The 70368-nt window shown below is 48.0% G+C and overlaps 2 protein-coding genes across 5 annotated transcripts; both read right to left on the bottom strand.

Moving 5' to 3' along the window:
* Nucleotides 1-21801: 21801 nt before the first annotated feature.
* On the bottom strand, nt 21802-27489 carry LILRA4 (leukocyte immunoglobulin like receptor A4). 2 transcript variants are annotated; one of them, XM_003259766.4, is made up of 8 exons: nt 27386-27489; nt 27195-27230; nt 26725-27009; nt 26265-26564; nt 25729-26025; nt 25137-25439; nt 22296-22346; nt 21802-22146 (listed from the first exon to the last, which is right to left on the bottom strand). In XM_003259766.4, the coding sequence occupies exons 1-8, from the start codon at nt 27417-27419 to the stop codon at nt 21953-21955; spliced, it is 1500 nt and encodes a 499-aa protein (XP_003259814.2). In that variant the 5' UTR covers nt 27420-27489; the 3' UTR covers nt 21802-21952. The 2 variants fall into 2 exon arrangements, with proteins under 2 accessions (XP_003259814.2, XP_030675540.1); XM_030819680.1 differs by lacking the exon at nt 27195-27230 and having other exon boundaries at nt 27386-27475.
* A 26058-nt stretch (nt 27490-53547) lies between these two features.
* LAIR1 (leukocyte associated immunoglobulin like receptor 1) lies at nt 53548-63984 on the bottom strand. 3 transcript variants are annotated; one of them, XM_030819676.1, is made up of 9 exons: nt 63736-63984; nt 63262-63297; nt 59826-60119; nt 58944-58991; nt 55518-55646; nt 55383-55425; nt 55257-55294; nt 54985-55037; nt 53548-54428 (listed from the first exon to the last, which is right to left on the bottom strand). In XM_030819676.1, the coding sequence occupies exons 1-9, from the start codon at nt 63767-63769 to the stop codon at nt 54282-54284; spliced, it is 822 nt and encodes a 273-aa protein (XP_030675536.1). In that variant the 5' UTR covers nt 63770-63984; the 3' UTR covers nt 53548-54281. The 3 variants fall into 3 exon arrangements, with proteins under 3 accessions (XP_030675536.1, XP_030675537.1, XP_030675539.1); XM_030819677.1 differs by lacking the exon at nt 58944-58991; XM_030819679.1 differs by lacking the exons at nt 53548-54428; nt 54985-55037; nt 55257-55294; ... (1 more) ...; nt 55518-55646; nt 58944-58991 and adding an exon at nt 57031-57243.
* Between the last annotated feature and the right edge of the window lie 6384 nt (nt 63985-70368).

The following is a 70368-nucleotide window of genomic DNA, read 5'->3' as shown; positions in this document are numbered from 1 at the left end:
CCGGCCAGTGGGGAGTTGATTTCTATGTAATTCCTGATTATTATCTATGGATTGTGTGATCTTGGGCAGTACTGTCTCATCTCTGAGCCTCAGTTTCCCTGTGTGGAGCCTGTTGTCATGAACCTCACTATCACAGCGGATGTGAGGGTCATCCGTGCTTGGGTCATGGGAGAGGCTAAATCACGGTTAATTTCTAGACTAGATTAAGACATGAGGGGTTGGGACATGAGAGGATTCTGGTTTCAGTCTCTATGATTATGTCATAGAGGTGCAGAAAAAGCATTTGATAAAATCCTGCCTTCCTTCGTGATAAAAATTCTCAACAAACAAGGCACAGAGGGACATACCTCAAAATACTAAAGGCCATAGGTGACGAAATCCCAGCCAATACAGCAAACAGGGAAAAGTAGAAAGCACTCCCCCTAAGAACTGGGGCACGACGAGGATGTCCACTGTCACCACTCTTCAGCGTAGTACTGGAGGTCCTTGCCAGAGCAATCAGGCAAGACAAAGGAATAAAACACATCTAAATTGGAAAAAAAAAAAAAAGTGAAATTATTTCTGTTTGCTGATGATGTTATCTTATACCTCAAAAACCCTAAAGACTCAGCCAAAACACTCTTAGATTTGATAAAGAAATCCAGTAAAGTTTCAGGATATAAAATCAATGTACAGAAATCAGTAGCATTTCTGTACAATAATGATGAAGCTGAGAACCAAGTCAAGAAGGCAATCCCATTGACTGTGGGTACACAGAAATAAAATACCTGGGAATGTATTTAACCAAGGAGGTGAAAGATTTCTACAAGGAAAACTTCAAACCAGTGATGAAAGAAGTTGTAGATGACACAAACGGATGGAAAAACATCCCGTTCTCATAATCAGAATAATTACTGTGATTAAAATGACCACACTGCCCAAAGCAATCCACAGATTTAATGCAATCCTTACAAAAATACCATCATCTTTCACAGACTTAGAAAAAGAAACCTTAAAAGTTATATTGAGTCAAAAAAAGAGCCCAAACAGCCATAGCAATCCTAAGCAAAAAGAGCAAAGCTAGAGACATCACATTAATTGACTCAAAGTTTACAAGCCTATACTAACCAAAAGAGCATGACACTGGTATAAAAATAGACATATAGGCCGGGTGCAGTGGCTCACGCCTCTAATCCCAGCACTCTGGGAGGCCGAGGCAGGTGGATTACGAGGTCAGGAGTTCAAGACCAGCTTGGCCAACATGGTGAAACCCTGTCTCTGCTAAAAATACAAAAAAAGTAGACAGGCGTGGTGATGGGTGCCTGTAATTCCAGCTACTCAGGAGGCTGAGGCAGGAGAATCACTTGAACCTGGGCAGCAGAAGTTGCAGTGAGCCGAGATTGCACCACTGCACTCCAGCCTGGGTAACAGAGTGAGACTCCAACTCAGAAAAAAAAAAAAAGACGTATAAACCAATGGAACAGAATAAAGAACCCCAAAATGAAGCCACATATCTACAGCCAGCTGATCTTTCACAAATCTGACAAAAACATACACTGGGGAAAGGGCAGCCTTATCAATAAATGCTGCTGGGAAGATTGGCTGGCCGTATGCAGAAGAATAAAACTGGACCCCTATCTCTCACCATATATGAAAATCAATTCATGATGCATTAAACACTTATATGTAAGACATGAAACTATTTTTTAAAAACCTAGAAAAAAAAACTATCGAAAATTGTTTTGGACATTGGCTGAGGCAAGGAATTTATGACTAAGACCTCAAAAGCACAAGTGTCAAAACAGAGAAATGGAACTTAATTAAACTAAAAGTTTTCTGCACAGCAAAAGAAATAATCAAATTGAGTGAGTGAACAGAAAACCTGCAGAATGGGAGAAAGTATTTGCAAACTGCATCCAACATGGGACTAATATACAATATTTACAAGGAGCTCAACTCAACAAACAGCAATGAAAAACACCATTAAAAAGTGGGCAAAGAGCACTATTTGCAATAGCAAAGACTTGGAACCAGCCCAAATGCCCATCAATATTAGACTGGATAAAGAAAACGTGGCACATATACACCATGGAATACTATGCAGCCATAAAGAAGAATGAATTCATGTCCTTTGCAGGGACATGGATGAAGCTGGAAACCATCATCCTCTGCAAACTAACACAAGAACAGAAAACCAAACACCTCATGTTTTCACTCATAAGTGGGAGCTGAACAGTGAGAACACATGGATACAGGGAGGGGAACACCACACACGGGGGCCTGTTGGGGGATGAGGGCAAGGAGAGGGAAGCATTAGGACAAATACCTAATGCACGTGGGGCTTAAAACTTAGATGATGGGTTGATGGGTGCAGCAAACCACCATGGCACATGTATACCTATGTAACAAACCTGTACGTTCAGCACATGTATCTAGGAACTTCAAGCTAAATTTAAAAAAAGAAAAGAACAAAATCTCTAAGAAATATGGGATTATATAAAGAGACTGAATCTACAGCTCATTGGCATCCCTGAAAGAGATGGGGAGAATGGAAGCAACTTGGAAAACATATTTTAGGATATAATCCATGAGAACTTCCCTAGTCTAGCTAGAGTATTCAACATTAAAATTTAAGAAATATAGAAAACCCTTATAAAATTATTCTGGAAGATCATCCATGAGACACATAATCATCAGATTCTCTAAGGTCAAAATGAAAGAGAAAAATGTTAAAGGCAGCTAGAGAGAAGGGGCAGATCACCTACAAAGGGAAGCCTATTAGACTAACAGCAGATCATTCAGCAGAAACCCTCCAAGCCAGAAGAGATTGGAAGCCTATATTCAGCATTCTGAAATTCCAACCAAGAATTTCATATCTGGCCAAACTAAGCTTCATAATCATGGGAGAAATAAGAGCCTTATCACACAAACAAATGCTGAGGAAATTTGTTACTATTAGACCTGCCTTACGAGAGCTCCTGAAGGAAGCACTAAATATGGAAAGGAAAGACCATTACCAGCCACCACAAAACACACTTAAGTACACAGACCAGTGACACTATAAGCAATTGCACAGTCATGTCAGCATAATAAACAGCTAATGACACAAAGACAGGATCAAATGCACGTTATAACAATACTAACCTCAAATGTAAATGGGCTAAATGCACAAATTAAAAGGCACAGAATGGCAAAGTGGATAAAGAAGCAAGACCCGTTAGTATGCTGTCTTCAAGGGACCCATCTCACATGCAATGACATCCATAGGCTCAAAATAAAGTGATAGAGAAAAATCCACCAAGTAAATAGAAAACAGAAAGAAGCAGGGATTGCAATTCTAATTTCAGGCAAAACAGAGTTTGAACCAAAAAAGATCAAAAAAGGCAAAGAAGGGCATTATATAATGGTAAAGGATTCAATTCAACAAGAAGACCTAACTATTCTAAATATATATGCACCCAATACAGGGGGACCCAGATTTATAAAGCAAGTTCTTGGAGACTTACAAAGAGACTTAGACTCATACACAATAACAATGTGAGAGTTCAACACCCCAGTGAAAGCATTAGATGGAGCATTGAGGCAGAAAATTAACAAAGATATACAGGACCTGAACTCAACACTGGACCAAATGGATCTGATCGATACTTACAGAACTCTTCACCCAAGAAACAGTGAAATATACATTCCTATCACCTGTACATGGTACATACTCTAAAACTGACCACACAAGCAGACATAAAACAATCCTCAGTGAATACAAAAGAACCAAAATCATAACAACTACTTGTATGGACCACAGCACAATAAAAATAAAATTCGAAACTAAGATAATCACTCACTCAAAAAACATATGATTACCTAGAAATTAAACAACCTGTTCTTGAATGACTTTTGGGTAAATAATGAAATGAAGGCAGAAAAAAGAAGTTATTTGAGACTAATGAAAACCAAGATAAAATCTACCAGAATCTCTGGGACACAGCTAAGACAGTGTTAAGATAGAAATTTATAACAGCAGACACTCACATTGAAGAGTTAGAAAGATCTCAAATTAACAACCTAACATCACAACTAAAAGAGCTAGAGAAGAATCAGCCTGGTGCAGTGGCTCACGCCTGTAATTCCAGCACTTTGGGAGGCGGCAGGTGGATCACAAGGTCAGGAGATCGAGACCATCCTGGCTAACATGGTGAAATCCTGTCTCTACTGAAAACACAAAAAATTAGCCGGGCGTGTTGGCGGGTGCCTGTAGTCCCAGCTACTCGGGAGGCTGAGGCAGGAGAATGGCGTGAACCTGGGAGGCGGAGCTTGCAGTGAGCCGAGATTGCCCCACTGCACTCCAGCCTGGGCGACAGCAATTGGCATGCAATTTAGAAATAAAGTGAAATTTCAACTTTCTTGTGAGTTATGTACATTTTATTAGTAAATTAGAGGGGATCAATTGAAAATAATTGGAATTAAGAAATTCTGTAGGAAGTTGGTATAAAATAAAATAAATGTACTCGAACCAATTACTCTATCATGTATACCTAGCTTTTATTTATAAGGAATCAAAGGCCTCATTTACAGATTATTCAAGTGATTGAATAATTGTTTAACTTGAAATAAATATATAAAATTCTTATAAATAAAATTTCAAGACACTTCTTAAGTTCATCAATAAACCTCAATTTTAAAAGTTTAGGATAGGAAAACTTAACATAAATAAGAAACTATTTTCTAAAGCAAATATATAAATGAAATCAAGTCCCAAATTAAAATGATAAGTTTACATATTCATGTATTGCTTTAAATGTTTCAGAAGAACAGAGAGTAACAATAGGCAAGTGTGCACAGAAAAGGCAGGGTAGAAATGAATGACACACAAGCTGCACTGTGAATAATTCCCTAACTCATCCAGAGAGCAGGTGCACGGCCCCTCCTTACTCTCAGAGGTTCCCTGAGCACAGAGGCCTTCAGGCGAGCACAGGAGGGGTGGTGTGAGGGGTACCCACAGCTGGGGTGCTTCTCTCTAAAGGAGCAGGTCTGGGGTGGACTCCAGCCTCATCATAGTCAGATCCCATCGAGGCCGGAACAGCCTCCTCTCCTGTCCTAAGAGGACCCAGGGACCCCGCATGTGTGGGTGAGGGGCTCATCCTCAGGGGCTCTTGGAAATGAGAAATAAGAGCTCCCAAGAGAGTGTCCGTCTGTCCTCTCTCCATCTCGCCTGCCTCTTTTCCTCCTCCATCAGCCCCAGCATCTTCCCTGTGTCCAAGTCAGGCTGGACCCCAAATCCTCCTGATCCAGCCTGTTCTCCTTCCTCTACTCATCACACATCCTGCAGGACAGGGTAGGGGCCTGGGAGTCATGCATATCTGTGCTGGGTGTTGCTTTTAGCAGAAAATCTGAAACACTGTGTAATGTGTGAGAGAGGGGAGATTCTAAACAGTGGGGTTTTTACAAATCTTTGCTTTCTTATAACACTATGGCTTCATCTCACGAGTCTCAGACCCCAACATTGATGGAAACAATTACAATTCCACGTACCTGCAGCTGCCTCTCCTGGCTTTTCCAACCCTTGCAACACACAGTTATTGGTAGGAGCCCACCAGGCCAAGGGAGGGCTGGAGACGGGAGCAGTTCTAGGATGAGCCACAACCCAGATGCCCCAGAAGGTCAGAAATGAAAGGGCTTTGGGGGTCACTTCCAGGCAGCTCCTTCTTATTCGGATAGGAAAGCCCAGGGTGGAAGGGGAAAAGGCTTTCTCAGAAGTTCGGAGGCAGGATGTGGGACTTTGGAGGTGGGAATGCAGACACCACACCAGATTGAGAACTAGCTAAAACAGGGCGGGGGGTGGAAGCAGCTCTTCTTAAGACACGCCCACCAGCGTGGCATCTCAGTTTACCATTGCCATGGCAACCCCCGGAAGTTACCGCCCTTTTCCATGGCAAGGACCCACTGACTGGAAGTTACCGCCCTTTCTCTAAGAATTTCTGCATACCTGACCTTTAATTTGCATATAATTAAAAGCAGGTACAAGTGTGGCTGCAGCTGTGTTTCTGAGCTGCTATCCTGGGCACACTGCCTGTGGGGCAGCCCTGCTACCCTAGGAGCAGTACCTCTGCTGCTGCTTTGCAAGGCCACTTGACTAGAGGTTGGCGTAACCCTTAAGGGGTTATGTAACACCAGCTCACCCTTAAATTCCTTTTTTTTTTTTTTTTGAGACGGAGTTTTGCTCTGTCACCCAGGCTGGAGTGCAATGGCGCCATCTCAGCTCGCTGCAATCTCCGCCTCCGGGGTTCAAGCGATTCTCCTGCCTCAGCTCCTAAGTAGCTGGGATTACAGGCACCCGCCACCACGCCCTGCTAATTTTTGTAGTCTTTAGTAGAAACGAGGTTTCACTTTGTTGGCCAGGTTGGTCTCGAACTCCTGACCTCAAGTGATCTGCCCGCCTCAGCCTTCCAAAGTGCTGGATGACAGGTGTGAACCACCGCGACCGGCCTAAATTCTTTCTTAGGCAAAGCCAAGAGCTCTTCTGGGCTATGCCCCGATTTGGGAGCTCACCTTCCCTGCATCATCTAGTTACCAGGAAGGGATGATGAGGACAGCGAGTGAGAGGCAGAGAGACTTTCAGCAGAGGCAGGGACAATTAGCAGAGAGGCGAGATGGCTAGACAGCAGAGGTGGTGACAGTCAGTGATCAGCGGAGGGGTGGCAATGGGTGAAAGACACGGAGAGGTGGCACTGGGCTAGACAGCGAGAGGTTGCTGAGACAGTTGGAGAGACAGCAGGGCGGGGCAGTCTGTGATCAGGGCTCCAAGAGCGGTCACACTGAGGCTGTAACAATAAACAGCTGCTAATACTGCAGAGCTGTCCTACTAACCAAAGGCTTTGCTTTTGGCGCCTTCATCTTTCCTTGGATAGTGGTGGAGCTCAGCGATGGGCAAGCAGGTGAGACCCCCGCTCCAACCGACAGGCCCATGGGTTACCAGTCCCCGCACTGGACCCCTGGGTGACAGCTGAGCCCACCCAAGCTAGGGGATCCTGCAGAGACCCTTCACCTGGGCCCCATGTGGAAGATTTTCGATGTTATTTAGGCTTTTGGGGATGGGGGAGTGTCCCCTCTGCCTCCCCCATAATATCTGGTGAGCTATATGGGTAACGCAAGCACTAGACACCTAAACCTCACCAGAATGCGATGCATCCATGTAAGGAACTTGTACGTGTAGCACCTGAATCTAAAAAAACATACAGTAACATTAAAAGCAACAACAACGACAACAAAAAAGCCGGGTGAGGTGGCTCACGCCTGTAATCTCAGAACTTTGGGAGGCCGAAGCGGATGGATCACCTGAGGTCAGGAGTTTGAGATCAGCCTGGCCAACATGGTGAAACACCATCTCTACTGAAAATACAAAAACTTAGCTGGGCTTGGTGGTGGGTGCCTGTAATCCCAGCTACTCATGAATTATCATGAAGAGAAAATGGGCCAGGTGTGGTGACTCACACCTGTAATCCTAGCACTTTGGGAGGCCAAGGCGGGCAGATCACCTGCTGTCAGGAGTTCGAGAGAAGCCTGGCCACCATGGTGAAACCCCATCTCTACTAAAAATATAAAAATTAGCCGGACATGGTGGTGGGCACCTGTAATCCCAGCTACTGGGGAGTCTGAGGCAGAAGAATCACTTCAACCCAGGAGGTGAAGGTTGCAGTGAGCCAAGATGGTGCCACTTCATTCCAGCCTAGGCGACAGAGAGAAACTTCGTCTCAAAAAAAGAGAAAAAATGGTCCACAGTAAAATAACAAGTGGTTATTGTACCTGAATTTATCAGTAAAAAATTGAATTTTCCTTTTATTGCCTAGAGTCCACCTTCTATCAATGTCACAAGCATGACACTCAGAACAGAGAGGAAAAGATTATATCTGAAGTCCTAATATAAATTTACCATATTGATATATAAATATTTTAGAGTTGCTTCATGAATTTTTTGCTAAAATCTAAAAAGAAAACCCACAAAAAAACCCTAAATGTAATGACATTAATACGGTTCCTGACATTGACTTTTAGCCCTTCTGAAACTTTTGTTTCATTGCCTTCCTGACCATATGACGCAATTAAACTTGAATTTGCTTTAATTTCTGCTTCCTCTTTCCCTATGTTTCAGTTCTGAAGGTAAGCGCTTCTCTCATCTTTTTTTAATTTAATTTAATTTAATTTTATTTTATTTAATTTTATTTTATTTTACTTTGAGACGGAGTCTCGCTCTGTGACCCAGGCTGGAGTGCAACGGCCTGACCTCAGCTCACTGCAACCTCTGCCTCCCATGTTCAAGTGATTCTCCTGTCTCAGCCTCCCGAGCAGCTGGGATGACAGGCATGAGCCACCACACCCAGTTAATTTTTGTATTTTTAGTAGAGACAGGATTTCACCATGTTGGTCAGGCTGGTCTTGAATTCCTCACATCAGGTGATCCACCTGCTTTGGCCTCCCAAAGTGCTGAGATTACAGGTGTGAGCCACCGTGCCCGGCCAGGATATTTTTTTCTTTAGAGCACTTACTTCATTTTCTTTGAGTGACGTTGGAGGGGTTATAGCCATTGTGGTGTTACAAAGAATAATTCTGAGAGAAATATCGTTATGTGTTGGTAAAATAAAAGTGTCTTAAGTTAAAAGTTTCCTTTGACACCCAATAAAGAAATTAGTATTACCACATAATGCATTTATTCACAAGTCTTTTTTTGCATGTCCACTGTAAATTTAATATTTTAATTTACAATGAGTTTACAAATAATTTTTACAAATAAATGTTACAAATAAAAATAATTTACAATGAGTAAATGAGTTGGAATTTATTTACACGCTTATGGCTGCCTTTGATTAAACTTCTTCCAAAAATAAACTCTGTCCAGATGTTGGTTTTATTATGCTTCATTTCATTTTAATTTTATTTCATGTGAGATTACTTGAATACAAGTTGTTGCGTAATTGTTATCAAGTGGAGTTTTGCTGTGCATTTGCATACCCCAGAGTGGGAGGTTTGGGGATTCTGAATGGCCGGGGCAGCGTGTGGGTGTACCTTCACAGGCCCGATATGTGAGCCTTCAAACACCGGAGTGGGGGAAGTAATTAAATAAAGGATGCGATGGTCTGGAGGCAATTTATAGCCCAGAGACCATACTTGGAGCATTTTTCTTCCTTATCTAGCACACAAAGTAGAACCGTGACACTCAGGCGCCATTGACAATGAACACAAAGGGGCCGAATGTCGGGAATCCTGCAGACGCCAGGAAAGGGGTACTTCTCAGCCATTGGCCTGGGTTCTGAACCTGGGTTACGCACAGTGACAAAATACCAGCCAGAGCATGAGAGGAGACAAACATGCTCGCCAGGACGAGGATGGTGTGTGTGGCTCTGGTTTCATGAGATGTTCTGCGGGAGAGGTTGCAGCTGTGAACGTGTTGGACTCTCTGCTTGTGCCTATGAAGGATGAGGACCATGGAGCTGCTGGTGCAGATCATGAGGGGGATGCATATACCATCTGTGCAGCAGTAAATGACTGCAACTATTGCATACAGCAATCTTCCCGGACAGGGTGAGGAGCAGTATCTATACATTTTTTCCATACTCATGTTTTTGCTCTTATTGGGTCAGTTACATTGCGGTATAAATATTTACAACAAGATTCAAGATCCAGCAGAGGAAACAGCAGAAAACGATAAACTTTGGGGATCTAATTCAGAGTTCCATCTTCCCAGAGATACTGGGGTGAAGCTTAATGGCCTGGAAGCCACTGAGCAGGTAGGTGGTGCTGAGGGAAACCCCTCTGGCCACTCTGTGTAGATAGTAGACAAGTTTACATCCAGCCTCATTCAGGAAGGGTTTCAATCCAAAAGCCGCCATTGTCTGAGGGATGCCTTTAGAGAAAAGAACCAGGTTATTGGCTAAGACCAGCTGGCTGAGAATCAGGTCTCTGGGTCTCACTATTTGTGTGGTGACAAAAGTAAAGCTAAAAAAGTAAAGGAGTAGAGAATTTCGGAGGATTCCAGCAGCAGTCTGAATGAGAAAGGTAATACCCTAATTTAAGTTAACAGAAACCAGACCATCCATTTAGAGGAGATGTTGGAGTTTAATTCTATTTCCATCAGAGGAATCTGTTGACTGAAAAATACAATTGAGTGTTTTCACTGTACCCAGAAAATGACTTTTTCTCACAAAACTCATTATTCCAGGTGAATACAAACATTAAGAACAAACTTGTACAATTACAAAGCTGGTTATTCCAAAATTATGATTTGTAAAACCACAATGACTTGAACCCACTCAATTTCTTTTTCTTTTATTATTATACTTTAAGTTTTAGGGTACATGTGCACAACGTGCAGGTTTGTTACATATGTATCCATGTGCCATGTTGGTGTGCTGCACCCAGTAACTCGTCATTTAACATTAGGTATATCTCCTAATGCTATCCCTTCCCCCCACCCCACAACAGGCCCCGGTGTGTGATGTTCCCCTTCCTGTGTCCATGAGTTCTCATTGTTCGATTCCCACCTGTGAGTGAGAACATGCGGTGTTTGGTTTTTTTGTCCTTGTGATAGTTTGCTGAGAATGATGGTTTCCAGCTTCATCCATGTCCCTACAAAGGACATGAACTCATCATTTTTTATGGCTGCATAGTATTCCATCGTGTATATGTGCCACATTTTCTTAACCCAGTCTATCATTGTTGGACATTTGGGTTGGTTCCAAGTCTTTGCTATTGTGAATAGTGCCACAATAAACATACGTGTGCATGTGTCTTTATAGCAGCATGATTTATAATCCTTTGGAACCCACTCAATTTCAATCAAAGAAAGACTCAATAAATTCCTGTGCCTCCCCACAGTGGAGCCCTGGGCAGCTGTGGGTGAGACAAATGAGTTATCTTGAAGGCTGACCTTCCAAGACATGCAGTTATGTGGTTGGGGTGGCAGGGAGAAAAGAAAAAGAAAGACTCAGGACATCATCAGCAGTTAACTTTATTTTACTCAGAACCAGAGAAAAATGATATAGTGTTATGTCATTGTGTGTGTATTTTTAAATCTATTTTAAAAAACAAAAGATTAATCAAAACCTTTAGAAGTGGGTAGTTGAGAGAGAGAGAGAAAACAGTGCAGAGGAGATAGAATAAAGCTAGAATGACATCATTGTGTCTCGTTTCTTGTTTTGGTATAGAAACATAAACATACCTTTGGGAGGCTGAGGTGGGCGGATCACGAGATCAGGAGTTCAAGACCAGCCTGGCCAACATGGTGAAACCCCACCTCTACTAAAAATAAAAAAATTAGCTGGGCATGGTGGCGCACTCCTGTAATTCCGGCTACTCGGGAGGCTCTGACAGGAGAATTGCTTGAACCCGGGAGGGGGAGGTTGCAGTGAGCTGAGACTGAGCCACTGCATTCCAGCCTGGGTGACAGAGCAAGGCTCCATTAAAAAAAAAAAAAAAAATATATATATATATAGAAACATATATTCTTGAATGTCTACACTATAAAATATTTTAAAATATAACTTATAAATCTAAAGATAATACCTTAGAAAAGGAAATAGAATTGAGTTCCTATCAAATTAGGGCATTACTAAACAAGGAGGAATTATTTGTACTAGAATGTAAGCAAAATTATTTGACCATATATTTTATAATGCATATATTATCATATTATATAATAAATGCATACTTTTAAATCAAATTATATATTATGTAGTGACATATAGTTAATATTATTATATAATTTTGACTACATATAGTAAAACATAAGTGAATACACCCTCAAAAAAAGTTTAATTCTTAAAATATGTATGGTCAAAAATTCTAAATTTCATCCTAGAGAAATAGCTGACTCCACATTCGGACAGAAAATACAGGAGATGAAGTCAGAACTTCTTATCACACAAGAAAGCAAAGACATCACCACATACCATCAGATTCATGTTACCTGAACATAAAGTCTATCATGAAAAGTTCCCAATGGCAAAATGTGGAATATTTATAGAATCAAATAATATAGGCAGTGTATTAAAACTAATGAATATGTTCAAAGCCTATCTGTTTACTACTGTTAAAAACAAAATTAAAAAACAAAAAACCCCTCAAATATGAGGAATGGTAAAGAACCAAATTCCCACATCAAAAATGTGGAAATAAAGGCAAGAAGCAAGATCTCTTTTGTTTATCTGAAGTGTTACACAGGAAACACTCTTTTCTGTAGAATGTTTCTACATAATAATAAGTATAGTAACAGCTATAGTAATGTTTTTGCCTAAGAATAACTGTAGAGTTTTTGCATAATAATAGTTAACCCTGCAAAGCTTGGATAACCTGTGCATTGAGTATACAAGCAATAAACATCAATGGCTGCCAAAACCCTTAGGCTGAAGGTTGATAGTGAATATAATAATGAGTGGATCCTGCTGATGGTACAGCCATCGGTACAGAATTGCAATGTGGAGAATGCAAGACACAAGCAAATGCACCATTGTGTCTCACTTCTGACATTTTCTAAGCATCTTTGTTACCACACCCTCAAATCTAGACCGTTATCTGGTTCAGCATCACTATGTTTCTTGGATTTGTGTGTCAAACTCTCTAGCGAGTTTAGGAAAATATTCATGGACCATATCCTCAATATACTTTCCAAGTTCCTTATTCTCTCTTCCCCTTTCAGGAATGCTGACAAGTCATACATTTGGTGTCTTTAGATAATGTCATATTTCTCAGAGATTTTGTTCACTTGTAAAAATATTTTTTCCTTATATTTGACTGATTTGATTCAAACAAGTCTTCAAGCTTTGAAATTCTTTTCCTCAGCTTGATCTATTCTGCTGTTAATGCTTCTCATCGTATTATGAAATTTGTGTCATGAATTTTTCAGCTCAAGTAGTTCAGTTTGGGTCTTTCTTAAAATTGAATCGTTCATGTCATTAATCATTTTACTGGATTGCTTGGCTTCCTTGGATTGAGTTTCAACTTTGCTCTTGATTTGAATGACCTTCCTTTCCATCCAGATTCCAGATTCTACGTTTGTCATTTCAGACAATTCATACTGATTAAGAACAATTTCTGGGGAGCTCGCGGGCTGATTTGGAGATAATAGGAGTTATTTCCCTGATTTTTTTCTCATCTGGGAGGGTTGCTATTCCTTCGATTGCAAGGGTATAAATTGAGTATAGTCTGTTGGCTTTATTTCTGGAAGTTTTCAGAGGACTAAGGCTCTGTACAGGGTCTTTGTTGATGAATTCTTGCTGTTGGTTTTCCAGGCGGTAGAATTTGATAAAGTGATTTTTGGTGTTGTAGTGTGGCTGCGATCCAGTAGATGGCGCTTGAGAGCAATAGGCAATAGACAGGCTCTTACTCCACTGCGTGGTGCCTTTGCTTATCTTTGCTCTTGACCTTGATACTTTTGAAAAGGTCAGAGCAGTTTTTTTGTTCTTGTTTTTTGAGACAGGGTCTCACTCTGTCACCCAGGGTGGAGTGCAGTGGCACGCTCTTGGATCACTGCAGCCTCAACCTTCCCAGGCTCGGGTAGGTGATCCTCCCACCTCAGCACCCCAAGTAGCTGGGACTACAGGCGTGTGCCACCACGCTCAACTAACTTTTGTATTGCTTGTCTGGAAAAAGGCTTCATTTCTCCTTCATGTATTAAGCTTATTCTGGCATGATATAAAATTCATGATTGGTAGGGTTTTTTTCCTTTGACAGTTTTTTTTCTTTATCCTAATATCTTGTCTTCTAAGGTTTTTGCTGAGAAGTGCTGTTAATCTTACGAGGTTCCCTTTATAGGTGGCTAGACACTTTTCCCTTGCTGATTTTAGGATTTTTCCTTTACTTTGCCTTTAGGTAGTCTGGTGGCTATATGTCATGTTGAGGTGCTTCTTACAATGTACTTACCTGGATTTCATTGGAACTCTTGTATGTGTATGTCTAAGTCTCTTGCTGGAATAGGGAAGTTTTCATCCATTATTTCCTTTGTTTTTCTAAATTTTTTTGTTTTTTTCTTCCTTGGGAATACTTATTATGCATAAATTTGCCTGTTTTATGTGGTACCATACATTTCAAATACTTTTTTCATATTTTTTGTTTATTATTTATTTTTCTGACTGGGTTAACCCAAAAGTCTTATCTTCAGGTTCTAAGATTGTCTCTTCTATATGGTCTAGTCTATTGTTAAAGATTTCAACTGTATTTTGTATTTCCTTCAATGAATTTTTTCCAGAATTTCTGTGTTTCTGGTTTTATTTTTAAGATCTCCATTGCCCTGATACATTTCTCATTCATATCCTGAATTAATTTTCTAATTTCATTGTATAGGTTTCCAGATTTCTCTTGTTTCTTATTAAACTTCTTTTGAATTTTTTATCTGGCATCTCAAAGACTTCTTTTTGGTAAGACCCATTGACAGAAAAATACTGTATTCCTTTGGGGATGTCATAGCACCTTGTTTTTTCAAACTTCAAATATCATTATGCTGATTTCTTCTCATTTGGTGTGATGGTCATTTCTTCTTACTTTTGAAATTACTTTCATTGGGATGATACTTTTTATTCCTTAAGGATGTGGCCATGATGTGTATTGAGTAGAGCTACTTATCTTTGCTTCTGGGTGCATTCAGTGGCATAAATTCTGCATGATCTCCTTGGTTATAAGTAGCCTTAGTGTGGTGGCTTTCTCAAATGCTTATTGTAGTGTCAACGTACTGAGACAGAGCAGGCAAGCGAACTTAAGTCCTCCTCCTTGGCAATCTGGTCTCAAGTAGGGGACAGATCCCCACAGACAGAACTGAGAGGCAAGTGTGGCATGGGCTCCAGACACCAAGCACTGGAGTTAGACACCTCTCCTTTGCAGAAAGGTTTAGCCTTTCCTCAAGCAGTTCTGCAAAGGAGAGGTGTAGCTGGGGTGGCGTGGGCAATGGTGGTGGCTGAGTTTGTGTGAAGCTTGTCTCTTTCCCAATCACTGTCACTTGTTTCAGGAGACGTTGTAATGTGCTGTATGGTTTGACCTCCAGGCCAGTAGGTGGCACTTGCTGGTGAGAGCCAGTTGTAGCGCTGGCAGTGGGCTTTATGCTTGACCTTTGTTAACCGGAAGTATTCAGGTATCCTAAGTGATGGGTTGGGTTGTGGAAACCTCAGTGGTCTTGATCAGTGCTCTGCCTCCAAGGCAGGGAAATGAAAGTAGGTGTGGCTGGTCCAGGCAAGCCTGTACTCAGGCCCAATGGTAGGCACAAGCTCTGTCCCCACAGGGGTTCCGTGTGGGGTTCTCAGGTCCCTGGAGAGACACTCCGGCACAGAGTAGAGCAATGACTATTATGCCAAAGTTACAGCAGAGTTCCCCAGAGGGGCATGTTGGGTTCCAAGCCTAGAAAATGGCAGTGGGACTCACTTTAATCTAATGCTCCCAACTCAGCAGAGCTCCTCCCTGTGGCCCAATGCTGGAAGCAATTTCAGACAGTCAAATCACATGCAGTTTGACGTCAGACCACTCAACTACCCCAGGCCACAGATCTTGCCTCCTGGGTAAAATCCATGCCTTTCAGGCTAAAACTTTTCCCACGCAGTTCTACCAAAGAGAGGTGTCCAACTCCAGTGCTTGGTGTCTGGAGCCCATGCCACACTTGCCTCTCAGTTCTGTCCATGGGGACCTGTCTTCTACTTGAGCCCAGATTGCCAATCTCTGGCCCAAGACTCTCCAAAGTAGTGACCCTCACCCATGCTTGATGTCAAGTTCTTGCACTGTCCACTAAGGATTGGGATCAGGAATGGCCTCTTTCTATCGGCATCCAGGTCTGGGAGCACGCATGGAGCACTTCCCTGGGCCCTTCCTTTTCATAGTCCTCCCACTGTTCCCTAAGTCAGATCCAGGGCTTAGGTCGGTCAAAGAACTCCCCAGTGGCCTGGATTGCCTGGCTCCCCACTGAGAATGGATATCACATGGTCTCATAATTTCCCTCTCAGACACTGGAAGTTCACTCATGGTTTTCTGCCAGGTCTTGCTGCATGAGCTGCTGCCTGCCTGCCTTCTTTTTAGCAGTATCTGAGATTTCCTTCACTTTCATATTGAACTCCTGTATCAGTCCTTTTTTAGGCTGCTGATAAAGACGTACCCAAGACCGTGTAATTGATAAGAAAAAGAAGTTTAATTGACTCACAGTTCCACGTGGCTGCAGAGTCCTCACAATCATGGTGGAAGGTCAAAGGAACGTCTCACATGGTGGCAGGTAGAGAGGAAATGAGAGAGCCAAGCAAAAGGGGAAACCCCTTATAGAAGCATCAGATCTTGGGAGACTTATTCATGACCACAAGAACAGAATGGGAGAAACTGCCTCCATGATTCAATTATCACCCACGGGCTTCCACAGCACATGGGAATTGTGGGAGCTATAATTCAAGATGAGATTTGGGTGGGGACATGGCCAGACCATGTCACCTCCCATGTTCTTTCTTGGATGCAAGAATGCAGAATGAATCTCTACACACCATTTTGGTATTTTCACCATCTCGGAGGACATAACAGTGTATTATATCCTTAAAAATCACTATAAAAGTAGATTTTAAGGGTTCTTACCACACAAAAATTGGAAGTATGTAAAGTAATGTATATGTTAATTAGATTGATTTGCCCAACAGACAAGTATATATATATTTCAAAACTACATACTTCACACAATAAGTATAAATAATTTAGGAATTTTTCTTTTTTTTTTGATGGAGTCTCACTCTGTCACCAAGCTGGAATGCACTGGTGCAATCTCGGCTCACTGCAGTCTCCGCCTCCCAGGTTCAAGCGATTCCCCTGCCTCAGCCTCCTGAGTAGCTGGGACTACAGGCGCCCATCACCACGCCCGGCTAATTTTTTGTATTTTAGTAGAGACGGGGTTTCACCATGTTGGCCAGGATGGTCTCGATCTCCTGACCTTGCGATCCGAAGCTGTGTTGTGAACATGAAGTTCTAAACACATTTTCTCATATGTTCACACATGTCTCATTCCAGCCTCAGTGCCCACGGGGTAAGATCTTCTTACCTGAGACCACAAACCCTGGGGGTCCCTGGGGTGTGAAAACAGGTAGGGGGAGGTGTTCCATAAGACATAGCACCTGTAGGTCCTCCCAGAATTCATGGAGAATTCCACCTGTACTGCTGAGCTTGGCACTTTGATATTAGACACAAAGGTAGGGGGATCTGCTGCTCCCTTCTCGGAAATAAGAAAAGTGTCACTGATGTAGCAGGACCATGTTCTTTCCTGAGGCCACCATGGAGCCCGGCTGCACCAACAGGGAATATCCCTCAGGCAGCTGTCCTAGAGAGAGGCAGGATGGGTGAGGGGCTGCCCCCACCTTGTTCTGAGCAGAGACCTTCCCAGGGCCTCTCTGTAGGACCCTCAGTGTCTCTGTCATTCACTGTTTCCTCTGAGTCTCTTCCTCTCCCTCCCATCCCCCTTGCCCCTCTGCCTCTTTCCCTCTCTAAAGAACCTTATCCATTGACATGGTTTGGCTGTGTCCCCACCCAAATCTCATCTTGAATTGTAGCTCCCATAATTCCCACATGTTTTGGGAGGAACCTGGTGGGAGATAATTGAATCATGGAGGGGGGTGGGTGGTTTCCCCCATCCTGTTCTCCTGGTAGTAAGTCTCATGAGATCTGATGGTTTTAAAAGGGGAAACCCCTTTCACTTGGCTCTCATTTTCCCTCTCGTCTGCCACCATGTAAGATGTGCCTTTTGCCTTCCACCATGATTGCGAGGCCTCCCCAGCCACGTGGAACTGTGAGTCCATTAAACCTCTTTTTCTTTATAAATCACCCAGCCTTGGGGATGTCTTTATCAGCAGCATGAAAACAGACTAATACACTCATCATGCTGGTCATCACCACCTGCAGATCCCCAGCAGGCCCTGTGCAGAATCTGGGTCCCTGAGTGAGCCTGCTGGACCCCTCACCTGCAGTCAGCATATCCAGGGGATCCAGGGGACCAAACAGTCAGAAAAGACATTGTGGGCCGGGCGCGGTGGCTCACGCCTGTAATCGCAGCACTTTGGAAGGCTGAGGTGGGTGGATCACTTGAGGTCAGGAGTTCAAGACCAGGCTGGCCAACATGGTGAAACCCAGTCTCTACTAAAAATACAAAAAAAAAAAAAAAAATTAGGCATGGTAGTGTACGCCTGTAATCCCAGGTACTTGGGAGGCTGAGGCAGGAGAATTACTTGAGCCCGGGAGGTGGAGGTTGCAGTGAGCTGAGATCGCGCCATGCACTCCAGCCTGGGCAACAAGAGTGAAACTCTGTCTCAAAAAAAAAAAAAAGAAAGAAAAAGGAAAAGAAAAAAGAAAAGATGTTGCGTTTAGCACGGCATCTGTCCTGGCTCCCATGGGAGCCACTCCAGGGAAACGTCAGCCTGACAGAACCCAGCTTGGGGCTGCCAGCCATGGTGCTGGGGTGGTCATGTCCCCTCTCCACGGACAGGAAAAGTCCCTGGTAGCCAATATCAGAGCAACCCTGGAAGGTCAGACTCTCTCCAGAGATTAGGAGGGGCCCCTGTTGGGAGTCCTAGATGCACCTAGAGGGAAAGACATGTCAGGACTTTGGGGGCTGGTTCCCCTCAAATACATCCCTTGCCCTCCTCTGGCTCTGCAGATCTCACTGTCACTTATACTCTATGTCTCTGGCCCCAGAAGCCCTCGTTCCCCTCATTCCACCCTCACACTTGGGGCTTGCCTGGGAGCAAGATCCACAGCAACCTGTCTGATGCTTCAAAGAATGTTTGGGGTAAAGATGGGACCTCCTCACCTGAGAACAGGAGCTTCAGGGAGTCACTGGGTTCCGACCACACCTGAAGGGTGTTCCTGTTGTTGCCATGACATCTGAACATCCACCTGTGGCTGAGGGTCATGGGGCCCACAGGAAACAGCTTGGGACTGTCCACTAGGGTGTTGCTGAGAGTCTAGGGTGCAGGAGAGACTGAGTTCTCCTTCCTCAGCCAGAATGAATCTGTCCAATTGCAGCCATGTGCCACACTGGAGGGTCCTCTCCTGAAGTCGCAACAGGCTCAGCGGGGCTGAGAAGGTAGATTTTCTGTAGAATCCTAGGAGAGAAAGAGGCAGTGTGATCATTGAGGCTCAAGCCTCCCACCTTATCCCTTAGGGCTGGGCTGTGAGGGAGAGACACCCCTGAAAGCAGACCCCTTTCCTGAGGGCAGAGCCTGGGGCTGGGACCCCAAGGTGTCCTCCTACCTATCACCACCAGCTCCAGGGAGTCAGTGCGCTCTGACAAGCCATTGGGGCTGAAATTGTGACAGTAATGTCATCCTACATATTCATTTGTCATGGATATGGTGGGGGAACTCGGCCTTGTCTCCAGGCTGCAGTGGGCTCTGTTGGTCCCAGGACACTGAGCTTCCCTCTTTTTTTTGTAGATGGAGTCTCGCTCTGTCACCAAGCTGGAGTGTAGTGGCACAATCTCGGCTCACTGCAAGCTCCGCCTCCCGGGTTCAAGTGATTCTCCTGCCTCAGCCTCCCAAGTAGCTGGGATTACAGGTGCCCGCCACCACGCCCAGCTAATTTTTGTATTTTTAGTAGAGACGGGGTTTCACCATGTTGGCCAGGATGTTCTCCATCTCTTGACCTCATGATCCGCCCGCCTTGGCCTCCCAAAGTGCTGGGATTACAGGGGTGAGCCACCGCGCCCGGCCCTGGGCTTCCTTTTTATCCAGTTGGTACTCCTGGGCTTCCAGGTACCCCTGACACCAGAGGGTCACAGGCCTCTCCCAGGTGATCACAGAGCCTGTCTCAGCCCATGGGGAGGGTTTGGGGAAGGGCCCTGAAATGGAACCAGAGGCTGGGTCCCAAGATCTCTTTCACTCCTGGTTCTCCAGCTTAGTCCAAAACCCCTCTCTGTTTTATCACCCTCAGCCCAGAACGACTGTGCCCCCCCAACCCCCAGAGCCCAGGGGCTGGAGTAAGAGGGAGGCTCGTGGGGAATGTGGTAGCCCCTTCTTCCTCCATCACTGACTGAGGCAGAGAAGTACTAACATCGTGTTGCCTGCTGTAGCGTCTCCAGCTGTCGGAGAGGAGACCACAGGGCACTCCAGGACGGAGAGACACATGGATGTGGTCACTCAGAGCCTGCTGCTGCCCGTCCAGGTCCCCACAGCTGTGGACCCACAGGAGGGAAACTGCTTTTCCCTGGGCCTGGCTCTGGTTCTCCCTGGGTGGGGGGGTTCAGGAGGACCCCAGACTCCCTGGACACATGAGCCTCTGCTCCCCTCCCCTGCCCCAGGTCACCGTCTCTGCTACAGGTGGGACAGGACAGGCCCCTATGGAATCGGGTCTGGGAGGCTCCCTGGGAGGTCTCCTCTCCCAGGAGGTCTCCTCTCCCAGGAGGTCACATCTGGGAGTCAGAGCTGAAAGGAACTTTCCCACCCAGAGGCCTCTCGCCTTTACACTTGGAGAAACGGAGGCCCAGGCAGGGGAGGGGCCTGTCCACATCACCATCACCAGAGGAGCCTCAAACTGATGACAGAACTCAGCCCTTCCTCCCCTGGACCCCGCCCACCTCCCACTCAAAGCCTCACTCAGCACTGTGGGGGCCTGACGCTGTGGGGTGAGGGGCTGGTCCTCAGGGCCTGCTGGGTCAGGACGGGGAGGTGAGGGCTGGGGCTGCCCTGCTCCCCACGTCAGCCCGGCTGCTCCTCCCCCAGGCTGGGCCCCAACATCTCTCTCTGCCTCGACCGCCCGCCCCTCACCAGCCCAGCCTCAGAGCCCCAGGGAGCCTGTGGCCCCTCCTCTGGCTCTGCCTCAGCTCCCTGGAGGGAAGCTCGTGCTCGAGTCCTTGAGGGGAATGGGATCACCTGGGAGACTCAGGACTGCCCTGCAGGAGGCCGCTCTCCCTCCGAGCCCAGAGGCCTCAATGACTCACCAGGTGTGGAGGAGGAGCCTGTGGGTGGGGGGCTGGGGTCCCTGGAGGGTCCTGGGAATGAGCACAGAAAGGGAGTGAGGAATTGGAGCTATCCTGGAGTCCCCACCTCCACTCAAAGCTCTCCTCTCCATCTGCCCGGTGGCCTCTCCAAGACCCTCCCTCTTCCCACCTGGCACCTTCTGGACTCCAGGTGAAGGAGAAGAGGGAGAACTGTTGGCTTCTTCTCCTCTGGGGGGGTGAATTCCTCTGTGGCTGAGCCTCCCTCACAGTCCCCTTCACTCCATCTCTGCCCAGAGCTCTCCTAGGGGCAGAGCCTGAGCTGAGTCTTTGAGCTTAGAGAGGACAGGGTCAGGGCCTTTCACCCAAGACCACCAGCTCCGACTGGGGTGTGACAGCAGGTAGGGGGAGGTGCAGCCATGGGAGAATCTTGAAGCTGCCCATGAAGGGAGTGTTTATGCCACAGTCATCAACAAATTCCACAAATAAATGCTTTTTAGAAAACTTTTTTGTTGTTGTTCAGGAAGCCAGTCTGTGGGCACAACAGCAGGCTTTTCCATCAAACACTTCTCTTTTGATTCCTAGTGACCGTATTTCTGGAGAAACTACAGATGAAGAGTGACAGTTGGTACAGTATCACTTTGAACTTAAATTTTCCAAACACGAATCTGATTTTTGCCCACGGATTTAATTATCAAAAGCAAATTCCATGTTATGAGCTGAAGAGATAGTCCCAGTAATACACATCAGAAAATGCAGTAGTTAGAAATAAAGAAAGATGTATTACCTGAAAGTGGAGCAGAGCAGGAGGTCACAGAGGGGTGGACCCAAACCCACCATAGGGGTGAAGCCTTACATCATAGGGAAGAAAAATGAAGGGAGGGGCAGTCAAGGAGAGTCAACAATGAGGAGGAAAGCACCACAGTTTAATGGAGGAGGCATCTTCTACAGACACCCGGACATCTTCCTGCACCTGACCCATGCTTCTTCTCCTTGATATTCTCAGCAGACACTTCCCCAACTGCCGCCCCAGTCTTCCAGGACTTTCTGAGATCATTAGATCTGTTCCCAGGGCTCCACCACTCTGAAGGGTGCATTGTCCTCTCTGCTGTTTGCCTCCTGGCTGCACCTTGGGGGCCTTCTCTGGCTGTGCTGAGCCTCAAATAACAGAATCCCGAGGAACACCAGGACCAAGCCAGCCAAGCCCATGCGGATGAGATTCTCCACTGTGTAATCCTGGAGGTGTGGGGCTAGGGATGGTGAACAAAGAGGTCACAGAGGTCAGGGCAGATCACAATTACTCAGGACCCCTGGATGTCCACCCAGGGCACCCTCCTCCCCTTGACAGGACCTGACCTTCTGTGCCAAGCCCCATAACTGGGAGCATCTCCTCACTCACCAGTCTTGGAATCTGACTTCTTTTGTGCTGGATTGAGGGTCTCAGTGGCTCCTAAGGATCAAAGAACAAGGATGTTGGTGAGAAGCTGAAGAGCCCATCCCCTGGGCTCTGCATTCTTATATTCCTCCATCTCTCATGGCGTGACTTTATGTAGATCCTTAGTGAACACATTCTCTGCTCTCACAGGCCTCCCCTGGTACATCATGGGGTTTTTCAACCTCTCTGTGCTCTGAGAATTCAGATCTTGTGCCTGAGTCACTTTGGAACAAAGTTTACTTGTGCCCAAGAGCTCAGGATTAGTGAGAAGAATGACCTCCCAACTAGAAAGAATTGGGCTCTTGTGTGCTGTCTTGGATGTGCAATCTCGTGCAACAAGAACACAACAGCTAATTCCCCCAGAGATAGAAATGTCCATTTTTCAGTGGACGAGGACCCAGTCTCTGTGGATGAGGAGTTGGTCCTCAGCCACTCTTGAAGTCAGGAGCACAAGGGCTGGAGGCTGCAATGGCCCCCGCTGTGTGCTGCTTCAGACAGCTCCCCTGCGGTTTCATCATCCGTTTAATGTCTTGTTAACTAATTCGTCATATAGTTAGGAACGCCTACAATGTGATATACTTAAATATGAAAATGTATTTTTTTCTAAATGATAATTACTGAGTGGGACAGAAAAACATCATTTCTGCTTTTTTGAAGTATGAACCTAGATTGGAAGGTGAAAAGCAAATATTTAAAAACATACCTGAACTTAAAGTAAAATAAAAAATAAAGGCCAGGCGTGGTGGCTCACGCCTGTAATCTCAGCACTTTGGGAGGCCGAAGCGGGGCGGATCACGAGGTCAGGGGACTGAGACCATTCTGGCTAACACAGTGAAACCCCATCTCTACTAAAAATACAAAAAAAAAAAAAAAAAAATTAGCCTGGCGTGGTGGTGGGCTCCTGTAGTCCCAGCTACTTGGGAGGCTGAGGCAGGAGAATGGCGTGAACCCGGGAGGTGGAGCTTGCAGCGAGCTGAGATCACACCACTCTACTCCAGCCTGGGTGACAGAGTGAGACTCCATCTCAAAAAAAATAAAAATAAAAAATAAAAACAAATAAATATTTAAAAATCTGATGAAAAATATTAAGCATAGGAATGAATACTTGAATATATGTTTGTGTCTATATATGTACATAGCACATGTATTCATATAAAATATATGTGATTAACATGGTTTGCATTTGTGTCTCTCTCAAATCTCATGTTGAATTGTAATCCCCATTGTTGGAGGAGAGGCCCAGTGGGAGGTGATTGGCTTGTGGGGCCGACTTCCCCTGGCTGCTCTTGTAATAGTGAGTTGTCATGAGATCTTGTTATTTAAAAGTGGGTAGCACCTCCCCCTTCTCTCTCTTCCTTCTATTCCAGCCATAGAAGAAGTTCCTGCTTTCCCTCCGCCTTCTGCCATGATCGTAAGTTTCCCGAGGCCTCCCCAGCCATGCTTCCTGTATGGCCTGCGGAACTGTGAGCCAATTAAACCTCTTTCTCTTATAAATTATCCAGTCTCAGGTAGGTGTGTGTTTGTTTGTTTTTGAGACAGAATCTTGCTCTGTCCCCCAGGCTGGAGTGCAGTGGTGTGATCTCAGCTCACTGCAGCCTCTGCCTCCCGGGTTCCAGTGATTCTCCTGCCTCAGCCTCCGGGGTAGTTGGGATTACAGGCACCCGCCACCATGCTCAGCTAATTTTTGTATTTTTAGTAGAGACGGGGTTTCGCCATGTTGGCCAGGCTGGTCTTTCACTCCTGACCTCAGGTGATCAGCCCACCTCGGCCTCCCAAAGTGCTCGGATTACAGGCGTGAGCCATCGTGCCCGGCCTCAGGTAGTTCTTTATAGCAGTGTGAGAACAGATGAATACAATGATTATAGATACATATGTATATGTGGCTTTAGATATTTGTTTTAAAAATATATATGTAACTACGTATATATTCATATCTGAGGTGAGAAAGATGGGCTTATAATTTGGAAATATAAATGTGAAATTTCCAATTTTTTATGGCTGATATAAACATCAGCCCCAGCATCTTCCCCTTGTCCACGTCAGGCCTGGACCCCCGGACCCCGAATCCTGCTCAGATAGGGGAGGACATTCCTGGCTCCTCCACCTATCATCACAGCTCCCTCTTTCCTGCCTGGTCCTAGGACACCTCCCTCCCCTCTGACCACCACAGAGGGAACGCCTGCTCCATCCTTGGAGCCCCAGGAAGCCACATGGACCACACCCTTATTGTCCACTCTCCCCTCTGCTCCTCTGGGGAACAGACCCCTTTCCTGAATATTGGAGATAAGGTTGAGACGAGTCTAGAATATTATACTGGGTGAGAGTAACTGTGCTTTCATCTCCCATGGGGTCAGGACTTACAGGTTGGGGACACCCAGACTTTGATTCTGAGATGGAGACATCAGGAGGGGAGCAGGTGGGGCCTCCGTCTTCCACCCTCAGTCTAATCTCATCTCCTCCAAGGCTCACCCACACCTCCTTCCAGCCCTCTCCACTCTTTACCCTGCTGAGACTACAGGGGTGGGAGTCTGGGGTGGGAAGTCCTCATCTATTTCCACCCTCCCATGGGCTGGACCCTCCCCTGTTTTCTTAGTGTCCTTCACTCTCCTGTTTTCTTAGTGTCCTGAACTCTCCTGGGGGCAGGGCCTGAGCTGAGAGAGGCTCAGGGCTCAGAGAGGCCCGGGCTGATGGAGGAAGAAGTGTGGGGGCGAGTGAGACAGACAGATGGACACTCCCTTGGAACCTCTCCTTTTTCATTTCCAAGAACCCCTTTGAACTCAGAGAGGACAGGGTCGGGGCCCTCACCTGAGACCATGAGCTCCAGGGGCTCACTGGGGTGAGACAGCAGGTAGGGGTTGGAGCTGCGTGAGCCGTAGCACCTGTAGGTCCCTGCGTGGGCCGAGGTCACAGGACTCATGGGGAATTCAGCCTGGTACTGCTGAGCTCTGTAAGTGGATCTTAGACGCAGTGGGGGATGGGCTGCCCCCTCCTTGGTCAGAAGGAAAGTGAACATCGGGCTCCATGACTGACACAGCAGGGTCACCTTCTCTCCTGAGGTCACTGTGGGGCCCAGCTGCACCGAGAGGGAGGGTCTGTCAGGGATCTGTCCTAGAGACAAGAAAGATGGGTGAGGGGCTGCCCCACCTTGTTCTGAGCTGAGACCCCCCCACCAGGCCTCTCTCTGGGACCCTCAGTCTCTCTGTCTCTGTTTTCTCTGAGTCTCCCCTCCCCGCCCATCCCCTGTCTCTCTCTCTCTGTGTGTGTGTGTGTGTGTGTGTGTGTGTGTGTGTGTGTCTTTCTCCCTTGGGACCCCTCATCCCGGCCATCACCACCTGGGCTCCCCTGGCAGGACCTGTGCAGTGCCTGGGTCCCTGACTGAACCCGCTGGGCTCCTCACCTGCGATCAGGATGTCCAGGGGGTCACTGGGGGCCGACCACTCGGAGGAGATGTTGTGTGCACCGTAGCATCTGTACTGGCCCCCGTGGGAGCCCCTCACAGGGCCCAGGGTGAAGTTGGCCTGGGAGAGCCCAGCCTGAGGCTGCCGGCCAGGGCACTGGGGGAGGTCATCGCCCCTCTCTTTGTACAGAGCGTATCTGATGTAGCCGACATCAGAGCCACACTGCAGGGTCAGGTTCCCTCCAGGGGTCACGACAGGGCCCTGTAGGGTCAGGAGGGAGGGCTTCCTAGACACGCCTGGAGGGAAAGAAGAGTCGGGACTCGGAGGGGCTGGTTCCTCCCACGCCCCTTCCTTCTGTAGCCTTCCTCACTAGCATTTCCAGCGTCCTTGTTTTTTTCTCATTCTGTGTTTGTGTCCCCAGGGCCCCCGTCTTCCCCTCATCTTTTCTTCTTGCGTGGGCTAGCCTGAGGGTAAGGCTCCCAACAGCTCACCCGGTGCCCTGACTTTGTATAAGGAAAGGCTACGGCTTCCTCACCTGACACCAGTAGCTGCAGGGGGTCACTGGGTTCTGACCACACGTACGGGGTGTTGTTTTCATAGCCGTAGCATCTGAATGTACCCCTGTTGCTGAAGGTCAGGGGGCCCATGGGGAACAGGGCCTGGAACTTTCCATGGTTGTGCTGGTGTGAGTCCAGGGTCCAGGAGAGCCTGTGGTCTCCTTCCTCAATCAGAGTGAACCTGCCCAGTCCCAGCCGTGAGGCACACCGGAGGGTCACGTTCACTCCTGAGGTCACCACAGGGCTCGGCAGGGCAGACAGGGTGGGTCTGCTGTAGGCTTTCAGGAGAAGAAAAGGCAGCCGTGTTTAAATGGGGCTCACACCTCCCACCTTATCCCACAAGGCTGGGCTGTGAGAAGGGAGACCCCTTGAGAGCTGAGAGCTGACCCCCTTCCCGAGGGCAGAGCCTGGGGCTGGGACCCCTGAGTGTCCTCTCACCTGTCACCACCAGCTCCAGGGGGTGGCTGGGCTCTGACCAGCCTGCAGGGCTGCGATAGTAACAGTGATATCGCCCTGCGTGTTCCCACATCATGGATGGGATGGAGAATTCGATCTTGTTTTCCGACTCCAGTGTTTTTAATTTGTGCGTCGACATTGAGTTTCCGTCTTTATCCAGACGGTACTCCCGAGCCTCCAGGGGACCCTGACACCAGATGGTCACGGGCTTCTTCCAGGTGATCACGGGACCTGGCTCGGCCCACAGGCTGGGTTTGAGTGGGGTCTCTGGAAGGAAATCACAGGTTAGGTCCCAAGATGTCCTCAACCCTCAGATCCCAGTTCTCAGCCCCAGGACCCCCCTCATCCCCATCAGTCAGCCCAGAACTGCTGTCGTCACCCCCAGCCGCCCAGGGGTGGTCCCTTGTCCCCAGAGAGGAGGAAGGACCTAGGACAGCTGGGGACAGACTCACCTGCCTGCACCTGGGTCCTGGGGCCCAGGCTCAGCCCTGGAAGAGAGTTCCCTGTGAGAGATTTGCCCCCAAAGCCTGAGCAGGTCTTGTTTTCCTTGAGCCCCTGGGGTGTCCTAATTGACCAGGGCATGGCTATGGATTGGGGTCTCTCTCCTAAACTAGGGTCTCTCCTCCCCCTCTTAAGATCTCACCGAAGAAGAGCAGGGTTGTGAGAATGGGGGTCATGGCATCTCCTCCCCCTGGCCCTGGCCGTGCAGGCAGATGTGACCACGGTGCCCGTAGACACAGACAGACACACGGTGTGCGGGCACACGGAGGCTGGGTCCTCCCCATCACAAGGTCGCCCCATCAGCAGCCCCACAGAAAGAGGAACTGGCCCTCCCCAGGAGCCCGGCTCTCACTTCCCAGGGCTTGTCCTGGGAGTGAGCACCAGGCTGTCTGCCAATATTTCAGACACAAATGGGGACTCACGAGGGGGTCATTAAGAAGGACGTTTTCGGCCGGGTGCCATGGCTCACACCTGTAATACCAGCACTTTGGGAGGCCAAGGTGGATGGATCACTTGAGGTCAGGAGTTCGAGACCAGCCTGGCCAACATGGCAAAACCCCGTCTCTACTAAAAATACAAAAATGAGCCGGGCGTGGTGGCGCATGCCTGTAATCCTAGCTACTCGGGAGGCTGAGGCAGGCGAATCACTTGAACTCGGGAGGCAGAGGTTGCAGTGAGCCAAGATCACGCCATTGCCCTCCAGCCTGGGCAACAAGAATAAAACTCCATCTCAAAACAAAAAAGAAGGACGTTTCCACCTCTATGTGGCACAGAAAAGGAAGTCCAGGTTCCTCACAGACAGGGAGGAACCAGGGCTCCAGGTGAAGGTGGGACGCTGTGGCTCCCCCTCTTCCATGTTTGTACATGGGCACCGCCATCTGTCTGCTTCCTTGTGGGAGCCCATGAAGGGCAGAAAGAGGAACTGCCCCTCCCCAGGAGCCCGGCTCTCATTTCCCCAGGGCTTGTCCTGGGGGTGAACACCAGGCTCTCCGGAGATATTACAGCCAGAAATGGGGTCTCCCTTCACTTTGGCTGCATCTGTCTAATCTGTCCTCCTCTCACCAAGGGCCAGGACGTAGCAGCAAACAGACCCAGTGCCTTCCTGATTCAGCCCCTTCCAGGTGAGAGGGACTGACGGCTCCTCCTTCCCTCTCAGAGCCTCCCCGTGGAGGCGGCTCCATCTCCCCTGTGTGTGTGTGTGAAAAACAGGCTGTCTGTGGTATTGTCACACCGGGACATCTGTCCCACACATGAGTGGGAGGTCACATTGGACTCCGCCTTGCCAGCCGCAACCTTGGGCAGATGCTAAGTTTGGAAGAGCTGATGCTCCTGGACAGGAGCAGCTGCAACCACCCCCTCTGGACAGGCCTGATTTCTGAGTCGTCTCTGGGAGAAATGTTCTTTGTAAGATCATGTGCATGGGGGTACATGGACAGCATGCAGTATATTTGAGAAGAGATAGCCAACTAGAAATTATGTAGGCAGACGTTGCTGTGGTGAAAAGTAGTAGGTAGAATTAACACACTTAAAAATCAATTCTATGGCCGGGCACAGTGGCTCATGCCTGTACTCCCAGCACTTTGGGAGGCCCAGGCAGGTGGATCACCTGAGGTCAGGAGTTCAAGACCAGCCTGGCCAACATGGTGAAACCCCATCTCTATACTAAAAATAACAAAAATTAGCCTCATTTTTGAATCCCCTTAAACATTACCAGCCTATAAATATCTGCTCTTTGGATTATTCTTTGAATTCAGTATTAACATCTTTCCCATTTCCTCGTTAATAGTAAGCTAAATAAAAACTTGTGTCCATTTTAACCTTCTAGAAGAGTAATTTTTTTTTTTACCTTTTTTAAAAAAAAAAAAACACTTTACCAAAATATATTTAAGATCAAGAATGCTGGTCATAAGCTGTGAAAATCTGTGTCTTGTCTTAGTCATTCCATCAGCATAAAAAAATGTGGCAATGCATGTGAAGTGTTGGTTGCAGGCAAACCTGCTTAAGACTCAATGTTCAAGGTCGTTATTAGGTGGGGGCCATATGGGCATAATGGTCAGTCACAGGGAAACCAGGGAAAAGCTGGTGTTCATCAGCATTTTTTTTTTTACTAGCTCATCAACAGTGAGCTACATTGTTTGCAGAAATAGCCTAGTCGAGACACAGCAGAATTCAATGCTGCAGTCACACAACACCAGCTTATCTCTTAGGAACAAGGGAACATTCCAGGATCCATGTTTAGGAACTAGATGCCAGCTAAGGACCAACTTTACAAGCAAACCCTCCCTGTGAGATTAACTCCTTCTTGTACACCCTGCACCTGAAAAAAATAATAGTCCTCTTGAATGCAGCAGCACGGTATTCACCCGGAACATGCCTCCAGCCCCTGCAGATTCTTCCGGGCCTATCTCAGTTTTTTTCTGCAGATTCTCCAAGGTTCTGCAAACTGTAAGTAGTAAATCCACACTCATCTTGAGTTTTCATGAGGGAAGCCATCTGGGGCCTTCTCTGGCTGTACTGAGCCTGAACGAGCATCCCCCAGAGACCACCAGGATCAAGGCAGCATGGTCATTGGGATGAGATTCTCCACGGCAGAGTCTGGAGGGGCGTGGTCACGAGACAGAATGGAGCATTTGCTGAGGGCTAGACTGGCCACACTCACCTCGGAAGCCCTGGATGGGTGTTTACACATCTACACTCCCGAAAGGGGAGTTTCAGTTATTCCTCACTATGAGTCTACACTTGGTGGAGGATGGCTGAGAGGATCAGGGACTCTGTACGAGTCTGTTCTCACTCTGCTGTGGAGAACTATCCAAGACTGGGTAATTGATAAGAAAAGAGGTTTAGTTGACTCACAGTTCCACATGCCTGGGGAGGCCTCATGAAACTTACAATCATGGTGGAAGACACCTCTTTATAGGGCGGCAGGAGAATGAGAGTGGAGCGAAGGGGGAAGCCCCTTATAAAACCATCAGATCTCGTGAGAACTCACTCACTATCACGAGAACAGTATGGGGGAAACCAACTGCCCCCATGATTCAATAATCTCCACCTGGTCCCACTCTTGACATGTGGGGATTATTACAATTCAAGGTGGGATTTGGGTAGAGACACACAGCCGAACCATATCAGACGCCTATGAATAAGAATGAAGTGGGGCATGAGTAGCCAGACCACCACTATATCCCCCCACCAGGGCGTGTAACCCACCATTGTATCCTCCCCACCAGGGCGTGTAACCCACCATTTTATCCCCCTCAGGGTGTGTAACCCACCACTGTATCCTCCCAGGGCGTGTAACCCACCATTGTATCCTCCCCACCAGGGTGTGTAACCCACCATTTTATCCCCCTCAGGGTGTGTAACCCACCATTTTATCCCCCTCAGGGTGTGTAACCCACCATTGTATCCTCCCCACCAGCGTGTGTAACCCACCATTGTATCCTCCCCACCAGGGTGTGTAACCCACCATTTTATCCCCCTCAGGGTGTGTAACCCACCATTTTATCCCCCTCAGGGTGTGTAACCCACCACTGTATCCTCCCAGGGCGTGTAACCCACTATGCCCTGGCTCCTTCACAACCCTCCTCCCTTCTCATGGGAGAATTGTATGAGATCCTTGCTGACCCCAACTCCCAGCTCGGGCTTAGAACTTTATGGTCCCTTCCTCAAATATGTTCAAGTTCCTGGGCCTTGTCGAAGTCACAAACAACTCAGCTGCAGAGATACTGCAGGTTTGGTTTTACAGCAACTCAGGGACAGAGGACAAAAATCTCCAACCTCTGGGATGCTTAACTTTGCTCTTCCCTGGTCTCAGATTAGTCCCAAAATTAGCTAAACCCAAGCCTCACCCTTTGACCTCTAGTAATGCATCAGCTGTCAATATGGAATCCATAGATCTGCATGTGGGACTCCTGGTGTCCCAGGGCCAGGAATACGAAGCAGCCAAAGACTGTGGCTGCCTTTTCTTTTCTTTCTTTCTTTCTTTTTTTTTTTTTTTTTCTGAGATGGAGTCTTGCTCTGTTGCCCAGGCTGGAGTGCAGTGGTGCAATCTCGGCTCACTGCAAGCTCCGCCTCCCAGGTTCACACCATTCTCCTGCCTCAGCCTCCCGAGTAGCTGGGACTACAGGCACCTGCCACCACGTCTGGCTAATTTTTTGTATTTTTAGTAGAGATGGGGTTTCACCGTGTTAGCCAGGATGGTCTTGATCTCCTGACCTTGTGATCCACCCGCCTCTGCCTCCCAAAGTGCTGGGATTACAGGTGTGAGCCACCATGCCCGGCCTTTTTTTTTTTGGCAGGGAGTCTTGCTCTGTCGCCCAGGCTAGAGCACAGTGGTGCAATCTCAGCTCACTGCAACCTCCGCCTCCCAGGTTCAAGTGATTCTCCTGCCTCAGCCTCCTGAGTAGCTGGGACTATAGGCATGTGCCACCATGCCTGGCTAATTTTCTGTGTTTTTAGTACAGATGGGACTTCATGTTAGCCAGGATGGTCTCGATCTCCTGACTCTGTGATCCGCTTGCCTCGGCCCCCCAAAGTGCTGGGATTACAGGCCTGAGCCTGGCCCCCTCTTTTTGTACCTCACTCAGCTCTCTGCATTCTCTGGTTCAACTTAATAGTACTACTAATAATCCAAGTAATAATCTCACTATTTATTATTCTGCCCATTTATCTGTTTTGTTTTACAATTAATGACAGAATAATCATAGATTCCAAGTAACTTTTTCAGGAATAAGAAACACTATAGTGAATAAAACCTCCCATCGTTCATTCAATTTATAATAGAAATGGAGAAAGTCAGATGAATTAAGCAAAAATACAAAAGAGATGAACTATTATTTAAAAACAACACACAGAGGGATAAATGGACAAAATTTAAGCTACCTAGAGGTCTTGAATGTGTGTTGCCCTTACAAAAAAAAATACCAGTGCCAGCCTGGCCAACACGGTGAAACCCCATCTCTACCAAAAACACAAAAATTAGTTGGGCCTGGTGGAGTGCACCTGTAATCGCAGCTTCTCAGGAGGCTGAGGCAGGAGAATCGCTTGAATCCAGGAGGGAGAGATTGCAGTGAGCAGAGATCTTGCCACTGCACTCCATCCTGGGTGACAGAGGGAGACTCTGTTAAAAAAAAAAAAAAAATAGCAGTGAGTACTAGGGGCAAAGACCACTTAACCCAGTTTGTCATAAAAAAAAAAAAAATGTTTTTGAGGATGTGACAGGTTAGGTAAAGACTGAACAATGAGGAAGAGGGGGATCCAGAAAGGTAATATTGCCCAACATAGGAGCAGATGATTGCGGTATTTTGATACCAAAAAATGCAGAAATGTTCCCAGTGTGTCTAAAATGTATTTGAGAATGAGGAAACGGAAAAAGTGGTATAGAGCTGTATTTCCAGATGTGCAAACAGACGTATGAACATCGACGTGTGCAATACATTGTTAACTGAAAATCAATACAGAAATAAAGTGAGAAATAAAAACACTTATCTGCAATACAGCCATGAGTCTCAGAGCACAGCGTGTGGAGAAATGTACATGCACGGGGTATCTCTCAGAGGAAACAGAATAAAGAGGTACTTGACTGTCTCTGGAGATGGAAATTGAGAAGATGGGAACAAGGATCACCTCTATGCCCACTGGTAAATATATTTGTGTGTGGGGTTTTTTTGTTTTTTTTGTTGTTGTTTTGTTTTGTTTTTTTAGATGAAGTCTGACTCTTGTTGCCCAGGCTGGAGTGCAGTGGAGTGATCTTGGCTCATTGCAACCTCTGCCTCCACCTCCCAGGTTCAAGTGCTTCTCCTGCCTCACCTCCTGAGTAGCTGGGATTACAGGCGCCCGCCACTACGCCCGGCTAATTTTTTGTATTTTTAGTAGAGACGGGGTTTCACTATGTTGGCCAGGCTGGTCTCAAACTCCCGACCTCAGGTGATCCACCCTCTTTGGCCTCCCAAAGTGCTGGGATTACAGGCATGAGTGAGCCCCCGCCCAGCCCGTATTTTTTTTTTTTTTTTTTCAGTAGAGATGGGGTTTCACCATGTTAGCCAGGCTGGTCTTGAACTCCTGACCTCAGGTGATCCGCCCACCTTGGCCTCCCAAAGTGCTGGGATTACAGGCGTGAGCCACCGCGCCTGGCTATATTTGTGTTTTTATATTGCATTAATGAACATGAAGAGGATAAATTGGCTTTACTGGGGGAAATGAATTTCAGGAGAACGTGAGGAAGCAACAGATGGAGATCATTGGTAGGAGAATTGATCTGGTGACAAATGACAGGTGCTTGGATCAGGTTGATGCAGGAAGAAGTGGAGGTCATGGGGGTTTTGAGATATGTGTGTGATTAGAGTCATTAGAACTTGAAGCCCCTCTATATTTGATTTTCAAAGTAAAAGATCTGCAAATGGACCCAACTTTTTTTTTTAGACGGAGTCTCGTTCTGTCACCTAGGCTGGAGTGCAATGCCGCGATCTCGGCTCACTGCAACCTCCGCCTCCCGGGTTCAACCAATTCTCCTGCCTCAGCCTCCCGAGTAGCTGGGACTATAGGCGCCCGCCAACGACTGGCTAAATTTTTTTTCTATTTTTGGTAGAGATGGGGTTTCACCGTGTTAGCCAGGATGGTCTCGATCTCCTGACCTCATGATCCACCCGCCTTGGCCTCCCAAAGTGATGGGATTACAGGCGTGAGCCACCGTGCCTGACCCCAACTTTTTTTTTTAATCAAGTGAGTGAGAAGAGGATTCATCTTTTCTTCAAGCCTCAGAAGTCCAGGTGGTGATTCTGGTTAGAAAGAGCTGTCCATGGGCAGGTCACGAGGTCAGAAGTTCAAGACCAGCCTGGCTAAGAAGGTGAAACCGTGTCTTTCCTAAAAATATGAAAAGTAGCCAGGCGTGGTGGCGGGCACCTGTAATCCCAGCTACTCGGGAGGCTGAGGCAGAAGAATGGCATGAACCCAGGAGGCAGAGCTTGCAGTGAGCCGAGATCGCGCCACTGCACTCCAGCCTGGGTGACAGAGCGAGACTCCATCTCAAAAACAAACAAACAAACAAACAAAAAAACCCCACAAAAACAAATCCAGACCAGCAGTGATTTTCCCTAAAATGAGAATCCTGAGATAGGAGCTTCCACACTCACCACAATTGGAGTCAACTTACACACAGACCTCAAGGTGTCCAAGTACTTTCCGTATGAGTGTTGCTGATAAAAAATAAAGTAAAATAAAATAATAATAATACAAACTCCAGGCCTCTTGGATTCTAAAAACGGGGGTTGTGTATCTCTTTTTTCTCCAAATTTAGCCTGGCCTCTCGTTCTTGAGTTGTCTACAGCAGTTTCCATGAGTTCCCAGTGTGGTTGAAATCATGAATACTCCTTCCCTTTCATTTCCCTTTTTCACATCCCCAAACCCACGTGGTGGTTCAGCTGGGGAGCTATATTTCCGTGGGGAGGAAAGTGAGATTTTGAGGAAAGTAGCACAGTGGATGTCATACCCAGGGGAGATTAACTTTCAGGTCCTGCAGTTGCCCCTCCCAGGGAGACGACCTGGTGCTCATAGAAACCTGCTCAGAAAATCTCTTTCTTGCTTTTGTTCCTTCCTCAACATAATGGCCACGGTTACTGGTGGAGAACAAATATGTCCAGAGTGGACTGTAGTCCAAGAAAAGGTACATCGGGCATTTCCTTGCCTAGGAAGTCACTGGCACAGAAGTTCAGAAATGAGCGAGATTTTGAAAACAAAAATAGGCCGGGTGCGGTGGCTCATGCCTGGAATCCCAGCACTTTGGGAGGCCGAGGCAGGCACATCATCTGAGGTCAGGAGTTCGAGAACAGCCTGGCCAACATGGGGAAACCCCGTCTCTACCAAAAATAAAAAAAATCAGCTGGGCGTGATGGTGCAGGGCTGTAATCCCAGCTACTCTGGAGGCTGAGACAGCAGATCTCTAGAACTCTGGAGGTGGAGGCTGCAGTGAGCCGAGATTGTGCCATTGCACTCCAGCCTAGGTGACAGAGCAAGACTTTGTCTCAACACACACACACACTCACGCATACACGCACACATACATGCACACACACAGACATGAATGACATTCTGCCTTTGATAAATGGGAGAATAACATTCTAGATTTATTTCGAGTTTGCTAAAGGTGTTTATCTTAAGAGCAGCTGAGCAAACTCAACTTTGAACTACCACTCTCCATGAGTTCCCCAACCTCCCTGTCCCTTAGAATAAAAGACTTCTCTTATTCTAGTCTTCAAATTGGGGCCTGATTCCATCGGTTCTGGGGATGTCTCTTTGCAATTCCAAAAAAAAAAAAAAAATTGGCACTGCTGGCAAGAGCAAGGAATACGGTCTGTTCTCTCTCTCCCCATTTCAGGTGGGCCTCTTAACCTTCACATATTTCCTTCCACAATGACCGCCCAACAGGCACCAATGACCCCAATACTGCTTGAAAAATAAATCTCTCCTTCCTCCCTACCCCTTCTGGAAGCAACCCCTTCTGTAAAGATTTCATGGCCGGGCATGGTGGCTCATTCCTGTAATCCCAGCATTTTGGGAGGCTGAGGCGGGCGAATCACAAGGTCAGGAGATCGAGACCAGCCTGGCCAACATGGTGAAAATTTTCTGCTAAAAATACAAAAATTACCCGGGCTTTGTGGCGTGTGCCTGTAGTCCCAGCTACTCGGCAGGCTGAGGCAGGAGAATCACTTGAACCCGGGAGGCGGGAGGTTGCAGTGAGCCAAGATGGTGACACTGCACTGAAGCCTGGCGACAGAGCAAGACTCCGTCTCAAAACAAAAACAAAAACAAACAGAAAAAGATTTCTTGTGCAGGATAAGCTGAGAAACTCAGCTCAGGACTTGGGGAGACTGCAACTCCTCTAGGATCCTCTTACTCAGCAGATGTGAAGTGTGTTCGTGAGGGTGAAGGGCTGCAGACCCCACATGCTGCTTGGGCCATGGCGAGAGGAACATGTGGAGCTCTGATTCCTTTTGCTCTGTCCCTCACCTCCATCTCCTTTCCTCAAAGGTCAACTTCCAACAATTTTTATTTTTTATTTATTTATTTTTTTTGAGACGGAGTCTCACTCTGTCCCCCAGGCTGGAGTGCAGTGGTGCGATCTCGGCTCACTGCAAGCTCCACCTCCCAGGTTCACGCCATTCTCCTGCCTCAGCCTCCCGAGTAGCTGGGACTACAGGCGCCCGCCAACACGCCCGGCTAATTTTTTGTATTTTTAGTAGAGATGGGGTTTCACCGTGTTAGCCAGGATGGTCTCGATCTCCTGACCTCATGATCCGCCCGGCTAATTTTTTGTATTTGTACAAAAAATTTTCCAACATTGTTAATCTTCTTCCTTCACTCGCCAAGAACTTTCTGTGACCCCCCCACCCCGCCACCAGTGAGGTAAGGCATGGGGTAAGAGTGAGAATAACCATCTGTTTTATCCTTCTCTGGGCTGGGATTGCCCTGTGCCTAATCCTCTCTTCTACTCCTTCCTTCCCATTCCAACCCAGGGCTCTCCTGGCACAGGGATGCATGCTGAGGGTCTGGAATTTCCACGCACATGGGCCTTGGAGCTCCTGTCCTGAGAACACAAACATTGGGGTCACTGGGGTATGCGACAGGCAGGAGGAGTATATTAGTCTATTTTCACACTGCTAATAGACACACCCGAGTAATTTACAAAGGAAAGAGGTTTAATGGACTGCCAGTTCCACATGGCTGGGGAGGTGCCTCACAATCATGGCAGAAGGCAAAGGAGAAGCAAAGGCATGTCTTACATGGCAGAAGGCAAGAGAGCGTGTGCAGGGGAACTCCCCTTTATAAAACCATCAGATCTCCTGAGACTTACTATCACGACAACAGCACAGGAAAAACCTGCCCCCCATGATTCAATTACCTCCCACTGGGTCCCTCCCATGACAGATGGGGATTATAGGAGCTACAATTCAAGATGAGATTTGGGTGGGGACACAGCCAAACCATATCAAGGGAGGTACTGTATAAACCACAGTATTAGTAGGTTCCCATGTGGACTGAGGTTGCAGAACTCAGTGTAAAGTTGGCCTAAGAGAGTGAAGCCATGTCTTGCAAACAGTGGTTTTGGGGAGATGCAGCTAGCTTCTTGGACAGACGGAAGGTACCCAGTCAGATCTCTGAGTAGTAACACTGCAGGGTCAAGTTCTGTCCCAAGGGCACTGAGAGCCCTGGCTGAGCCAAAAGAGAGGATGTCTCATACATTCCTAGGAGAGAGGAAGGCCATGTTATGTGTGGGGAAGCCCCTCTGCACCACCTTTGACCCTTAGCTGAGGGACCACCATCCACCCCTAGGGATTCACCTGTGACTGCTTCTTTCAGCTCCTTTTAGACTCTCAGTGTGGGTCTGTTTAATCTCCAAGCCTCTCACTCTCCCTATCTTTGTTACTCTCCTTAAACTACTGCCCCATCTCATCCTCTACTCCAGAACCCTTTCCCTGGACCCTCATCATCAGAGGCAACTGTGGGCCCAGTTCCCTGAGCAGGTAACCAGGACAGGGGGTGAGCAGGGGCTCTTCATCTGCAACCAGGATGTTCAGGGCACCCAGGAAGCTGACCACAAGAAGGAGACCTTTTGTCCACTCTAGAATTTGTGCTGCCCCTGAAGGGTGTGGCTCACAGGGTCCCAGGGCAAGTCAGTGCAGTGCTGCCCATCTAGGCCTGGAAGGGATGTGGGCCCGTCATGGGTGGTGAGCAGAATTTGAGAAAGCTGAATTCCAAATGACACTAGCATGTCAGGCTGTCTCCTGAGAGCACCAGTGGGCCTGGCTGGGTTTAAGGGAGTGGTGAGGGCTGTCTCCACTCCCCTGAGATCAAGAGATGGTGTTTGCCAGGCGCAGTGGCTCACACCTGTAATTCCAGCACTTTGGGAGGCAGAGGCGGGTGGATCACAAGGTCAGGAGATCGAGACCATCCTGGCCAACACGGTGAAACCCCGTCTCTACTAAAAATACAAAAAATTAGCTGGGCGTGGTGCTGGGCACCTGTAGTTCCAGCTACGCAGGAGGCTGAGGCAGGAGAATGGTGTGAACCCGGGAGGCGGAGCTTGCAGTGAGCCGAGATTGCACCACTGCACTCCAGCCTGGGCGACAGAGCGAGACTCCGTCTCAAAACAAACAAACAAACAAACAAACAACAAGAGACGGTGTTATTTCAGGAGATGCACGGCCCATGCTGCCCACTAGGACATGGGGAGAGAGAAAGAGAGAGAGAGAGAGAGTTAGTTCTCAGTGGTCTTCTCTCGACGTCTCCCACTCTGAGGTTCTGTCCCCAAGAGGCCAGTGAGACTGAATGCCTCCTCCCGCCTTTGGATGTCCCTGAGCACCCAGCTTAGAACAGTCATTCTTAGGCCCTTACAGAGAGATGTCACCAAACAGAGGCTCCCATATATTAGCCCTTTTCCAAGGGAGACGTTGAGATGCAGAGGGTCCCTGGGGTGTGACCCTGCAAAGGGGTAGCCACTAGAAGAGCGACAGCATCTGTGGTTTCCCCCATGGGTGCTGTTCTCGGGCCCCACAGGGAAGAGGGCCTGGCTCCTGTCATGAGAGAATCTCAATTCCTCATGCCTCCCTCCTTCAGTAGATAGAAAATGCCCAGTGTTTGCAATGGGTTACACGAGCGGGACTCATTCCCTTCTGACACCTCAACGGGGCCTGGGCGGGCTGAGAGGGAGGGAGCCCTGGATAGTCCTGAGGGAGAAGGAGGGAGACATGTTAAAGGGGGACCCTCGCTCTGCATAACCCAGGTATGAAGTGCAGCGTGTGAGGCCCCCTGAAGACACACTCAACTCCCATCTGCCTGTGAGGAGGAGCCACAATGGGGAGGGGACCCGGGTCCTCCCTCCTACCTGTCATCACCAAGGGCAGGGATCACTCCACTTGGGCCAGTCATTCCATCGGTGATTCACACATGGGCACAGCCCTGCAGCGTGTGAGTTCATGGATTCACAGAAGAAGTCAGCGTAGTCACCGGAGGTCTGCGCATCTTGTGTATCCAAGGGTTGAGAGACTCCCACCTTGTGCAGGTGGTGGACATCAGCCCTCGGAGACCCCTGACACCAGGTGGTCACTGGGTGAGCATGGAGCCTGCTCAGCCACCAGGAAGGTTAAGGAGGACTCTGAACAGGAAGCTGAGCGGGAGGTCCTAGGGGTGCCTTTTCCCTCAGTTCCCTCAGCTGTCACCCCAAGACCCCTCCAGACTGGTCTCCAACAGCCCAAATCCCTTGTGCCTCTGGTCTCTGCCCGAAACTATCCAGGTTGGTCCAGCGGGTTGAACAAGGAAGGCTGGGAGGACGCACCTGCCTGTGCTGGTCCCATGGGCCCCAGCGCAGCCTTGGAGGAGAGGGCCCTGTGAGAGCTCACCTCCCACCCACACATAGAAGCTTCTCCAGGCCTGGCCTGGGCCCCTGAGAGCCGGCGGTACAGATGGAGCTGAGCACATTCTCTCCTTCCCCAGGGGTCAACCTCCCCTCAGTCTCCTGAGGCCCTGGGGTCTCCCAAGGGACCATCACCTGGGAGTGGAGAAGGAACTCCACCCCTCCTCTTTCCCCAAACCTCCCCAAGGCAGAGAAGGGCAGAGAGGGTCAAGATTGCAGTGCTGTCTCCCTAGTCCCAAAGATACATATGAATTATAAAGACGGCAGAGCCCAGCCGGACAGGTGGATGCACATGTGCTATGAAGCAGCAGCCTCTGTCTGGGGTAATACTCAAGGTGTGTGGCCTCATGCCAAGGAAATCAAGGACACAGACACACATGGAGTGAGGTTAACAGCAGAGTTTTAATAGGCAAAAGAGGCCGGGTACGGTGGCTCACTCCTGTAATCTCAGCACTTCAGAGGGCCGAGGTGGGTGGATCACCTGAGATCAGGAGTTCGAGACCAGCCTGGCCAACGTGGTGAAACCCTGTCTCTACTAAAAATACAAAATTAACCGGGCTTGGTGGCACATGCCTGTAATCCCAGCTACTCAGGAGGCTGAGGCAGGAGATTTGCTTGAACCTGGGAGGCCGAGTTTGCAGTGAGCCAAGATCGCGCCACTGCACTCCAGCCTGGGCAACGAACAGCAAAACTCTGTCTCAAAAAAAAAAGCAAAAGAAAAAGAGAATCTCTCTCCCTCCTGCAGAGAGAAAGGGGTTCCTGAGTGGGTCTTCTGGCCCCCCATAGAGTGCAGTTTCAAAGACAGACTTGAGGAGGTGGTGTCTGATTTACACAGGGCCCAAAGACTGGTTGGACCAAGTGTGACATTTACATAGTGCATGAAGAAGCTGGCCACCCCCCCCAATCTTTTTTTTTTTTTTGAGACGGAGTCTCGCTCTGTCACTCAGGCTGGAGTGCAGTGGCACGATCTTGGCTCACTGCAAGCTCTGCCTCCCGGGTTCACGCCATTCTCCTGCCTCAGCCTCCCGAGTAGCTGGGACTACAGGCGCCCGCCACCACGCCCGGCTAAATTTTTTTTTTTCTTTTTTATTTTGTATTTTTAGTAGAGACAGGGTTTCACCGAGTTAGCCAGGATGGTTTAGATCTCCTGACCTCGTGATCCGCCCGTCTCGGCCTCCCAAAGTGCTGGGATTACAGGAATGAGCCACCGCACCCGGCCCACCCTAATCTTTTTATTATGCAAATAGGTTTTCTACTTGGCCGGCCATGCAGTCTGCTCCCTCCTGCACACGTGGCTGGCAAGGAAAAGGGAACATGGAGCCGCCATGTTGGACATGCCTGGTCCCAGGTACCCTTTTCCTATTGGCACAGGTACTGTCACTCACCCGTGCAAGCTTCCAGCTGGCTTGTCTACATCTGCAGCTTGATTTTACAGGCTGCTCTTTGTTAGAAATAATAAGATCCAAAAAATGATCTCAGCACTTTGGGAGGCCAAGGTGGGTGGATCACTTGAGGTCAGGAGTTCCAGACCAACCTGGCCAACATGGTGAAACCCCATCTCTACCAAAAATACAAAAATTAGCTAGGCGTGGTGGCGCATGCCTGTAATCCCAGCTACTTGGGAGGCTGAGGCGGGAGAATTGCTTGAACCCAGGATGCAGAGGTTGCAGTGAGCAGAGATTGGGCCACTGCATTCCAGACAGGGCAACAGAGTGAGACCCTGCCTCAAAAAAAAAAATTTCAGTCTTCATAACCTCATGAGCCAATTCATTATAAAATTGTGTGTGTGTGCATGCGTGTGTGTGTGTGCATTCTGTAAGCTCTCAAGTTCTCTTTTTCTGGAGAATCTAGAATAATACAAGTGGAAAAGACATTTTCCCTGGACTTGTGGTGCTCAGACTAATAAAGACAAACCTTGCAATTATTCAGATAACACATAATTCCGCTATGGTTCTGTTGCATTGTAGAGAAGGAGAGAATCAAGGGACAATGAGACTCAATAGCAGGTGAACATGAAACAACCAGAGTCATCACAGTAGCGTGACCTTCTGGAGAACAGGAGGCCAAGTCCTGAGTATTGGAAGCTACTAGAGAGGCAAGGGTGGGTGCCCTCGACCAGGAATTGCGTGAGCTGTCCTCAGAGCTGAGAGTAATCCAGAGAACGCAGGGAGCTGGTCACTTGGGGTCTTGTGTAGCTTGCAAGTATACTTGGATTTCACCTTGACGGCAGTGGGTAAATTTTAAGCAAATGAATGTATGAGTAGATTTCTGTTTTAAGAAAACTAATGGCCAGGCGAGACGGCTCACGCCTATAATCCCAGCAATTTGGGAGGCCGCGGCTGGCAGATCACCTGCGGTCAGGAGTTTGAGACCAGCCTGGCCAACATGGTGAAACCCCGTGTCTACTGAACATACAAAAATTAGCTGGGTGTAGTGGCACACGCCTGTAATTCCAGCTACTTGGGAGGCTGAGGCAGGAGAATCGATTGAACCTGGGAGGTGGAGGTTGCGGTGAGCCAAGATTACACCACTGTAATCCAACCTGAGCAACAAGAGTGAAACTCTTTCTCAAAAAATAAAGAGAAGAAAGAAAACCACCACTATATAGGGCATGGATGGTAGAAGGACTGTGTTGATAATTAGCAGTGATAAAACTCCAGCATTCATCTGACCTCTAGGTAGTGTGCCAATCAGTACTCTGAATGGTTAATGTGGATTTCTTATGCAACTCTTCCATTCTCTTCCTTTTTTTTTTTCTTTTGCTCTGTCACCCAGGCTGGAGTACAGTGGCACGATCTTGGCTCACTGCAACCTCTGCCTCCCAGGTTCAAGCAATTCTCCTGCCTCAGCCTCCCGAGTAGCTGGGATTACAGGCACCCGCCACCATGCCTGGCTAATTTTTGTATTTTTTAGTAGAGACGGGGTTTCACCATCTTGGCCAGGCTGGTCTACGAACTCCCGACCTTGTGATCCATCCGCCTCGGCCTCCCAAAGTGCTGGGATTACAAGTGTGAGCCACCGTGCCCGGCCTCATGCAACACTTTCTTAAACCCTAAGTCATAAATGCAGTTGAATGGGATGAGGCAGGAAGACTTCCTTTTCTTTTCCATAGTTAGGAGTTTGGAAAGGCATTTTCTAGGTTTAAATTTTCTCGGGGAGGCCGGGCGTGGTGGCTCACGCCTGCAATCCCAGAACTTTGGGAGGCCAAGGCGAGTGGATCACGAGATCAGGAGATCGAGACCATCCTGGCTAACACGGTGCAACCCCGTCTCTACTAAAAATACAAAAAATTAGCCGGGCGTGGTGGCGGGCACCTGTAGTCCCAGCTACTCGGGAGGCTAAAGGCAGGAGAATGGCGTGAACCTGGGAGGCAGGGCTTGCAGTGAGCCGAGATCACGCCACTGCACTCCAGCCTGGGCGATAGAATGAGACTCTGTCTCAAAAAAAATAATTAAAAAATTAAAACATTAAAAAAATAAAAATTTTCTCAGGGAGGTGACTATGAGAAGGCAGAAATATGTTAATATCTCAAGGCGTCTGTCTGGGCTGTGGTGGGTGGGAAGAAGGCGGAAGTGGTTTCTTGTGATGAATTTGCTCTGTAGGGAGGAGCCATGTTTTTTGGCGCTGGAGATATTAACTTAGTCCTGGTCATCAACAACGTGAACGTCAGGCAGAGATACTTGTGTCTTACTTGGAGGAAGCTTCAGACCCGGAGAAGGATTTTGACCAGGGAAGAGTCAGCTGCAGATAAGGTTGGGGCTGTGAGAATAACAGGTGTCAGCCTGGGGTGAGGGCTTGGAGAAGAGGACCAGGAGGAGGCTGATGTGATGGCACAGACAGGCTGTCTAAAGTCTCCAGTGAGCTTGCACCGTGGGAGTGGACTCGGGGACGTGGGTGAGGAGGGCTCAAGGGTACAACTGCTTGGATTTGTTCACTGTATGTGAAACAAAAGTGAGTGAGTAACTAGGGTCTGTTTCACTCTCTGCCTTGGTTTACTGGAGGACCCAATGGTGTCATCCCAGGATGAATGACCCCGGGGGAGGAACCAGCCGAGGGAGATATTTATAAGGCTGTTCACGGACTGCAGAGGAAGCGCTACCTCCCTCCTGGCCCTGCTGTCTGGTTTTGTTTAGCACTTTCTTCCCTCCGACTTTCTTATTTCTATAAGTAGCAGCACCAGAAGGCGATCACGTCTGCTGCAGAGATGTGAATGGAGCTGGAGGTCATTATCCTTAGTAAACAAACACAGGAACAGAAAACCAAATACCACATGTCCTCACTTATAAGTGGGAACTGCATCAAATCTCCAAGTCATCTACAATCTCTTCTTCCCCTGTCCATAACTCTTCATTTGATACGGTGAATTCTGTCTCCATGCTTTGGACCAAAGCACTCACTGGAAGAAATTCCCAAGCTTCAGTTTAAGGCATGAGGGTTCATACTTACTGTCAGTTGACCTTTAGCAGGTGACATCCTCCTCTGCCCCGTCCATTTTCCTTGTTGTAGGAAGACGGTAATTAACTCTCCCGTCAAGTTTTGTTTTTTTTTTTTGAGACGGAGTCTCGCTCTGTCACCCAGGCTGGAGTGCAGTGGCACGATCTCGGCTCACTGCAACCTCCACCTCCTGGGTTCAAGCCATTCTCCTGCCTCAGCCTCCCGAGTAGCTTGGACTACAGGTGCCCACCGCCACGCCTGGCTAATTTTTTGTATTTTTAGTAGAGACGGGGTTTCACTGTGTTAACCAGAATCGTCTTGATCTCGACCTCGTGATCCGCCCGCCTCGGCCTCCCAAGCAATTATATCTTTTTTTGTTCATTTTCTCGTAGAGCTAAAATTCCCAAACATAAAATTAGCCATAAAATGTTTTAAAGTGTACAATTGGGGAGAGGGGGGAGGGGTAGCATTAGGAGATATACCTAATGCTAAATGACGAGTTAATGGGTGAAGCACACCAACATGGCACATGGATACATATGTAATAAACCTGCACATTGTGCACATGTACCCTAAAACTTAAAGTATAATAATAATAATAAAAAAAAGAGTGTACAATTCAGTGGCATCAGGACATCCACGATGTTGAGAAAACACCACATGTATCTCTTTCCTTTTTTTTTTTTTTTACTTTTAAATTCAGGGGTACAAATGCAGGCTTGTTACACAGGTAAACTTATGTCATGGGAGTGTATTGTACAGATTATTTCTTCATCCAGGTATTAAACCTAGTATCCATTAGTTGTTTTTCTTGATCTTCTCCCCGCTCCCACCTTCCACCCTCCAATAGGCCCCAGTGTGTGTTGCTCACCTCCATGTGTCCATGCGTTATCATTTAGCTCCCACTCAGAAGTGAGAACATGTGGTATTTGGGTTTCTGTGCCTGTGTTTGTTTACTAAGGATAATGACCTCCAGCTGCATCCACGTCTCTGCAAAAGACTCGATCGCATTATTTTTTATGTATCTCCAGCTGAGCTTGTACTTCGGGATGAACCAGGGGACATGGGTGAGGAAGGCTAAGGAATGTTCTCTACCGTGTCTAAACATGGCAGAGAAGGTCAAGGGGAAACGTGTCACATGAGAAGCAGGACCAAACATGAAGAGGAGCCTTCCTTTGTGACAACCTGCTCTCCTGGGAACTAATGCATTTCTGTTAAGAACTAACGCAGGCTCGTGAAAGTGAACGCTCACTTACTACTCTGAGGGACGCTAGGCCATTCATGAGGGATCTGCTCCCATGATCCAAAACATGTCATCATGGCCGGGCGCGGGGGCTCACGCCTGTAATCTCAGCACTTTGGGAGGCCGAGGTGGGCGGATCACGAAGTGAGGAGATCGAGACCATCCTGGCCAACACGGTGAAACCACTTCTCTACTAAAAAAAATACAAAAAATTAGCCAGGCATGGTGGTGGACACCTGTAGCCCCAGCTACTTGGGAGGCTGAGGCAGGAGAATGGCATGAACCCAGGGGGTGGAGCTTGCAGTGAGCCGAGATCGTGCCACCGCACTCCAGCCTGGGTGACACAGCAAGACTCTGTCTCGAAAAAAAAAGTTAAACCCAAAGAAGCTGAGAGACAATGGTGGTTATCAGGGGCTGGATGAGAGAAATGAGGAGATGTTGGTGAAGGGGCAGAAAGTTTCAGTTTTCCAAGATGAATAAATTCTAAAGATCTGATATATACCACAGTGACCACAGGTGACAGATGCTGTGCCGTGTACTTGAAATTTGCCAACAAAGGAGTCCCTTAGTGTTCTCGCCACACACAAACACACAGCTGGTAACTGTGTGGGGTGATGCTTATGTCAATTATCTTGACTATGGTGATTATTTCGCTGCGTATGCATATAGCAAATCACTAAACTGTATATCATAGAAATATACATTAAAAAACAGTACCCAGTGCAGACAAACAAAATGTGTCTATTGCTTAGGTGAGACATGGACTCCCATTATTGAACACAGTAACAGATAAAAGCAGTATATTAAGGGGGTACCACCTCTTGTACTATTTTTATTATTTTACATCAATTAGGATGCCTTGGTTGAAGACTGACTAGAAGTAGAGATCGCATTAAATGTTTTTTTGGTGAACATTTTACTGGAAATGGATCTAAGCTTTACCATTAAATACGATGTTTTCTATTAGTTATTGCTAGAGATCTTTTCCCATGTTTATAATGTTCCCTTCCATTTCTAATTTAAGACTTTAAAACCATACATGGAAAGTGCTGTTTATGTTAATATTAAGGAAATACTTTCTTCTTGTCCTTAATGGGTCATCCCCTACAGACCCTAGCCTTGCCCTCACTCCATCTAACTCACCCTGGGTCACTTTCCCCCAGGCCCCTGCAGTATTAAAGAACACCCTTTTTATTATTACCGTGGTTATAATTAGTAGCACATGGAAATTGCTCAAAAATAAGACCAACGTGCCTGAATCTATCATTTTTTAAATTCAATACACCTCTAGTAAATACAAGCAAGAGGGCAAAATATAAAAATAATAAGCATGGATGCGTATCTTGGCAATCACAAAATTAACATTTTTAAGCTCTGGATGTGATCCAGTTCCATAATTGTTATATAAATCACTAAACAGAAAAAATAATTTTTATCAATATGAGTTTTAAAAATACATAAATACTAGGTAAAACGGTAATTTAAGTATTTTTTTAAACAATAATTATTTTTTTTTTCTAGAGACAGTGTTATATATACAATTGTAATAAGAATGTCTCAGGCCGGGCGCGGTGGCTCACGCCTGTAATCCCAGCACTTTGGGGGGCTGAGATGGGCGGATCACGAGGTCAGGAGATGGAGACCATCCTAGTAAACACGGTGAAACACCGTCTCTACTAAAAATACAAAAAGTTAGTCAGGCGTGGTGGTGGGCGCCTGTAATCCCAGCTACTCGGGAGGCTGAGGCAGGAGAATCGCTTGTAGTCAGAAGGTGCAGGTTGCAGTGAGCCGAGATCGCACCACTGGACTCCACCCTGGGCAACAGAGGGAGACTCCATCTCAATAAATAATTAATATAATATAATATAATATAATATAATATAATGTAATGTAATAAGTTAAATTAAATTAAATTAAGTTACATTAAAAAAAAAAGTCAAATGAGACACTCTTGCCCCCTAGTGGATCTCAGGGTACTTTTCTGTTTTACTCTCAGTACGGACAGCACTACTGACCATAAAAGTGGGGTGGAGACACCAGCAGGTCCCAGCCCACAGCTGACTTGGGGCTCCCCTGATGTGTGAGTGTGTTCATGTGGGTACATGTGTGCATATGTGCGTTCCTGTGTGCACATGCATACATGGGTACGTACAGGTAGGTGGGGTCAGCTGTCTCCCTTCACCCAGCCACACCTCCCTTCGGACATCCCCCCCATTCATCTCTGATACACACACTCTGTCAGACATCAGATACACCAAACTGAAGACCTAATATGACCTCATGCAGGGGAAAGAATGTGTTCATAGAGCCTGGGTAGCGATGGATGTCTACTTAACTTGACTGTGGCGATGATGACACAATGTATACCTCTATCAAATGATCACTTTGCATATCATATAAATCTGGAATATATGTAATCATTGTCAATTAGATACTTTTTTTTCCAATAAAGAGAAAAAGAAGTATTGACACCTCTGTTGTAGCTGTTTTCTTCACTCAGCTTTGAGCAACGGTGGAGACAGAGATGGGGTACAAGTGTTCTTTGGACTCCAGGACCCGAGACAGGGCTGTGGGATGTAGGTCTTTAGAAATATTTTTTGATGTGCCAAGTAAAGCATGATTCAGAGAAGTGGGCTCAGCTCTCAGCTGCATAACTACGGCCCAGTCTCAAGGTCAGCAGGTGGACACCAGGAAGGGGCCACAGCACGGGCTGTCCTCTGTGTAAGAGCCCAGTGGTCCAGCTGAGCATACGTCACCTCCTGGGGTGCCCTGCAGCAGGGGCCTGGGGGAAAGTGACCCAGGGTGAGTTAGACGGAGTGAGCGCAAGGCTAGGGTCTGTAGGGGATGACCCATTAAGGACAAGAAGAAAGTATTTCCTTAATATTAACATAAACAGCACTTTCCATGTATGGTTTTAAAGTCTGAAATTAGAAATGGAAGGAAACATTATAAACATGGGAAAAGATCTCTAGCAATAACTAATAGAAAACATCGTATTTAATGGTAAAGCTTAGATCCATTTCCAGTAAAATGTTCACCAAAAAAACATTTAATGTGATCTCTACTTCCAGTCAGTCTTCAGCCAAGGCATCCTAATTGATTAAATATCAGAAAAAATAAATAAAAATAAGATGTATGAGAGTTGAAGAGAAAAAAAAGTACTTTTTATTATTTGCAGGCAATGTGATTCCCTAACTAGAAAATTCAGTTTTTCAGGATATCTGGGAAAATGAAAACAAACAACCAAAAGATCAGTATGATTTGCGTTGAGCAGAAGTAGCCAATTAGAAAATGTAATGGAAAAATAAAACGTGCCATGCAACTTCGCACCAACACCAAAAAACAAAACAAAACAAAACCTTCAATAAACCATACGTGGAATAAATACATTCCAGACCTTTATGTTTCCCAGTACTTTGGGAGGCCAAGGCAGGAGGATTGCTTGAGCCCAGGAGTTCGAGACCAGCCTGGGCAACACAGCAAACCTCCACCTCTTAAAAAAAAAAAAAAAAAAAGCCAGGCACGGTGGTGAGTACCTGTAGTCCCCACTACTCAGGAGGCCGAGGTGGGAGGATTGCTCGAACCTGGGAGGCAGAGGTTGCGGTGAGCAGAGATTGCCTCACTGCACTGCAGTCTGGGCAACAGAGGAAGAAAAGAAAGAAAGAAAAGGAAGGGAGGGAGGGAGGGAGGGAGGAGGAAGGAAGGAAGGAAGGAAGGAAGGAAGGAAGGAAGGAAGGAAGGAAGGAAGGGGAAAGAGAGAGAGAGAGAGAGAAAGAAAGAAAGCAGGCAGGCAGGCAGGCAGGCGGGCTGGTGGGCGGGCAAAGACTCCCAGGTTAAAGTCATTCTCCTGACTCAGCCTCCTGAGCAGCTGGAACTACAGGCATGAAGCTACCATGCCCGGCTAATCTTTGTATTTTTAGTAGAGACAGGGTTTCACCATGTTGGCCAGGCTGGTCTTGGACTCCTGACTTCAGGTGATCTGCTCGCCTTGGCCTCCCAAAGTGCTGGGATTACAGGCATGAGCCACCATGCCTGGCCTAAACCTTTAAAAGTGGATACTTGTGTGTGAGAGAGAAACCACGCAGAAGAGATTAAATAAAACTAGACGGATATAATTGTGTCTTGTTTCTTGTTTTGGTTTAGAAATATAAGTGTATTTTCTTGAATAGGTATGATGCAAAAATATTTTTAAATATAACTCATAAACTTAAAGATAAAACCTAAAGAAAAAGAAAATGGGGTAAAACAGGTGGGAGGGGAAGCAGGAAAGGCAGGCACACTCCGTGTAACTATGATTGAAAGAAAATCTGTATATAAGTGGACCTGCACAGTTCAAACCTGTGGAGTTCAGAGCTCCACTGTCTATTATTGCAAATGATTGTAAGTGCTGTTATAGAAACATTCAAAGACCAGAAAAGGACCACAATGGCTGACCACACATAGCCAGGGAGAGCTTCTCCCACCGAGAGACCAGACCATCAAGAAGACCAGAACGCCCTGGGCAGATCTTCTGGAAGAGGGCGTTGAGGGTGGATGGAGGGAGGACGCAGATCCTGCGGGTGGATGGAGGGAGGACGCAGATCCTGAGGGTGGATGGAGGGAGGACGCAGATCCTGAGGGTGGATGGAGGGAGAACACCACGCTCGGCTAATTTTTGTCTTTTTAGTAGAGACGGGGTTTCAACATGTTGGCCAGGCTGGTCTCAAACTCCTGACCTCGTGATCCGCCTGCCTCAGCCTCCCAAAGTGCTGGGATTACAGGCGTGAGCCACCGCGCCCGGCCCAAAGTGATTTTTATGGAGGTACAATTTAGGACTAAATGAGGCACATTTTACTTCTTGGAACAGCAACAGGAAAATTCCCATCCTGCAGCTCTTACAACTTAGATCTTAGCAATCGGAACAGAACAGGTTTTCACTGCTGAAGGACTGAGCAGAACAACGGTTTTAGGAAGCTTTAGCTCTAAATCCCAGTGGATGTGGAGCAGGTGCAGAGCTCTGGGGACTCTCAAAGCACATTCAAATCTGGTTAAGTGTCAGAATTGCATTTAGGCATCAACACATTTATATTCCTTGATTATTCCTCCTCCCTAAGCCTTAAACATGTAGTCATCTTTTATCAAAAAGATATTTTATTTGTTTAAATGGAAGATATAGTTTACTTTCTTCATACAGATGCCAGAAATTTTCTATAAACATAAAATCGTGGGTGCAATCAAGTGCATACCGCATCCCAGATCCTATAAGAAAGGAGATTAAGGTGTAGAATTTTGTACTCATCACAGAAAGTCTTCCGAGACTAACTGGCATCACTAACCGAAATACAACATGCTATCACCACAACGATTTTTAAATGTCTTAAGCAGTAGTTTCCATTGGAAGCCGGTGTGTAAGCAGGAGCCAAGAGTGAAACACGCTCTCACTCCTCTTCCCAGCAAGAGAGCAAAGACTGTGAGGTTTGGTGTCTTCATCCGGAGAGAGTGTTTTAAATGGGGCTATGAGAGAGAGGTAGACAAGAGGTGTCAGGCAGCCCTGGACACCCTCAGAAAATATCCCTTCTTCATGAATTTATTTTCTATGTTCAGTTTTACACTAAAAGGTAAAAAAAAAAAAAAAAAGAAAGAAAAAAAAGTCCACCCTATAGTTTGTATGACAAACATTCTCACTTGTTCATGCTGTGTTCAACGTCAAGCCCATTTTCTTGCCTCTGCTACAAAATCCCACCGCTGTGGTCCTTGTACCTACAGTGATGGTTCTGAATAAAGCCCTTCTTATTTGGCTTTGATAAAGGTCACTGGGTAATCTTTCTCTCAACACTTTGCCCAGCTGGCCCAGGGCTCCAAGAAAGGGAAGGCCAGACCCCTGGCCTCTGCCCTGGTTCCTCACAGGGACATCTGTGAGTATCTAAGCCTGCTCCATCTGGCCCAGGTGAGGCTGCTCCTCCCTTTCACGCTGGGCCCCACTGCAGCCTCCTGGTGTTCACCGCCAGGACACACCCCAGGGGAATTGGGGTGGGGTCATAAGCACAGGGTAGGCCCTCCCTCTCTGCCTGGCCACACTGCACTGCCAGGTGAGTTAAACATGGCTCCTCCCCCAGGTGGTGCTTGGGGGTCCATGCAGCAGGAGGGACATCTGTGCACAGCAATGTCCGCAGACCTCATCACCCTGAGTTCTGGCCCCTGCATTGGGCAGGCTGGCAAGTCAAGAGAAAAAACAAGCCCTTGCATCTAATTTTCTGTCTTCTCTCTGGGCCCTTCCTCTTTCCACTAATACATCAAGAAATAAGTGTGGTATTTTTGCTTAATTTCCCCTAAACTATATCTGTCCTGCTTTCCACTGTGACCTCACTGCCTGAACTTTCTGGACTTCCTTACACTGGAGCAGACATGGGCATCTGCTCAGCTCTCCTGTGCTCTGCAAGGGACAGAAAAATTCACACATCCTCTGCTATGTCCAGACTGTCCACCTTCTGCTAAGGAGTTCATTTACCCACCCGTCAACCTCAGAGTCAAACAAACAAGATGTTATGGGAGAAAACACCCGGCTGATGGTTGAAAAACAACCAGAGAAGAAAGACAGAGATGCAGAAAAAGAGACAGAGACGGCTGGGCGCAGTGGCTCATGCCTGTAATCCCAGGACTTTGGGGGGCTGAGGCGGGTGGATCACCTGAGGTTGGGAGTTCGAGACCAGCCTGACCAACATGGAGAAACCCCGTCTCTAACAAAAATACAAAAAATTAGCTGGGTGTGGTGGTGCACGCCTGTAATCCCAGCTACTCGGGAGGCTGAAGCAGGAGAATCGCTTGAACCCGGGAGGCAGAAGTTGCAGTGAGCCAAGATTGTGCCGTTGCACTCCAGCCTGGGCAACAAGAGCGAAACTCCATCTCAAAAAAAAAAAAGAGAGAGAGAGAGACAGAGACACACAGTGAGAGAGAAAGACAGAAAGAGAGACAGGGACAGAGATAGACAGAGCAGGGAGAATGTGTCCCACGTGAAGAACAGGGAAAATCAGTCATGATGTTCACACAAGAAAGCAAAGATACAGAGTACAGCACTGGGAAGCAGATCCCAGGAGGAAATTAAACCTGAGCACAAATAGAAAATTAAAGCTCAGTACAAATTAAAATTGGGTAGGCCAGCCAGGAATCCACCCTCTTTGAACCAGGACAGAAACCTCCCAGCAGACCGAGCTGCAGCCCAACCGGGGTTCATGATGTGGAGTCAGGAGCCTCCCCCGGGTCTGAAGCCCATGTCTCTGAGACTTGGCCGACCTTGGACAGGTTACTTCATGTCTCGGTCCATAGTTTCTGTTTTTAGAAATGAGGAAAATAATAGAGCACGCTGTGGAGGGTTTGTAGGAGAATTTAATGTGTCCATGTTTGCCTAGAACTAAATTAGCAACTGCCCCATAGAAAGAGCTGACTGAGTTTTTGCTGAGTTCTTAAAAATCTTTCTTTTCTTTCTTTTGTTTTTGACGGAGTCTCGCTCTTTCACCCAGGCTGGAGTGCAGTGGTGTGATCTCAGCTCACTGCAAGCTCTGCCTCCCGGGTTCACGCCATTCTCCTGCCTCAGCCTCTCCGAGTAGCTGGGACCACAGGCGCCCGCCACCATGCCCGGCTAATTTTTTGTATTTTTAGTAGAGACGGGGTTTCACCGCGTTAGCCAGGATGGTCTCGATCTCCTGACCTCGTGATCCGCCCACCTCAGCCTCCCAAAGTACTGGGATTACAGGTGTGAGCCACTGCGCCTGGCCTGTTTTTGTTTTTTAAAGACACAGATTAACCCAAATGAGATTCTGTCGCCTCCTAGTGGTGCATAGGGTAATTTTCTATGTCAATCAGTACACCTGACCGTACAGGTAGGGTGGATACTCGTATATGCCTCAACCAACAGCAGTCTCAGTGATTCCTTGGATTTCCTGGGGCGTGTGAGTGTGTGTGTGTGTATGCATGTGTGTGACAGCATGCATTCCTGTGCATGTATGTGCAGATGTGGACCTGTAGGGTCAGCTCTCTGCCTTCACCCAGCCACACCTACCTCATTCATTCCTGACACACGTGATTGTCAGAAAACACTGACAGCAATGTGAAGTCCTAAGATGAGCAAGTTCAGAATATCTAATGTATCGTATCCATGGGGATGGGTGCGCTGATGAATCTGATTGTGACTATCACTGCACAATGTATGCGTGTAACAAATTATCACATTTTACGCCTTGAATATGTACAATCCTGGTCAATTAAATTTTAAAAAGAAAACGCTGACACCTCTTTTGTAGGTCGTGTTTCCCTCACTCAGCTTTGAACAACTGTGAAGGCAGAGAGTGGGTCTGAGAGACCTATGCACCCAGGACCAGGCCTGGGGCTGCCAGATGCGAGGCCTTCAAAATTATTTATTGGTGCATGGAGTAAAGCATAACCCAGAGAACTGGGCTTGGCTCTCAGCTGTGTGTGTATAGCGCAGTCTCAAAGCTAGCTCTTGACTTCTAGGAAGGTCTTTAGGGTCTGCAGGGCAGATAATTACAGCAAAGTCTCTGAGGTCACTGGAGGTTCACAGCAGACACCTGGGACAAGCTTGGAGGTGGCATCACTGCTCAGGAAATCTGCTGATTGGCTGTAGCTGGGCCTCTAGAACAGGAGGGTGACTATAGCTGGGTCTCTGGAAACAGTCAGGTGAATAAAGCTGGGTCTCTAGAAACAGCCAGGGAACTGTAGATGGGTCTCTGGAAATAACTGAGAAACAGTCTGTCCAAGGAACTGCTCAATTGTAGAAGGGACCACCTGGCTAAGGAACCTTCTGGATGCTGGTTAGAAATCTCCAGTCTCCAGCTCTTGTCTCCAGGACAGCTGCCTGGCTGGCTTTCCAGACGAGGATGAGCCCAAGGGGAAGCCTTCCACATGGCTGCTTCAGGCTTTTCCTAGAGTGACTTTCTATCCGCAGGTGCAGAGGCCAGGTGCTCAGTGTCTGGCAATGGCTGCATACATGCTGGACTCAGCCATGGGCTCTGTGGACTGTGGGGGCACAGCCTGGGCTGTCCTCCGTGTGAGGGCCCAATGGTCCAGCTGAGCATACGTCACCTCCTGCGAACTCCCTGCAGCCGGGGCCTGGGAGAGAGAGACCCAAGGTGAGGGAGTGCCTGGTGGAGGGTGAGGTGAGGGGCTGTGGGGATGGAGGGCTGTGGCGGCCATCTCCACGGGCCCTGAGGACCCTCTCCTGAAATTGCATCCATGTGAAGAGCCCTCCCACAGGGTATTGGGGTTGGTTTAGGTGACAGTGAACAAGGCAGAAGGGAAGACTCCTGACTTCCAAGCCGAGCCAAAAGACATCGTGTTTCTGTCCCCTCCCCGCCACCCATCCTTGGATCCCTCCCTCTGGGGGAAGCCGGCGGTGTGGAGAGGCCCCTGTGAGAGGAACAGAGGTTTCCTGCCCACAGCCGGGGGAGTGAGCGTCTTGGACGTGGATCCTCCAGCCCACGGGAGCCTTCAGATGCACACAGCCCTGGGTGACCTCTCGACAGCGACCTCTCGACGGCGACCTCAGGACAGGCCGTGAGCTGGAACCGCCCAGCTGAGCCACTCCTGAATTCCCAACCCTAGGAACTGAGATTTTTTTTTAAGCTGCTAAATTTGGGGTACTTTAATAACCAGTAGGAAGGCTCACCGAGGTGTCCGTCTCTCTGTCCTTCTCAGGACGTCCATTGACTGTGGCCTCGTCTTGGGGAGAAAATACATGGTCAGTTTTCTGGGGAGGATGTCACAAGGCAAATCTGCCTGAGACCCCCCCAGCTTCCGATGACATCCTGCACCCAATCTATAATACAACCTTCTAGAATGTTCCCAAAGATTCTTCCCACCGCCCCCCACATTGCAACTGGATTGGCACCAAGTGCCCACTTCCCCATCCCAGGCGTGTCCCTCCTTCTCCCCCTTTACCTGCTGTCCTCTCTAGCACATCAACAGTCAGGTGGGGCCTGAGAGGAAAAATAAAAGTGAACCTCAGGGGCAGCCTGGCGGCCGAGGACTGGGTGGAGGTCCAGGAGTCATTCCCAGGGGCCTCACCTCTGCTGTGGCTTCTGCTCCTCGTCCTTGCTTCTGGGGGGCCCTGAGGACAGTCGGGGTGTGAATTAAGGAGACCTTCTTCCTAGCCTCTCCTGACAGCTTCCCAGGTCACTCCACCCTGCCCCTGAGACCTACCCTGCTTTATCTGATTCTGGCGATGGAGGAAGAAGAGGACCAGGAGGAGGAGACAGAGGAGGAAGACCACTGAGACCCCGATGAGAATATAGAGATGCTCAGCTTTCAGGCCTTGGGAAGCAGGTGCATCTAAGAAAGACAGAAACAGATTTTCAGCAGTGTGCATTTATTGAGCACCTACTGTATACCACACACGTCGTGTGCGTGTCATAGACTTACTAATATATAAAATCTCTCAGGTAAACAATAGTCCTGCAGCACAGGGATCGTTATCCCCTTCTTCCACCACGGGGGTCCTGAGTGCTGCAGTGTCCCCTCTGCACAGGGACACAGCCGGGGCCACTGGCAGAAGCTGGCTGCACTGTCTGCATCTCGAGGGCTCAGTGACCCCATGTGCCTGATGCCATCCCTACTGGACGGTGCAGATACAGCGCGTTTCCTGGGCATGAAGCTGTGGTAGACATGGCTGCTCTCTGCCCTCTGCGGATCTAGGCAGAGACCAACCACCCGCAAGAAGAGGAAGGGAGACCTTCCCTCCCTGACCTCCTTCTGGGTTCCCACCAGAGGGCAAGAATCCCCATGTCTGATTTTATCTGCCCTCGCGGCAACCCTCTGACGGGGATGTAACGCGCCCTCCTGTGGGAAGAATCCAAGTCCCGATGTGCTCCTGTTTCCTGAAGCCCTGCAGCTAGCGGGCGAGTGTGTGCGGCACCGCCCAGGCTCCCTGCGCAGCGCATTGCACGTCCGCCCGTCATCTCCTCCAACATTCACCCTCCTCTGCACAGTGCACGCCACTACCCAATTCCCAGGTGGCTAAATGGGGTCCTGTGGGGCTCCCCCAAACCCAGGGTCCGAGCCAAGCATCCCTTTTCCAGGAACAGCGTCCCTCCCCTCTGCCGCTGCCGAGGCAGCATCTTCAATATCCTTCAAGAAAGGCAGACATTCTGTCTTGGAGTGTCCTTCCCTCATGCCACGGTCCAAGGTCCAGGACACCACCCGTTATTCTACACCATGACTTCCTGGGCTTGGTCTTCATAACATTTGCCACCATTTAAAATTACATATGTATTACATATGTGCAATATTATACTTTTTATATTATTTATAGTTATACGTATCATGTATTATGCACATGTATAATATGTAACAAATATATATTTTAATTATGTAATCTTGACACATACATATAATTTAATGTATATGTTAATTGTATATGATTTATAACTTATATGTTACATATATTCACTATAATAATGTATAATTTATATTAGATATAAGCCTATAATTAAATATAAAATATTTTTTCTACTATAGTTATACATAATGTAAACATAATAGATAACATATTTACATTAATACCTATATTTATTTATTAAGTATAACACTTGAAATTTATTATACTACATATTGTAAATATAATATCTTTCATATAATATATAATATACATTATAGTCATATGTAGTTATACATTAACATATTTTATTATGTAATTATCTTCCTTATATACGTAATATATGATGTAAACATATTTAATATAATTTAAATTATAGATCTGAAATCTACATTGCAAATCATATGTTTTTATCTGTACATGCATGTATTGGAATCAGTGCATTTCTATTGCTTATTCGAATTATTTCTCCCCATTGAAGTTCACAAGACGGAAGGCCATTTCTCCTCATTCATGGTGCATCAAACCCAGAGGCTTCAGTGCCCGGCACAGTCCCTGTGAGGACAAAATACTTCCTCAGTATTAATAGGAGCATCCCTCCTTTGGGGTTTTCTAATCAGCACTGATGGCAGCGCCGTGTGTACCTGAACTCACGTCTGCCCTAAACGATTCTACCAGGACAGCTCTTTTATTGCGTCTGTTTCACATGAGGAATTTGGGACACAGGAGGTTTGGGTGAGTCACCGTCAGGCACAGAGCCAGGAAGTGGCAGAACCACCGGGATTTGAACCATGAACCCAGCAATCTGGCTGCAGGAGGGTCTGTCCTCGCCACCTTTACATGTCACTGCATGAAGATGAGAGAGGAGAGAGAGAAGGAGAAGACGAGAGGGAGAGAAACAGAGGCAAGATATTCCCGCAGACGGAAGGCTGATAAAAACCAGACACTGGACTTGAACCAGGTCTGCGGGACTCAGGGGCATGTCCCGCTGTGCCCCGGCAGCCCAGGAGCCTCTGAGGGGGTCCGGATGGAGCACGGCATCGCTCCTCCCACCTCCCCATGTGGCTTCAGCCCCTGCTCCCACCTGCCTGAGCTCACAGCCCGAGCCTCACAGGCAGTCACTGGGTCTAGGTCCAAGGACGACTACTCTGGTGATGGAAACCCAGGTGGGGAAGGGTCCGCGGATGGCTTATGACCCCGTGTCCTCCCCTGGGAGGTTCTGGTCACAGATCACAGGGAGAGATGGACAACTCGAGACCCAGGGACTTGGGGCAGCTTCACTCCCATCACACAGAGTCCAGGGCAGAGCCAGATGGAAGGGAAGCCTCATGGCTTCATCCTGCTCACCGTTCACAGCTACATCTCCTCCCTGTGGCGCCCTCCTCCTCTTAGGGGACCTCACTCCACTGTTCAGGCTTCCCCCGGAGACCACAGAGCCAATAGGAGCATCCCCGTCCCTCTCCGCGTGTCCCAGGTTGGAAGGTGAGTTCTAAGTCCCTCCATCAGGTGCAGAGCGGGGTGAAAGGTGAGGCCACGCCCACAAGGGGGCAGCCTGGAGCTCGGTCAAGCCCGGAAGTCTGGGGTGGGCCTGCCCGGGTGGGCGGCCCCTGCCCCTTCATAGCCTTGTGCCTTTAAGCAAGAAACTTTATGTTTTGCATATTAGAGAGGAGGAGGAGTTAAAGGATCAGACTAGTGCCTCCCCCATTAAGTGGCGCTGGCATTAAGTGCATTCCACAGTTCCTGGCATGGAATGAGACTGCAATCACCATACCACTGTTGCTATGGTCTCTATGAGCATTAGCGACCTCCCAGAGCTGAGCGGGTGACAGTCCCTTCCCGTGGCCTCCCTAGACCTTGATTCCAAGCCCAGGGCAGAGGGCTGGACCCGGAGCCGCATCCGCAGCACAAATCCCCCCGTAATCCCTCCAGCTGAGGACCCTGCTAACCTGGAGCTGCATCCGCAGCACAGATCCCCCTGTAATCCCTTCCGGCTGAGGACCCTGCTAACCCGGAGCTGCATGCCCAGCACAGATCCCCTGTAATCCCTCCGCTGAGGACCCTGCTAACCCGGAGCTGCATCCGCAGCACAGATCCCCCTGTAATCCCTTCCGGCTGAGGACCCTGCTAACCCGGAGCTGCATGCCCAGCACAGATCCCCTGTAATCCCTTCCGGCTGAGGACCCTGCTAACCCGGAGCTGCATGCCCAGCACAGATCCCCCTGTAATCCCCTTCAGCTGAGGACCCTGCTACCGACCAGCTGAGCCGAGCTCTGTGTCGGGGGAGTCCGTATCTCCAGAGGTTTCTGTAAACAGGGGCAGGAGAAGGATTTAGAACCCGTCCCAACCAACCTGCCCTCCTCCACCCTGAGCCCCCATCCAAAGGCCGCATGGCCGTCACGCAATCCCAGACAATGTCCCGAGACTCCTGAGAAAACGGGGCAGGGGACAGGAGGCACTGCTTGCCCCATTCTCCCTGGGGCTGGTCACTCCCTCTGCTCCTCCCACCACAAGCTCTGCTTGACCTCAGGGGACCGTTGAGGTCCTGGGGGGACATGAAGGTGGATGGAGCCTCTCCAGTGGACTTTGACTCCAGGACATCTCGGGCTGAGCACACACAGGGGTGCGTGTGGTCACAAACCAAAGGCTTTCCCAAAGCACTGTCCCGCCCTGGTCAGGGACCAGGATGGCCCCTGTGTTCTGCCCAGTGGGAGACGAACCACACCAGGAGAAGCACATTGCCTGGGGCAGATTCTGGCTCAGAGGAAAGGAATAACAAGTGGGACCATCCATCCTGTGTGGAAAGACACTCAACCCCTTGTAGGGGGGTTGCCCCCAATCTCTGGGAACCTCCTCCCCACCCAGCCAAGCAGAGCCAGCTCTGAGCCCACCGGATGCTGGGGCTGAGTGTCCAGGCCATCCGTGGCGTCCAGAGGAGACCAGGGCTCCAGGGACCTAAGCAGGTGTGAGGCCGAGGGAACCTGTGTGCAGAGGGAGAGGGGGAGGGGAGGTCTTGGGGTTCAGGAGGAGGGCAAGGGTGGCCACAGAGAGAGGACAGCAGCTGGGACAGGGTCCAGGGACCTGGGGACAAGCTCGAGGGTCGAGCTGAGACTGGGGCAGGGCCCAGGTGACGTCCTCACCTTTCACCTGCAGCTCCAGGAAGTCACTGTGCCCAGACCATCTGGAGGACTTCAGATAGAGGCAGAAATAACGCCCAGCACTGTCTTCACTTACTGAGTCAACGTGGAATCTGGCCTCTGACTCAGATGGACTAGCTTGAGACACATTATTGGTATCACTGTACTTGGATCTACTCTCCGTCTCCAGGCGGAATGTCTGAACCCCAGCTGGGCCCCGGCACACGAAAGTCACATGGCTTCCCAGGGGGATCACAGTGCCTGGCTCGGCCAAGATGGAGGGTCTGGGCAGGGCCCCTAGGAGGGAAGCAGAGAAGGATCTCAGCGTCCACGGTAGGAAGTCACCACGCCACACACATCATTTTAGCATCACACTTCAGGGTTTTTGGCAATTTTATAGAGTTATGCAGCCACGACCACAGCCCAACCTTAGAACATTCCCACGCCTCCTGCACCTTCTACGTGCATATGATCCTCATCGCTGCAGAGTTCTTTTCCCAGTTGACAGTAAGGACCCTGAGACTTGCTCACAATTTGGGTCTTGCTCAGGGTCACGTGGGAAGTGTCGGAGCAGCCTGGGGCCCTTCATGTCTGCTGCAGAGCCCAGGGCCACTTTCCAGAGGGACGGAGGGTGGGAGGGAGGCACAGGATGGGGATGACAGGGTCATTCGTGAAGGACAAGGGACAGGGAAGCGAGGGCTCTGGAGATGGCTCGTGCTGGGGCCTGAAGGGCACTGGCCGGTCCCCGGGTGGGACTGAGTGTGGCACGAGGGTTCCCAGGCTCCTGTGTGGGTCCGATGGGGCGAGGGTGAAGCCCCCCAGCCCTGATCTGCTCACAGCGGATGCCCAGCCCGTGACAGGTCCCCGCTGCTAATGCAGGTCTCTGTGGAGACACCACCTCTGGGTTTTCCTTATAGTTTCTACTTTCTTCTCAGCCTAATTTGCATTTCCTTGTTATTAAAGCTCTTGAAAAACCCCATTTATCTCAACTGGGCTTGGGGTGGAGGAGGAAGGGCGGGTTTGAAGCCCTGAAACAGGAAGGTTGTGTCAAAATTAGCAAAATCCCTGAGCAGGGCAGAGAGCTGGCAGGGCTTCAATTCACTCATCGCGACTTCAATCATTCCTTATTATTGACAAATTAAAACTGCATATGTTTAAGGTGCACAACGTGATATTTTGATATGGGTATACACTGTGGAATCGCTGAATCAAGCTAATTAATATAACCTCACTTTGCCTAGTTAATGGTTGTGGTGAGAACATTTAAAATCTGCCCTCTTAGCCATTTTCAAGCATACGATACATTGTGATTAACTCTAGTCATCATGTTGCACAATCCTGAACTTACTCTTCCTGTCTAGACGAAATTTTCTATCCTTTGACCAGCATCTCCCCAAACCCGCCCATTTGTTCATTTTTCTTTCTTTTAACCGTATCTCAGTTACTTATCAATCTATTTAAAGACGTTTCTCATGGGCTGCTAATTTCACAAATGTGAGAAACACACACAGGATGTCTGCCCTTTGGAGGTGGACATCCAGAAGGGAGGACAGATATTGATCGAAGAATTGTCCAAATCTGCAGCTGTGAACTGACAGAGTCTTGCTCTGTCGGCCAGGCTGGAGTGCAGTGGCATGATCTCAGCTCACTGCAACCTCCGCCTCCCAGGTTCAAGCAATTCTCCTGCCTCAGCCTCCTAAGTAGCTGGGATTACAGGTGCACACCACCATGCCCAGCTAATTTTTGTATTTTTAGTAGAGATGGGGTTTCCCCCATGTTGGCCAGGCTGGTCTCAAACTCCCGACCTCAAGTGATCCGCCCCCCTCGGCCTCCCGAAATGCTGGGATTACAGACGTGAGCCACTGCGCCCAGCCTCATTGGTGATTTTTAAAATGAATTATTTTTTTCAAAATCAGCATGTGAGAAGGCCCACCATATTGAGCGGCATATGGAGTGTTTGAGAAAGTGAAAGAACCTGGAGGAATGTAGAGATGGGTGAGCCCAAGGTCACAGGGACAGGATGTGGCTGGGAAAATGGGCATGTCCAGACCAAAGAGAGGTGCACGGGTCTGATTCTATCTGAAGATAAACAGGGGAAGGGCTCTAAGAAAAAAAAAAAAAAAAAAAGATTTCATCTTACAATGAGATGTTAAATGAAAATTTTTGAATACAGTTTAAAAACTGTGGAAGGTACAATGGTCATGGTTGTCCTTTTGCAAATCACAAGTCCCTGGGGTCAGGAAGGGAGCAGGCAGCAGTGGCATGGACAGGCTGAGGCCGGCCTCGGGGAGCCATGGAGGGGACAGGGGCCGTCACCTGGGGGTGACGCAGGAAAAGTTGATGAACAGAGAGGGAAAGGTGAGAAAAATTTAGAGTGAAATCACCAGGACTGGGTGACATGATGCATCTAGGAGAGAAGAGGATGAGTGTTCAGAGCCTGCCCTTTGTGACTGTCATGTTCCCTGCCAAGAAGCTGCCGAGTGAAGTGTGGGCTCGTCTGGGGAAAAGAGCCGGGCTCAGCCTTGGTCGTGTTGGGTTTGAATTCTCATTGTGGAAATAGGTGTGTGGAGGTGACACCTGCACTCCCAGGGTGACCGCAGCGCTACTCACAGCCGCCAAGACCTGGAAATAACCTGAGTTATATAACCACCACCAAATGAATGGATGAGGAGAATGTGGTGTGTATATGCAATGGAATATTATTCAGCCCTAAAAAAGGAAGGACATTCTGTCATTCGCAACAACATGGATGAACCAGAGGACGTTATGCTAAGTGAAATAAGCTGCAACAACATGGATGAACCAGAGGACGTTATGCTAAGTGAAATAAGCTGGGCACAGAAAGACAATTACTGCATGATCTCACTTATCTGTGGAATCTGAAAAAAGTTGATTACAGGGAAGTAGGGAGTAGAATGGTGGTTACTGGAGGCTGCAGGTGCGGGGCATGGGAGAGACACTGATCAAATGATACAAAGTTTCAACTAGCCAGGAGGAGTGAATTTTTCAGATCTGTGGCACAGCAGAATGACAATAGTTCATAATAATTTATTGTGTATTTCAAAATTGCTAAAAGGAGATTTAAAATATTCTCATCACAATAAAATAAGTATGTGATGGGGCTGATATGTTAATCAGCTTTATTTAATCTTTCCACAATGTGTACATACGTCATAATATCACACTGTACCCCGCAAACTACAATTATTTGTCAATTAAAAATAAAATTTTTGAAAATAAGAAAAGCAAAATATGACAGGTGGAGGATGCGAGAGAGAACTGGGTGAGGGTTATGCATTTTACATTTGGAAGAGTTTGCAATCTAGGGTATATTTAAAGGGATCCCTCCGGGCCCTCTAAGAATCGACATCACTCCCACCCAGAACTGCCCTTGGGGTGACAGAGGGGACTGGGAAGACGGGACGAAGATGTGACTCACCCTCCCGCGTGTTGATCGTCTGGGCCAGGCAGAGCACTGGAAGAGAAGGTCCAGTGAGAAAAATGCCCACCACCCAGTCCCCTTACAGGGCTGCTAACAAAAGGGGGCTCGATGCAGCTGGGGGGCATTCAGCATTTCATAACGACCAAGCCAACCCTCCTCGACAGCACTAGCTCAGTGTAATCCTTCTTGCTGCAAAATGGTTTCAAGATAAATCCCAAAGTCTCCTCTTCCAAAAAGGCTCCTGCCCCCCAGTCCTTCTTGAGGCTGACCTCATCCCCACACTCAGGACCCTGTTTTTAGGACAAGGTCGTCTCTGATCAGACTTAGGCCCGGGGAGAGCAGCAGGGCAGTCTTGGGAGGAGGAGGACACTTTCCCCCCCAGAATCTTCTGGACTAGAGTCAGGCTTGAGCAGGGAACTTTCCAGACCCCCTGACCCCCTTTCCAGCCTCCCCGCTGCCTCCAGGACTCACCTAGGCCCAGGAGGGCGGTGGGGTGGGGAGACATGGCCCCGGTCCCAGCAGTCCGGCCTGGCCTGGGGTGCACCAGTGCAAGCAGAGAACTCTGCAGCAGACACAAGCGGACAGGATGTGCTGGCGAGGGGCCCCCTGCCTATGGGGCTTCCACAGCAACTGCCTCACACAAGAGGAAGAGCTTTCTGTCCTGTTCTTTCTACCCTTCCCACTAGTGAGACGAGAGGGAGGGCCTTGGTTTCTGAAAAATGTCGCTTACCCTAAATGTCGCTTAGAGTCAGATGACCCTAAACTAGTTACCCGATGTGTCAGCCTCTTTCTAAATCTATGAGACAAGGGAGAATAAAGGCCGGGCAACCAACTGACTTGGACGCCAGCCCAACTCCACACGTTAATGACCACTGCTCTTGGGCAAGATGTTACAAAACTAGAAGCTGACATTTCCTTTATCACAAATGGGAGCCATAGAAATCCTTCCCCAAATTTTTAATATTGTGATCTTTGCTAAAATCCCAACAAGGTATTTAACACATTAAAAATATCCTATAATGCATATTATTTTTTTAAGGAGACAGTATTGGTGAGGATGTGGAGAAATTGGATCCCTTGCATACTTCAGTGGGAATTAAGAATTGGGCAATCACTGTAGAGAACAGTGGGGAGGTTCCTCAAAAAATTAAAAATAGAGCTACCATATGGTCCAGCGATCCCACTTCTGGGGCTGTATTTAAAAGAAACAGGCCAGGCACGGTGGCTCACAGCTGTAATCCCAGCACTTTGGGAGGCCAAGGCAGGCAGATCACAAGGTCAAGAGATGGAGACCGGCCAGGCGCGGTGGCTCATGCCTGTAATCCCAGCACCTTGGGAGGCCGAGACGGGCGGGTCACGAGGTCAGGAGATAGAGACCATCCTGGCTAACACAGTGAAACCCCATCTCTACTAAAAATACAAAAAAATTAGCCGGGCATGGTGGCCGGCGCCTGTAGTCCCAACTACTCAGGAGGCTGAGGCAGAAGAATGGCGTGAACCCGGGAGGCAGAGCTTGCAGTGAGCCAAGATTGTGCCACTGCACTGTAGCCTGGGCGACAGAGCGAGACTCCGTCTCAAAAAAAAAAAAAAAAAAAAAAAAAAAGAGATGGAGACCATCCTGGCCAACATGGTGAAACCCCGTCTCTGTTAAAAATACAAAAGTTAGCTGGGTGTGGTGGCGCACACCTGTAGTCCCAGCTACTCGGGAGGCTGAGGCAAGAGAATCACTTGAACCTGGGAGACAGAGGTTGTAGTGAGCCAAGATCGAGCCACTGCACCCCAGTCTGGGGGCAGAGCGAGACTCCGTCTCAAAAAAAAAAAAAAAAAAAAAAAAAAAAAATCCTACGATCTTGTGTGAAAAGGGGACTCAACCCTCAGAGCTGACTCCAGGGAAGCCACCTACAGGGTGGAGTGGAATCAGGGCTGAGGACTGACGAGCTGGCGACAGGAAGAGCAGCTGGGGGAGACGTGGACGGAGGAGACAGCTTCTGTGAAAGCCCCCATCAGGAGATAATTTTTCCTGTTGTAAGTTGAGTGGACTCCAGATGGAAAAATAATAAGGAAGAATATGTGTATTGATTGAGCAGGAGTCTCTAAAAGGCCAAATAAAGTTTTGGTATTTTACCCTCAAGAGAGTGGGACAGGTTCTGAGCATATGTGTGGCATCATCATATTTTTGTCTAAAATGTATCTGTAAGACCACTTCCTGAAGTCAGAATTGCACGAAGCAAAAAAAGTAAGAGGTAACGTTTTCTGAGCATTTACTTTATACCAGACACTGCCCTGAGTCCCCTGTATGGATAGTTTACTTAATTTTCCCAACAACTTTGGAAAGCTGTTTTCATCACTAGACTCATTTTACAGATGAGAACACTGAACTCAGAGGTTAATTAGTTTGATTAGTGTCATGCATTAACATGTATAATTTCATGGATGGAACTGGATTTCAACCCAGGAAGAAAGTATGTCCTTACCTATTATTATTATTATTATTATTATTATTCTTGAGACAGAGTCTTGCTCTGTCACCCAGGCTGGAGTTCAGTAGCATGATCTCGGCTCACTGTAACCTCCGCCTCCCAGGTTCACGCCATTCTCCTGCCTCAGCCTCCCGAGTAGCTGGGACTACAGGCGCCCGCCACCACGCCTGGCTAACTTTTGTATTTTTAGTAGAGACGAGGTTTCACCATGTTGACCAGGCTGATCTGCATCTCCTGACCTCAGATGATCCACCCGCCTCGGCCTCCCAAAATGCTGGAATTACAGGCGTGAGCCACCGCACCCGGCCGTCCTTACCTATTATTGATATATCATTATATTTCTTAAAGAAAACAAGAAAAACCAAGTGTGAATAGACCAGTTAGAAAGTTCTTGCCTTCCAGGACAGTGATGACAGTGATGATTTGTTTGGACTGGAATTATCACAGCAGGAATTTCAGTAAATATGTGGATTTATGACGGGGAGGTAGGCTCAGAAGAAATGCTGATGGAAGTTTGGCTTCCAAAAATATCGGACTAGGTCGTTTTAGACTAAACTTCTCACTGTTAATAAAAAAAAAAAAACAAAAAAAACCTTTGGGCCAGGCACTGTGGTTCACGCCTGTAATCCCATCACCTTGGGAGACCGAGGCAGGCAGATCAGGAGGCCAAGAGATCGAGACCATCCTGGCCAACATGGTGAAACCCCGTCTCTACTAAAAATACAAAAATTAGCCAGGCGTGTTGGTGCGCACCTCCAGCTACCCTGGAGGCTGAGGCAGGAGAATCGCTTGAACCCGGGAGGCGGAGATTGTGGTGAGTGGGGATCGCGCCACTGCACTCCAGCCTGGGTGACAGAGCAAGATTCCATCTCAAAAAAAAAAAAAAAAAAAAAAAAAAACTGTAAAAAGATGAACAAAAACCACAGAACATCTGTCTGTAGAACTTGGCACGCTTCCAAGGCAGGGAGAATTTAGGGTTCCAAGACATAAAAGAGGAAGGAAACCAAGCAAGGGGACTTTATCCTTTGAGGTTAGTTTTATGTTAATGGTTTGCTGATTCTGAAACTAAAGGCAGCAGATGAGAGACCAAAAAGCTGAGGAACAGGATGAAGAATTTCGACAAAGAACTAGCAAATATAAGAACAGGCGCGGTGGCTCACGCCTGTAATCCCAGCACTTGGGGGGGGGGGGGGGGGGGTCACTGAAAAAAAAAAAAAAAAAAAAAAGCACTTTGGGAGGCCAAGGCGGGCGGATCACCTGAGGTCGGGGGTTTGAGATCAGCCTGACCAACAGGGAGAAACCCCATCTCCACTAAAAATACAAAATTAGCCGGACGCAGTGGCTCACGCCTGTAATCCCAGCACTTTGGGAGGCCAAGGCGGGCGGATCACCTGAGGTCGGGGGTTTGAGATCAGCCTGACCAACAGGGAGAAACCCCATCTCCACTAAAAATACAAAATTAGCCGGACGCAGTGGCTCACGCCTGTAATCCCAGCTACTCAGAAGGCTGAGGCAGGAGAATCGCTTGAACCCAGGAGGCGGAGGTTGCAGTGAGCCGAGATGGTGCCACTGCACTCCAGCCTGGGTGACAGAGTGAGATTCTGTCTCAAAAAAGAAAAAAGAAAAAGAAAATATGAGACGTGGTGAAAACGCTTAACATATGTACAGTTGGAATCCCATAAGGGGAAGAAAGACAGAGAAAGAGAATGAGGCAGACGCAATATTGGAAGGGTTATTGAACAATATTTCCTAAAATTAATCAAAGACATCAAGCCACACAGTAGATGTCCAGTAGGAACTTAAAGCTAACATGCTTATAACTAAGTTTCTTATATTCACTCCCAAATCTGCTCCTTCTAAGGTCTTCCCCATCTCAGTAAATGAGAATTCCAGTCACTAGTTATTTGGGCAAAAAAAAAAAAAAAAAAAAAAAAAGCGTTATCCTCGACTCCATGTTGTCCCTCATATCCCACCACCGTGAGTATATTACAAGGTGTTTCCCTTTGAAATATCTCCAGAATCGTATCATTTCTCACCACCTCTTGGAGACCACCCGGGCCTGAACCACTGTCTGCTGTACCTGGATCATTGCAAGAGCTTCCTAACGAATCCTTCTTGCATCTAACATTCCTCCTCTATTAATCTGTTCTCCACACAGCAGCAGAGTTGTCCTGTAAAAAGAACAATTCTCCCAAGGATTAGAGCCGATCAGACACAGCAATGGCTGCTGCAAGCCACAGGGATGCCTGCTCACGCACCGTGCCAGCCAAGCTCATTTCTGGAGTTTTGGGTGGGTCTGGATGAGAGAAGACAATAGCTAAATTTATGGCTATCATTCTGGGAAATCATTCTCTTGAGAACACAACTTTGTCAAAAGAAGGTGGATTCTACAAAAGCTTAAGTGGTAAATGACTCAAAAGATGATCAGGCGATGGGGGAAAATTAGCCAAGAGCTGATTCCTGTGAAATGTCTTATTATTCCTGTGAAATTTTTGCGTAAATCAAGACCGTGGCTTTGGAAGGAGCCCTCCTTGGAGAAGATGTCTTCATTGGAAGCAATGGTCCCTGTACAGGTGGCTGAGAGGAATACAACAAAAGCGATATCCAGGTAGAACAGGAAGGACGCCCCTCAGGAGCAAGGAGTGGTCATCAGGTGAAACCCAGGGTGTCTCCTTAGAGAGTGAAGGTCCCAGGTACCTGCCGCCAGGTCCTAGTGACCAGCCCCCAGAATGGAGGTACAAGGGTAATGCCCAGCTACTCACACGGCGGTCGTGGGCGGTGGGGGTGATGTCCTGGAGATAGGGCTGACGGCAGCTTACCTGGATTGCTGGCATCATTATCACATGCATGCCGCATGCCTTCATGAAAATCAAAGTCTGCCTCCAAAGTGCGAGTCCAATTCCATAAAATAAGGCATGCTGACCATAAAATACGATTTGGCAATAAAATGGCAGTATAGCGAAAGCACTGGCCACTTTGTGTCACTCCTTAGCATGGTTTGGATCTGTGTCCCCACCAAATCTCATGTCGAATTGTCATCTCCAGTGTTGGAAGTGGGGACTGGTGGGAGGTGATTGGGTCATGGGGGTGGCTCCGGTATGAATGGGGGGGACAGGTGGGAGGTGACTGGCTCATGGGGGTGGCTCCAGTATGAATGGGGGGACAGGTGGGAGGTGACTGGCTCATGGGGGTGGCTCCGGTATGAATGGTGGGGACAGGTGGGAGGTGACTGGCTCATGGGGGTGGCTCCGGTATGAATGGTGGGGACTGGTGGGAGGTGACTGGCTCATGGGTGTGGCTCTGGTATGAATGGTGGGGACTGGTGGGAGGTGACTGGCTCATGGGGGTGGCTCCGGTATGAATGGTGGGGACTGGTGGGAGGTGACTGGCTCATGGGGGTGGCTCCAGTATGAATGGGGGGGACAGGTGGGAGGTGACTGGCTCATGAGGGTGGTTCCCTCCAGCATGAATGGTTTGTCACCATCCCCCTTGGTGCTGTTCTCATGATAGTGAGTTCTCATGAGATGTGGTTTAAAAGTGTATGGCACCCCTCTCCTCTCTCTCTCTCTCTCTTCCTCCTGCTCCAGCCATGTAAAGTGCTTGCTCCTCCTTTGCCTTCCGCCGTGACTGAAAGCCTCCTGAGGCCTCCCCAGAAGCTGAGCAGAAGCCACTATGCTTCCTGTACAGCTTGCAGAACCAGGAGCCAATTAAACTTCTTTTCTTTGTAAGTTTCCCAGTGCCAGGTATTTCTTTACAGCAATGCAAGGACGGACTAATACAGAAAATTGGCACCCGGGATGGACTAATACACTCTTCTGCCCAAAAGCGTTCCAGGACTTCCCACCGAGGTCATATTGACAAGACTTTGCATCTTCTCTCTTCCACCCACCTCTTGGCTTAGTGCTCTGATTGTATCTCATCCCGCTCTCCCCTTCGTGACCCTGATCCAGCCACATGGACATCCTTGCTGTTCCTAGAATACGCCAAGCGTGCATCTGCCTCAGGACCTTTGCACTTGCCATGCTTTCTGCCTGGACACTCTTCCCCCAGAGATGCATGGGGCTCACTCTCTGCCTCCTTCCCTCTTGACTCCAATATCCCCTTCTCCTTCAGGCCTTCTTGGACCATCCTACCTAAAGTTGCAACACTCCCTCCAGATTTCATATCACATCTCACTGCCTTTTTTTCTTTCTTCATCATATATCACTAATCTTGCATATATTTTACTTATTAATATTGTTTATGATCTGCCTCCCCACTAGAATATATCCTCATGAAGTCATAGATTTTTTTTCTGCAGTGTTTCCTATAGTGTCCCTGCACCTAGGACAGTCCCTGGCACATAATAGATACTCAATAAATTTTTTTGAATGAATATTTGTTGAGTATCTAAAATCTCTAAACTTATGAATGAATAGACATATACAGTATATAGGAAGTATAAGGAAGGCTACAAGGGTATGGTTACTGAGTACAATTCTAGAAGCCAGATCTCTAGCATTTAATTACGGTTGTACCAGTTATAAGCTTTGTGACTTTAGAGTAAGTTTATTAACCCCTCTGTTCCTCTACTTCTTCCTCTGTAAAAAAAATTTTTCAGCCGGGCGCGGTGGCTCAAGCCTGT

Source organism: Nomascus leucogenys, chromosome 10 (assembly GCF_006542625.1).
Source record: "Nomascus leucogenys isolate Asia chromosome 10, Asia_NLE_v1, whole genome shotgun sequence".
Taxonomy (NCBI): Eukaryota; Metazoa; Chordata; class Mammalia; order Primates; family Hylobatidae; genus Nomascus; species Nomascus leucogenys.
Note: the sequence above shows the minus strand (reverse complement) of the source record. Positions and strands in the feature narration are given on the sequence as shown.

Coding starts and splice junctions, on each gene's coding strand:
- LILRA4 (XM_003259766.4), bottom strand. CDS start 27,419: ATGACCCCCATTCTCACAACCCTGCTCTTCTTCG. Junction 27,010..27,194: donor CAGGACCCAGGTGCAGGCAG/GTGAGTCTGTCC, acceptor ATTTCCTTCCAG/AGACCCCACTCAAACCCAGC. Junction 22,347..25,136: donor CCTGGAGCTCATGGTCTCAG/GTGAGGGCCCCG, acceptor TTTGATCCTTAG/GAGCCACTGAGACCCTCAAT.
- LAIR1 (XM_030819676.1), bottom strand. CDS start 63,769: ATGTCTCCCCACCCCACCGCCCTCCTGGGCCTAG. Junction 60,120..63,261: donor GACGATCAACACGCGGGAGG/GTGAGTCACATC, acceptor CTTCCCTCCTAG/GGGCCCTGCCCAGACCCTCC. Junction 55,647..58,943: donor CACAGAGCTCGGCTCAGCTG/GTCGGTAGCAGG, acceptor TGTCTTTCTTAG/ATGCACCTGCTTCCCAAGGC.